Consider the following 72,089-nt stretch of genomic DNA (forward strand, 5'->3'; position numbering starts at 1 on the left):
GGTGAGCTACACTTCTCTTGCGGAAGGTCTTTCCCTGGTAGCTAGGCCAGCTCTCAGGGGCAGCACTGACTGCCTATGCACCTGAGTTCCTAGTGACAGAGCAATGCACGGAATTTGGACTCTTAAAACTGCAGACTCAGAGAAAATTCTCTCAAAACGGCTTCCGTACAGTGTACCAAGATGGATGGGAAGAAAAAAACATTTCTAGTTGTCTATGTGCTCTGCAGTCGCCAAGATTTCTGTGCTGTTTGATTGGAACTCTCCTCGCTACTGAGTGTAGATTGGGTCCACGTGTTAGCTGCAGAGTTGCAGTCTCTGTCCCTTTTTTTTTTATTTTTAATATTTTATTTAGTTTTAATCTATGTGCGTTGGTGTGAAAGTGTCAGATCTTGGAGTTACAGTTGTGAGCTGTGCAGTCTCTTTGTCTCTCTCTCTTCTGTGTGTGTGTGTGTGTGTGTGTGTGTGTCTGTCTCTCCCCTCTCCACTTTCTCTCCTTTTCGCTTCCTGCCTCTTTCTTTCCTCTCCTACTTGTTCATATAAGATCATAAGTCCCATTTCAAATAGAATAAAAGATTCTTGAGCCAAGTGGAGTGACCGTGATTCAGGTTCCCTCAAATATTATGCTCGGATATGGTGGCATTCATATAGTAACATAACAAGGAAGCCAAAAGTCAGCCAGGCGTGATGGCGCACGCCTTTAATCCCAGCACTCGGGAGGCAGAGGCAGGTAAGTCATTGAGTTCGAGGCCAGCCTGGTCTACAAAGTGAGTTCAAGACAGCCAAGGCTATACTTGGGTGATTTTTTTTTTCCTTATTCTCTGAAGAATGTCTTTGGTATTTTTGGTAGAGATTGCTTTGGGAAGCTATATATTTCTACTTTCTCGGACATCACTCAGATGGCAGAGGAGAAGTTGAACTTAATAGACAAGGCCAGTTCATGAGCTGTGGGTCTGGAGCTAGGCCAGTGGGTGTAGTAATGAATGAGGGACGGGACAGGAGCTCCTATGCGTGTTTCAAGCATCCGTAGTCTTTGGAGGCAGAGGCAGGCGGATCACTGTGAGTTCGAGGCCAGCCTGGTCTACAAAGCAAGTCTAGGACAGCCAAGGCTACACAGAGAAACCTTGTCTCAAAAAACCTAAAAAAAAAAAAAAAAAAAAAGAAAAGGTTGTTATGTCCTAGTACAGATCAATTACATGGTGATGGCACAGGCTAACATTTTTTCTTTTTATATTTTAAACCAAACTGTAATATATGTAGTCAAATCCATTTGTTTCTATTAGAGTTAAATATTGAAACCCACACTAAAATGACCCATGAGGTTTTGCATAACTATGTAGAATTTAAAAATGTGGACTGGTGACCAAACTCTGCCCCTGAACAGCTTGCGTGAATATCAAGGAGCCACATAGCCTTTCTGAGACCGAGGCAAGAGAGTTTCCATTAAAGACAAGTCAAGCTTTTTAGTTCATTCACTGTTACAACATTTATACTCCCTTTTCAGGGAGGTAGAATAAACTCAGGGCAAATATACACATGCATTGCAAATATTTGTAAATATGGGTGCATAAGGAAGCTTGCCCCACGGAACACGTGAGAAGGAGGAAGTGTCCTGGAACATGTGCATAGAAGAAGGCAAATGTGGTTTGCAGTCATGTGATGCTAATTCTTTGGGGCCTCATATCATATCCAATGAATACTGAGTTTTCATACTTCATCAAGTTTGAAATAGTTAGATATCGATCAAAGGGTATAACAAAAAAATTCTGGGAATATATGTAAATTTTGGTGACTATACTCACTGAAGTTTACTAGGTCAGCGTATCTTAAATATTGTCACCATAAACACACAAAAGATGACCAAATCATTTGATGGGTATATTAACTTTATTATGATTATCATTTCAAAGTGTGAACATATCAAATCACCATTGTGTATATCTTAAATATATATACATTTCCATTTAAATAGAGCTGGAAAAAAATCTTTCAACTAATTAACACTAAGGCATGATTTAAAAAAAACAAACAAACAAGAAATCATGTGTATGGCAATCTAATTGCACAACATTTCCAATTGGTCATCTACCTTGTCACACAACAAACTTTATAAAAGGAAACTCAGTTCTTTGCTTCATTCAGGGTTCAGGCAAAATAGGCATGGACAAAGACAGCCACAGCTAGCAGGAGGATGGCATTGATGTTCACTATGTTTCTCCACAGGGGCTTCTCAGATGTGTCTGAGAACTTTCCCCTCAGGGCTTCTTTCTCCTCTTTGCTCAGCTTGGGCCCTGTATCCTGCAAACCACAGAATAAGCTGCACGCCCTCTTGAGACATCCGCGGGATTGCTCAGCAGCATCTGGAACAGGAAAAAGCATCAATAAACCATCACCTCAGACAGGAAATAGAAATCACTGTTGATGCCGTACAAATGTCACGACAACTTACAAGTGTCAGGGGACTCTATGGGCAAACACGGTTAAATTTGATCATAGAAAACTCTGCGTGGTAAAAACCCAATAAACAAAATAAAAAGGAGTGAAAACTCCCCTCCCCCCCCCCATGTGTGTGAGACACGTCAAAATAAGGTTTTAAAGATAGAAGAAAAGCACCAGCAACCTCAGGTAAGCACGCTAGAAGAAGGAAAGAGTTAAAAGCACAGTGACAGACGGGTCATGAAACCACCAAGAAAAGAAAGATTTGAACTCAATTACTGTAAGATAGTGGTTCCCACCCGTCATTTGTAAACACTTAAAATCTTATAATACTTGTGTTAGGAAGGCTGCGTGAAAACAGAACCCCTAAATGTTGTTGAAAGGAGATTTAACTCCCTACCAGGGGAACATGGAGACTGCCTCCGCCCTTCAGTCAGACTTGTCAGATACCCACCAAGGGTACAGTGGATCATACAGAACGTTTTGTTCAAAGCTCTTTGTTGTGGCATTGGAAAAATTAGGACATGTTTCTAAACAGTGTAATCTATGAAAACTAAAGACAAAACAGAAATCTATGAAATGTAACAAAAGTATTTTTTTCTTGGGAGAGAGTGGTAGAAAGCATATGACCTTTTTATCTAAAAAAAGAGGCTGAAAATTAAACACCCAACTCTCATCCAACTTAATGTAGAAATTATGTTTAATAGGGTAACCCCAAATACTGCATGTGGAAGGGTATACAAACGAGAAAAGGTCATGAAAGAAGATAGAAGGATAACATTGAAGAGAAACCAACCCGAAAGTTAGCTCAGTGCTAAGACAGATTAGCTTAGTCTTTATCAGGACTTAGGAAGGAATCTACCTGTCTCAGTGGAAGATGTGTACTAGAATAGTGAGGAATAAGGGTGGGAAGGAGTCAGACCTCACTCTCCACTCAACTGTGGAGAATGTTCCGTCCATTGGCTAGATCTGGGTAGGGGTTTAAGGTTTACCGCCTGTATTGTCCTTGGCTGGTGCCTTAGTTTGAGCAGGACCCCTGGGCCCAAATCTGCCTATCATAATGTTCTAGTTGTAGGTTTCTAGGACCCTCTGGATCCTTCTACTTTGCCATTCTCTCATGCTTCTCTCATCTAGAGTCCCAATAGGATGTCCTCCCCTCTGTCCCAGTTTCCTGGTAAGTGAAGGCTTTCATGGGACATGCCCCTTGGGCTAGTATGTAGATATAAGTGAGTATATACCATTTAAGTCTTTCTGCTTCTGGCTTAACTCACTCATTATGATCATTTCTAGCTTAATCCATTTGTCTACAAATTTCAGGAATTCCTTGTTTTTAATAGCTGAGTAGTATTCCATACTGCATATGTACCACAGTTTCTTTATCCATTCTTCTACTGAGGGACACTTAGCCTGTTGTTTCCATGTTCTGACCATGTCCCCTGGAGGGGGAGACCTGGTGGCACTCAGAGGAAGGATAGCAGGTTACCAAGAAGAGACTTGATACCCTATGAGCATATAAAGGGGGAGGAAGTCCCCCTCAGGCACAGTCATAGGGGAAGGGAGTAAGGGGAAAATGGGAGGGAGGGAGGACTGGGAGGATACAAGGGATGGGATACCCATTGAGAGGTAACAAGAATAAATTAAAAAAAAGAAGAGTGGGAAGGAGAGCGGGGCAGTGGTGGTGCACACCTTTAATCCCAGTACTTGGGACGCAGAGGCAGGCGGATCGCTGTGAGTTCGAGGCCAGCCTGGTCTACAAAGTGAGTCCAGGACAGCCAAGGGTACACAGAGAGACCCTGTCTTGAAAAACAAAACAAAACAAATAAAAAAGAGTGGAGAGGAGATGGTGTCAGACATTCAGGCATGACCAATCAAGACTGGTTTGTTGAGCAAAAAATGCAATTAGACACAGGGCAGTCTGTAATTAATTGCTATTTTGGCAACTGTTTCATGAACAGATGATGGATGGATGGGCAGACAGACTGGAGATGAATAAATGGACCTCACAATTAATGACCAGTAGCCCTGGATGTTGAACACATGTTTAAAAAGTTTTAGCTTTATAACACATATATGTTTAAATCTCAGAAGCTGAATGTAGTGGGATTAAAAGCAAACATAACCTATAAAAGCCCATATAGCCAAACCTTACATAATGTTCTTACATTAAAACAAACGTTAGCCAGATCATACCTTCTTCAGGAGCATCATCAGCTTCTTCCAGAGTTTCCTCCTCTGCATCTAAGTCAATCCGTTCTTCTGTGTTGTTCCAGAGACTCCAGCACAGGCGGTATAGCTAACCAGAGACAACACACGCATTCATTAGTGATGGAGAGACGTTTACAATGATCCCATGATAACTTGTTTAATGATTGGCTTTAAAAATCATGCCAGAACAGTACACGTTACAAGGAAAGGTCTCCTACAAATTCTCTCACCAAAACACACCAGCCATTTTGAGTTGTTTCTCTTTGTTTGGTTGGTTTTGGTTTTGGTTTTGATTTTGGTTTTTTGAGACAGGGTTTCTCTGTGTAGCCTTGGCTGTCCTGGACCCGCTTTGTAGACCAGATTGGCCTTGCACTCACAGAGATCCACCTGCCTCTGCCTCCCAAGTGCTGGGATTAAAATTGTGTGCCACCACGTCCGGCTTGTTTCTGTTTTTAACTCCAGCATTTGTTCACAACTCCAAGTAGTGTTCTTAGCCTCCTCTTTCTGGGTTTGTGGTGTGAGGAAAGGCATAGACTCAGCCATCCTACACAGGGCCTTGGCTGCAAGCCATCCTACACAGGGCCCGGCTGCAATTGCTGTTCTATTCCATCACACCTTTGTTGGTGCTGCCTCCTGATTGCTTTTGTTTGGTCTAAAAGTTACTTTTATACTATCAAATGTTTGTATTAAGTTTCTTTCCCCCTCGGGATCGGGATCTGTCATTCTTTGATAGTGTCTGTGAACTGTTCATGAATTCCACCTTCTCGTGTGCCTTTCCTCACTTGCTTGCCAACTTCTACCAACTATAATTTTAACTGTTTGGTATAATTTTGATTGTTATCTCTCATATAATTTATATCTTCATGTTTGTTGATTAATCCCAGCCCTTGGGAGGCGGAGGCAGGCAGAGGACTGTGAATTCAAAAGCAGCTTGTTCTAAATAGCAAAGTCCAGACCACAGGCCTACATAGTGATGAGACTCTGGCTCAAAAAAAAAATACTTTAAAAATTGAAAGTAACATATATACTATCATTTTTTTTGCAGCCAATTTAAGTCTCCTGCATACTAGTCTTGGGTTATTCTAAGGAAATTGTTTAAGTATCAATAGGTTTTACATTTATAATAATAATAATATTTTCAGCTATGTGAATTTTATCTATGGCTTTCTTCCATCAGTTGGTGGAGACATAAAAAATTATGTCTTTTATGTTATACTGTATATATCTTCTATGTTATACTATTATACTATAATAAGCTTTTAAAATAGCATATCTCATACTAAATCCTTTTGTTGTTTGTAGCCAGACTTTTGGCTACTTTGTGGGTCCTTGTGTCTTCCACCCTTATTCTACCCTTTCAACCCCCTAACACAATATAGGAGAGAAAAAAGGATGCAGGGGAAAGGGGGCACTGTTATCCTTAGGCTACTTCCTGCTGATTAGGGGTGTCCAGGTCCAAGTTTGGTCTTAGCTGTCAAAACATCTAATTTCTTCTCCTTCTTGTTTCTTCCTTGCATACAACTACTTAACAGCAACCAACAACCTCTCTGGTGGCCTCTAACATTTCTAAACCCTCCAGGATTCCAAATGTCACACATTCATAAAAACTATCTGTAGCTAGCCAAACTATGCCCCTGCTAGAGCACGAGGCAAAGCACTGTCAGCTGCTATGGACGGTCTGAAGGGGAGCCCTATAATTATATACCTGGGTTTAAAAATGAAAACACATTCTTATAATGTTTTTGTGTTTTTAAAGAAACCAAAAGTCTTAGTACAGTTGTTGTTGTTGTTGTTACCACGTCCTCTTTCAGAGTCCTTGAATTCTAGCCCTGCCCTGAATTAGCTTCCTCCTAGTCTTCCCCAAACTGTTACCTGGCGCATTTCATTACTGCTTTGCTACATGAGTTGGCAACAGTTTTCAAGGATATCTGTGAAATAGCTCTTGATACCAGATACCAGTCAGTCTACTTCAGAAGTTAGAAAACTCACAATATACCTGAACACCATCATGATCTCATTGATCCTTGAGACAAGTTCTTAAAAATTAGTAATAAGTTATGATTATTCCAATTGTCATATAAATTCACATGACATTTTCCTTTGTATGTCTGTGCTTTCTTATGTTTTTTTAAAAATAAATTCCACTATCAAATGTAAGTATTCAGTAACAAATTCTGGTAACATGTCACTAATAAAGTTTTTTTTTCTTTTCTTTTCTTTTTTTTTTTTTTAGCTGCCATACGTTTCAAGTTCCTAGTGTAAACATCTTGTACTGGCTACCCTTCACATATATATGTAAATAGGAACTACATTAAAGATTGTGAATGATAAATACAAGATTCATAGAAGTATTATTTATTATATGCTAGCAATAAACTGAACCAATGTTAGTAAATAATTAGTATACATATTTTCAAAAGACTAGTATTTTCAGGACTCCTACAATGTGCCCATTCTCCAGGTTCATTTGTTTGTTTGTTTGTTTATTTATTTATTTATTTTTGAGACAGGGTTTCACTATGTAACTCTGGCTGCTCTGGAACTCACTATGTAGACCAGGCTGGCCTTGAACTCACAGAGATCAAACTGCCTTTGCCTCCTAAGTGCTGGGACTAAAGGTATGTGCTACCATGCCCAAATTAGATTCATGTTTTAAGATTTTTTCTGTTTATACAAATGCACTTGTTTGTCTATATGTATCCAAAAATTATATTATAGAATACTATAACATTCTGCATGCCTTCTTCCTGATCAATCATGTTATGAACGTTTAAGTATATATTAGTTCTTTTTCAATATATACTTATGCTCTTAGTGATAAAAATCTGGATTGGTCTTTTTTTTCTATTAGAAACTTTTGAAGAGAAAACAACCATATTTTTCCTACTTTTGATATACTTTAAACAAGCTGATAAAGGTATAACTTTTTTCCCCTACCCATAGGTATAAGAATTTTAAAATTGGCAACTACAAATTGCCTTTTTTTTTCTTTTTTTTTTTGGCTTTTTGAGACAGGGTCTCTCTCTGTAGCCTTGGCTGTCCTGAACTCTCTCTGTAGTCCAGGCTGGCCTTGAACTCACAGTGATCTACCTGCCTCTGCCTCCAGAGTACTGGGATTAAAGGTGTGCGCCACCACCGCCCGGCTACAAATTGCCTTCTTACAAATAATAAAGTTTACATATTTACCACAATTGTGGATTGTGAGAATTTTCGCACTCTCTTACCAACATGAAACGTTATTTCTGGGGGGCCCTGGGGGGGGCAATTTGAACAACAAAAATGAGTATCATATGTTCCATCTTCTCATCCCTGTTGCTGTGTGCACTTTATCTCTGTTCAGGTTTTGGGTGTTGTTTGCTTTGCCCTAAATTGGTGCAGCCCATGTGCCTCTTTGGCTCTCTGGTGTTTTGTGGTCTCTTATGCAGCACCAAGCGCTGTCACTCTGGTGTCCTGAGGCAGCGGCGCAGAGTTACTCCCCAGCTGCGTCGGCAGGATTTTGAATTCCCAGCTCATTTCCTAATCTCACTCTCCCTCATCGTCTGGTGTTCTGCATACGCTAGGTAGGAAGCTGTTGCTTAGCTGGACTCTCGCTCTCGTGTGACAGTGGCCGCACCGCCTCAGCCTCTGCAGTAGCCAACAGTGGTAGGAAGAAATGATGTGTTCAGACGAGCGCGGAGTCATCGCTCATTACTCACGTGAACATCAGGGATTGGCTTCGTTAGGAAGGAGATTCCCAGGATTATGAATATGGACAGGAAAAACAGGATGATGGCAAAGTACGAATAGTGCACTCCGCAGATGATCTTGGGACAGTTACTGGGAGCCAAGCAGGTGCCTGTCCCATAGATAAACTCAGTGATCATACGAATCAGGCCTACCACAAGTCCGATCATTAGCCCCCAGAATGCTCCCTGAAGGAAAAGAAAAAAAGAAAAGTTACCATCCTGCTTCCTGGCTCCCTTAAGGAAAAGTCAAGAAAAAAAAAATTCAAAGTAAGGAAAGCTGAAATTATGTCTTTATTAGTGGAGTGTTGCTATCCTTGTTTCTTAGATACCAGAGTACCTTAAAACCATCTATGTTTATTTATGTCTCTGTGTGTGTGTGTGTCTATGTGTGTGCGTGCTCATCTGTGTATGCACCACATGCATGAAGTACCTGCAGAGGCCAGAAGAGGGAGCTAGATTTCCTGATGCTGGAGTTACAGGTGGTTAATGAGCTCCTAAGTGTGGGTGCTGGAAACCAACCTGGGTCCTCTGCAGGAGCAGCAGGTGCTCTTAACTTCTGAGCATCTCTCCGGGTCTCCATTGTGCATTTCTTTCCATTTTGTTCTATTCGTTATTGACAAATGGTCTTTGTGTACACTTACAGGGACAGCTGGCTTATATTATGATATGCAAATTATGGAATGATTGAAATGACTTAATTTCCATACCGTAGACATGTTTTCATTTTTTTAAACTCCAGAGCCCTGCTGTCCTCTCTAACCAAGGCTGAATTTTTCTTCACTTTTGCTTTTCTGTCTATAGATTTAAACCCGTGCTATTTATTTTGCTGAACGGCAGATCTATGAGTTGTACGGTTTTCAGGGCTGATAAGAGGTATGTTTGACAAGCCAACACTTTTCCTTTCTCTGAGAGATCTGTGGTGTTGGAAACAGGTGCCCTCGGTTCTGCTGTCAGGAGTGAGCAGGGCAGGGGGATCAGGAGTGTGAGCCTCAGACTGTGGGAGACTGCATCTGCATCCTAGCATCCTACTTAGTAAGCCATGGCTGGAAAGCCAGACATCAGCTTCTCCACACCTGTTCCTCACCTGAAGCCTCTGTTCATAGATTGGCCCTCAGGAACAGTTAATGGGTTAAGATAAAGGTCTACAAGAATCAATCACTTGGGGGCTGGAGAGATGGCTTAGCGGTTAAGAGCACTGATTGCTCTTCTAAGAGGTCCTGAGTTCAATTCCCAGCAACCACATGGTAGCTTACAACCATCTATAATGTGATCTCATGCCTTCCTCTGGCTGCAGGTGTACATGCAGCCAGAGCACTGTAAACATAATAAATAAATCAATAAATCTTAAAAAAAGAATCAATCACTTATAGGATAATAGTATTTAATATAATTGAGTTAATACTAGTGTGGCAGATTTTTCTTGTAAACAGTTTACATATCTTCTGTTTTGACCCTCTCAGCACTCAAATAAGGTAGGTTACTACAGTTGGTTTTATATTACAGAGTTGTATGATTTACTTGAGGTCAATATTATTATATGATGGAACTAGGACTGGACAGTCTTGAAAATGTGTGTGTGTGTGTGTGTGTTTAATATTTTACAATGTACAATGACTGTACATAGTTTGTGAAAAATGCTAAGAGGTTAATATGAGTGTACACTGCCTTGTCACATGCTTTTGTGAGGATTATAAATTGTGGCTTGCCACAACTGAAGTCGAAATGGGCCTTAAGTGATAGGCATAGGTTGGACAGAACACACTATGTTTGAGATAGTGTGTCACTGTGTTGCCCAGGTTGGTCTTGAACTTCTGAATTCAAGATGTCTTCCTGACACAAGCTCCTGAACAACAGATGAGGACCACTATGCTTGTGTAAAAAGAATGCCTTTTTCTATCCCGGAAAAAGTTCTAATTGTTCCTTCATCCTTACAAATCCTTATTTTTTTCCTTACCTGTTCATTGACCCTTTTGCAGAAGATGGCAAGCATGAAGACAGCACCAATTGGAGGCCCGATGTAGCTGGAAAACGCTGATATATAGTGGAACAGCTGCCCGCTTTGTGATGTCTGCACCACTGGGACCCACAGGATGCTGATGACGATTAGAACAATGCCAAACACCCTGCCGGGAGAACACAGCGGTCCAAAGAGTAAGCAAAAGCGTCATGTCATCTTCTGCCCTCTCATTGGTTTTTCTAAGCAAAGCCATGCTGCTTGACCTTGCAGGAACCCACACCATGCCCAAAGATGACCTGGTCGCAAAATGTCAGTGAGTAAACGTCTTTATGGTAATTAGCTGCAATACATTTATTTGTGAGATTAGCTTTCTGTTTTATGAAATCCACTCAAATTTCAGCAATCGGGTCCTCTTTGTCAAGGTATGCATCAATTAAAACTGATGATGTGCCGCACAGCAAGAAATGGTAACGCACACTTCCTAACCCCGAGTGTTTCAATAACTGACATGGATTTGTTTAAAATGCTGTTAAGAGATAAAAGATATAAGAGGCAGCTGTGGTCCATGGGAGATGACTTGCTATTCAAACCCTCATGTCTTAAGTTACTGTGAACAAGCAGTTTACTAAGTAAATATGGTGGTGGGGTGCCTGGGACACTAAGAGTTTGTCATGGGACAGAGAGACAAGTGTTTCATTTAAGCATTATAAATTGCTACAATCTCACAAATATTGGGGAAAATTCAAATAATAGGAAGTCTTTGTGTGATGCCTAGAATACTAAAGATTCAACCAGCCGTCCCCACCACATGTTGCCATCATGGGAAAGAGGTCACGCACTCTGCCCCTCCACTCTGCTTCAGGGCCTTCTGTCAAATTTCCTGGAGCTAAGCGAGGCCGCTTCACTTGCCTCGGTCATCTGACGACACTTGTGTTGTACCACCCGCGTGGGCTCCTCTGTGCTAACGTGACTCGGTGCCACGTCCTGTTCACTTACTCCTCCTGTACAGCAGAGGCCAAGCAGAAGACAGAGGAAACGGGGGCCTGAAAGTATCTAGAAATTGATCCTCGGTGATGGAAATGCTGTGACAGGTGTGAGGGTGACAGGTGGAATGGTGGGAAAATGATTTGAATATTAAATAAACACACATACTCATGACTGCGGATCCTGTAAGATGGATTCCCTATTGCTTCCTCCCTAGAGAGCCCAGGGGCTCCGTACTTCACCTTCTCCAGGACACATCAGGGATCTACAGACGTCGCTACATCCTCTTATCCTGCTCTGAATTTATTCCCAGGACTTATGGCTGTATGATAGAGAATGTGGTTGTTAATTATTTCCCTCACAAAATCATAAGCCTCATTAAGAAATTTTTATAAATCTTGTTTTTTTTTTTTTCCTTTTCGTATTTTTGTTACGTGAAATTGTAGGCTTTAGGTAGTATAGAGAAAACCCATCAATTTAATGGTTGAAACATTAACAGGATTTGTGCCTATGTTTTTTTTTTCAAGACAGGGTTTCTCTGTGTAGCCTTGGCTGTCCTGGACTCACTTTGTAGACCAGGCTGGCCTCGAACTCACAGTGATCCACCTGCCTCTGTCTCCCGAGTGCTGGGATTATAGGCGTGCGCCACCGAGCCCTGGGTGCTTATGGCCTGATAGAAGTACATGTGTACATACACTAACAGACATAGACAGAGACACTCCAGTCACATGGCCATGACAGTAAATGCTAATCTGTTACTATAATGGAAGCCTCTTCTGTGACTAAGTAAATGAATAAACTGTTTCTGTACAGTGCAACATGACTGAAGTCAGTTTGAACTGTTTGTTAGCTCTGGAAAAGTGGAACCCAAAACCAGGTTTGGGGTCCTAGTAATTTATTTCTTGACAAAAATTATGGTTACAAGAGCGTTCACTTTTTAAAAACATAACTTTGCCATGTATTTATGTTTCGTGCATCCCCTATATGTCTAACACGTCAATGTTTGAAACCTTTTACAAGATGGTATAACAAATAGATTCTTCTAGAAAATCATGAAGGAGAAAAGGATGCCATGTCAGTACTATTTCTTATTTCCTTTCACCTCACTGTCTTCAAGGCCCCCAGGCTGCTCAGGGCCTCCTGGGTTGACACAATTCTCCAAGCAGCCCCATGGACTTTGTCTCTTTTTTAGGGTCTAGCTCTGTTTAGCTCAACCTTAGTGAACGCAGTTGTTAAGTTTCTCTGAGTAGGTGTGTGGATGAAATGATTGGTCATTTCCACATGGTAGCATGGAAAGTGTAAGGGAAATACATTTAGCTATCAGACTTACGGTGTGAAGTATATCTCATTAAACATGAATGGATGCTTTAAAAAGCATAAGCTGTAGGGATAATGAAAAGGGGAAAGAATAAGTAAGTATGGCTACAACTCTGTGTCTGTGGAGGAAAAGGTCGAGTTGAACACTCCCTAATGGGTCTTCCCCGTTGTAAAACTACATTTTTAGTTTCTCTGAATCCAAAGAGCGGTGATCTGTAGTTCCTGCCTGTATCCACCCTCCTCAGAGGAGTCTAGGCAGAGCCCGGGTTCCCTCACCGTCCAGCTATCATGAGCTCTCTCTCTGATGCCTTCTTCCTCATCTTGATGTAGAGGTCCATGGTGAAGAGCGTGCTGGCACTGTTGAAGATGGAGGTCAAGGAGCTCATGAGAGAAGCCAACATGACTGACAGCATCAGGCCTCGCAGTCCTGGGGTCAGGAGGGGGTCAAGCTCTGGTTAGTCAGGATGTCATGACTTACGAGTAACTTGCTAAATCAAAGAGCCATTAGGGGATAAAACTGTCACTCACAGAGCTATTAGCTAATATAGTTATCAATGCACACCATCACTGAACTTTTAAAGGTTCTTGGAGATTTAATCAGCTAAAGCACACAAAAGGTCTAGAAAGTTCCTGAAACACAGTAAGGTGTCAGTGTGTGTTGGATGCTGCGATTATTCATATAAAGCGAATACATCATTACAGAATATTTATAACAAGTTTTAATCAAATTAACCATGCTTGAATGTAAAAACAAATCCTCGATGCTTAATCTGAGAGTTTAATTTTAGAAGTACAAAGCTTTCATGTGGCTGGTTAGCATCTGTGGCTTAAAGTGAAAGGGGACAGGGGGCGTGGCTGGGTTATCTTGGTGGAGATCTGCCACCCTCTCCCCAAAAAATGAAAAAGAGAAGGCTTAGCATGCTGTTCCACTGCCGGAGTTTGTGTGTGTGTGTGGGGGGGACTTAGCTCTCTTGAGTGTTACTCCCTCCCCCTTTCCCTTCCTGATCCCTCAGAGCTCCTGCCTCCCTGCACTCTCCCCTCAGCTTCCCCTTGAAGGACCCCACCCTGAGTGGATCTGTGGAATGGGTCATCTGCCAAGTGCCCTTTGCCCTAGATTCCTGCTGTCCCTTGTCTTTAGATTCCCTCTAATTTCGGGGGAAGACCAAATGGCCTTCAACAGACAATAGGAAGAGATAGCCCTGCTGCTTAGCCTTGAGTCTATGCAAATATCCACTATGACAAAGTTATCACTCCTGGGAGCAGGCCTTGGTCTCAGGAAGTGTTGGAGGTTGGTCTGATGCACTTTGATGAAGATTGCTTGTACCTTGCCTAAGAGCTTATTCCCGTTTGACCAATAAAAAGCCATCACACGTGGGCAGGGCAAATGGGTAGGCATGGTTCCCGTGCTTTGGGAGACAGAGAGAATCTTGGGAAGAAGGGGAGACCCAGAGGGGAAGAGCAGGGGAGTGAAGGCTGCCATGGGTTAGGTGCAGGAAGAATCACCTGGCCGTCCTGGATGGAGATTTAGCCCAGATGATGAGAATTAGCAAGTATTTGGGATTATGGATGGGAATAGAAATTATTAGAAGTAGATGGCATGAGATATTCGGGCAGGGTATGGGATACCTGCCCCACTATGGGAGGTAGTTTAGGGGATTAATATCTGCCCTGCCTCAGGTCAACTAAGGCTATTTTAAAATATAACAGGTGTCTGTGTTTCATTGATTGCTAGCAGGTTAGAAAGTACCGCCATAAAAATAATTATAGACCTGATAATAAACATTATTAGGCCATACTGATACATTAACTACAAAAAGGAAGGGGCTGCCACTTCAAAGAATGACTGAATGTTCATTTCAAAGAATGATTGGATGATTACTTAACCCTCCCCTGAACCACCTGGTTCTTTGCTTTAAAAGAAACTTCTCTCTCCCCTGGGGCTGTAGCAGCTTCAGAACCTATTGCAGTCCTAGCTTGCTGGTCATTCCTCCCCAGTGAATAAGGCTGCTGCTTTCTGGTATACCTAGGCTTTATTGGTTCTCTCCTTTTTATCTGTGTGTCCCTCAGACCCAACAAAAGTTACCATAAGAAATATAAATATCTGGATTTATAATGCAAACATTATCTGAGGTGCATTGCTTGGGTTCAGCTTAGTATTAGTTTAGTGCTAAATATTACTTAAAGGTCATGTGCTGGCAACTACTTTGGAAAAGAGAAAATAACCCAGTACTATCTCTCTTTGGAGGAGAAATACTTGGCTTCCTGACGACTTTGAGTATTGGAGAGGTAGAGTCCTGGCAGGTGATATTACTGAAAAACCTTTATGGGCAAAGCTGATGGCTTTGAGTCATTGTGAGAGCTTCACACTTTAGTTCCTCCCTTCTATTAGTAATGCCTCTGGCCTCCCAGTCTGGGGGAGGATGATATGCACGCTACCTTGAGGTTATGGGCTATCGTTCCTTTATTTTTATTTTTTTCATTCCTTTATTTTTAATAAGCTTGTGTATGTCAAAGAAGAAAATGGCACAAAAGTGTCAGCTAAGACCCCAATTCACTTAGATTTCTCAGCTCTGAACTTGCTCTGTTTATGTTCCCCACAGCGAGGATCACTTTCTGAAATTCTAATAGTCAGGACTTCATAGGGATAGCTTGTTATCTAGACTGTAAAGCTACAGTGAGTGCCAAGGGGTAGGGTATTGGAGGATGCTTTTGTATGTATTTACATTCTGATTTCTGTACTCAGAGATCTGGTTACAGTAGTTCAGGACTTTGGCGTTGTCATTATTATGAAGGATCTCCTGTCTTGGTGTGTTGTAAACACTGTTCATCACCTTCTGATTGGTTAAATAAAAAGCTGAACAGCCAATAGCCGGGCAAAAGAGAATAAGGTAGACATTCAAGCCCAGGGAGCGGGTTCCTGGGTATGTATATGTGTGTGTGTGTATATATATATATATATATATAGAGAGAGAGAGAGAGAGAGACAGACAGACAGACAGACAGACAGACAGACAGACAGACAGACCATCAGGACATAGATGAAGCCAGACAAAGACTAAGATGGCAGGTCACAGGCCATATGGCTGGGAAGTAGGCCAGGCCACTATTGTTGGGTTAGAATAGCTGAGTATCTGCCCAGTTTTGTTTTTTTTTTTTGGGGGGGGGAGCATTTTGAGACAGGGTCTCTCTGTGTAACTTTGGCTGTCCTGGACTTGCTTTGTAGACCAGGCTGGCCTTGAACTCCCAGCAATCCACCTGCTTCTGCCTTTCAAGTGTTGGGATTAACAGCATGCGCCACCACGGCAGGCTAGTACCTGAAGCTCTTAGTAAACACAAAGATCTGTGCGGCATTACAGAGCAAGGAGGGGGGGGGGCAAAGAAGAAAGCTTGCATTTTATAGTAGGGCAGTCATGTTTACTTAACTGATCAATTATAAGATCCAAAGCCATGCCTGAAAATGGCATACACTTAGGTACAGAGCATGCGCGCTGAGAGCTATCAGTCAGAGAAGTCAGAGTTAAAGTTAACTTCTAGTCTTCTGATCTCGCTCACTGGTAGCATCACAACATTTCCCCCTTGGCTGTCAAGTGGTGTAAATGCTAACAGCTGAAAACAGCCTTCACCCCAGGCCGTTCTTCTAACAGAAATTAGCTCCTCTCTGAAGTCTCCAGACCCAACCAGTTGTGACGCGTAGACCGCGACTGAGTCTCAAGAGATGCCTGGTGAAAGGGCTGACTTAACGGAAGGGCTGGCAGAGATTCTGCCCCAGTGTATCCCCGGGGCCCACGCATCCCTCTAGACACGGTGTGGGTGCTTACTAACCGTCAGGCATCAGTTCCAGCACCAGCGTGGGGTAGGCGTAGTTGGTGCAGCCGACCGCTGTGCCGCAGTGCTTCACACACTCGGAAGGTACAACGCAGGCCACCATATCTGAGAAGAGACATAGTTCATTGAGCAGGACTCAGCTGGGTACGATCTGCAAACAGGGCACAGCGGGGAGATGCAAGATCACAGACGGCAGACGCTGTATTGCCTAGAAGTTGAATACCGAACTTTGAATTCGATACATTAATTCTGGGTTGGGGAAAAACAGTGAATGCTGTTGTGATCTGATGACAATAGAAATGTGTCTTCCATTCACCAAAAAAAATATTGGCTTTATTTCCTTTATGTTTCATAATAAAGAAAAATGAGGGCTGGAGAGATGGGTCAGTGGTTAAGAGCGCTACCTGCTCTTCCAGAGGTCCTGAGTTCAATTCCCAGCAACCACATGGTGGCTCACAACCATCTAATGTAATCTGATACCCTCTTCTGTAGATAAAGCACTCATATGCAATAAATAAAGTAAATAAATCTTTAAAAAAAAAAAGAAAAATGAATTTTTCAAGAAAAATATGTCAGCAGTAGGTATTCTCATCTGACTCAGAAACTAATTTTCCCAAAACATCGAAAAGGGATTCAGCTTTGAAGTTCTCTCAGAGGCCAACATGTGAGTGTGTGCCTCGGAGACCTTCTTGGTCAAAGCAGTTGCCACGCCCAATCACAAAAGGTCAGTTATCACATCCTTGCTCAGTTCCACCTCATCACCCAGTGCACTCCTGGACCACCTCACATTAAATCCACAATGGGAACAGGATGCACAGTTTCAGATGTCTGCAAGGAGAACAGGCAGCACGTATGAAAGTTATACACAGCAGTGCCCAATATGCAAAATGCTCCACCTCTGGGCCTCTTCTCAGCAGCGCCTCCCTCCATCTCTCATTCTAACCCATCAAAGTTTTTCTCATCTTGAAAACCACAGACATCAAGCAGAGAGAGGATTTGGGTACCCATGGCTTGCCTGTGTACAGGATGCGGCTGATCATCCCTGGCATCACCATGAGGAACATGGGCAGCAGCTTCAGGTACCCACAAAGGATGCAGGCAGCCTTCACGTGGGACATGTTCTTGCCACATAAGCAGCGCTGTACAATGACCTGCCAAGAAAACACAACACAGTAATGCATCCATTGACAATGACTTTAAAGAGGGTGAGAATACATTCTTGAGGCTTAAAATTATAAGAAATTACATGCTTAGGACTGAAGACATGGCTCATCAGTAAAAAGCTCTTAACATTGTTCATGCAGAGGACCTGAGTTCAGTTTCCAGGAGCCACAACCATGCATGCAGACAAAACACTCACACACATAGAGTAAAACTAAATAAATCTAAAAATCAGTTTTAAAAGGTGTGGTTATTAGCTGGGCGTTGGTGGCACATGCCTTTAATCCCAGCACTCAGGAGGCAGAGGCAGGCAGATTGCTGTGAGTTTGAGGCCAGCCTGGACTACAGAGGGAGTCCAGGATAGGCAAGTATACACAGAGGAACCCTCTCTTGAACACCCCCCCACCCCAAAAAAGGGTATGGTTATTAAAAACCAATGGGCTTTGTAGCAACATCAGGATTTGTATTACTACTTAATCTGCTGGGTCTGACCTCTGTAAGTCTCCTGTTTCTCATCCCTAAGGTAGAAATATGTCTTCTAGGACTTTCTGAGTATTTCATACAATGCGTGCATGACCATCAGAACATGGAAAGCAAAAGACGTTGCCTATTAGTAAAGCAAGGTTATGGTGCCCAGAGTGCAACACAGTAAGGCAGCATGCCCCTCGGTGTACAGATCTGCCACTTCTGATGCTGCCACAAGCTATGGCCTTGTCTTAAACATTGTATACGTCATCAACATCTTCCTCGTTATTATCAGGTAACTTCTAGTCGGTCAAGCCAGTTCCCGTAGTTCAGGGAACCATGATAACAGAACATTGAGACACTTGTTTCTAGATTTCTTCAAACATTCTGAAACCCCATGTAGTTAGGAATTGAAAGTGATAGTGTTGGTGGGGCCCTGAGGGGGAGGGACTTGATAGAGGCATCCTATTGAGGGCTGAGTGTTCCAAAGTCACTCTTTGCACGTTGTCTGTCTGCGGGTCTCTGTGTTTGTTCCCATCTGGTGCAGGAGCTTCTGGTGATGGCCGAGCAAGGCTCTGATCTACGAGTTTAGCAGAATGTTGCCAGGAATCATGCTATTGCTCTGGTTTTACCCTAGGTCTCTGGGCTATCCAGTCTTAGGTTCTTGGCCACCCACCCGGTGTCGGGTATGGGTTCCATCTCATGGAGTGGGCCTTAGAGAGCAGACCGTGGTTGGCTTCCTCTCCCAAGCTTTGCTCCACTACTGCACCCAGTGTATCTTGCAGGCAGGTGACAAGGGTCTGTAGCTAGGGTGGTGTTTACCTTTCTCCTTTGGAAGCGTGCAGCGTACCTTCCAGGATCGTGAACGTTCTAGAAAGGCACCAGCTCAACTTCTCTGTTCAGTGAGTTGTGTAGGTGTTGTCTTCAGCAATGGGTCCTTACCATCAGTTTGTGCAGGGCAACCAGTAGCCTTGGCAATAGCCTGGGCTGTCTGTGGGTTTCTGTGAAGACTTGCACGGTTCCCACTTCACTCTTACTGTAAGATGTAAGCCCTCAGACTGCCGCTGCTATGCCTGCCTGCTCCCAGCAGTGATGCTAATGGACTCTTACTCCTCAGGAACCACACATTCAAATAAACCCTTCCTTCTAGAAGCTGTCCTGGTCAGGATGATCCAGGCCAACAGAACAGTGCACGGTTAAATGGAAGAAATGGGGGGGAAAGTGGAGAAGAGTGTTTTGAAGGGCAAGAGAAAAGAGCAAGAATTAGAGAAAGGAAAGATATAATAAAAAAAGAAAAAAGAAAAACAACGTCAACAACAAATTTCTAAACAAAGAAGTTCCAAATATGTTAAAAAAATGGGACAACAATGGAAGAAAAAAAAAGAGTATTTATCTTTTTCTTTTTTCTTTCTTTCTTTCTTTTTTTTGTTTTTTTTTGTTTTTCAAGACAGTGTTTCTCTGTGTAGCCTTGGCTGTCCTGGACTCACTTTGTAGACCAGGCTGGCCTGGAACTCACAGGGATCCACCTACCTCTGCCTCCCGAGTGCTGGGATTAAAGGCGTGCGCCACCACGCCTAGCTTGAGGAACCTCTATATGGATTTCCAGAGTGACGTCACTGATTTACATTCTCAACAGCAGTGTGTAAGAGCTGCATTGCCTGCTACTGCTGGTATCATCACCAGGACTTAGTGTTTTCCTGATGAGAGCCATTATGATTGGGATGTGGTTGAAAATTGCGTTTCCCTGATGGTTAAGGATATTGAACTATATTTATTGTCCATCTGTGTTTCTTGCTTTGAAAACTTATTTTCCTATTTGTGATTTTGTTACTTTGGAGTTTTCTTTGTTTGCTTGCTTAATTTTTATTTTTATTTTATTTATTTATTTAGTTCTCTATCTGTTCTAGGCATTACAACAGGATTTTCTCCTGTTGTAACTAGTGCCTCTTCACTCGGGCAATTGTTTCTCTTCTGTGAGAAACGCTTTTTAATTTCATGCAGTCTTATTCATCAATTCCTTGCTATCATTTCCTGGGCCACCAGTATTGTGAGCTCTTTGACAAGCCTCTATTTTCAAAATTATTGCATTATGGCTCATAACAGTAGCAAAATTATAGCAGTGAAAATAATTTTATGCTTGGTGGGCACCACAATATGAGGAACTGTATTCTCTGGGTTTTTCACTTCTTTGTTTTAGAAGGACAGGCTTTCTGGGTATAATGCTTTTGGTTGGTGCATCTTTTTCTGTTAGCATTTTTGGACATAGAAATATAATTTTCTTCTGGTTTTCAGGAGTTCCATTAAAAACAAATCAATTCAGCCTCAGAGGGCCCCTGTCATGTGTGGAAAGTTGTCCTTTTTTTGGTTGTTGCAGCTTTCAATATTTCGTCTCTGCACTTAAGTTATGACGTCCTATTAGATGCTCAATGAGCTCCCTGGCTTTGCATTTGCTTTCCCAGGCTTGGGAAGTTTCTGCCACTCTTTCTCTGACTTTTCTTTCTTTCTTTCTTTCTTTCTTTTTTCTTTATCTCTCTTCTCATTTTGGCACAATGGTAATATGCATATTATTCTACTTATTTGTGTCCAAAAAGCATTGCTTTCCTCATTTAGTTAACATAGGATCATTTCCAGTGATTCTCTTCAAGGTTTTTTTTTTTCTCCTACTTGGATTATCTGCTACTGAGTTCCTCCACTGACTTTTCAGTTCAATTATGTCTCCTCCTCCTCTTCCTCCTCCTCCTCCACCTCCTCCTCCTCCTCAGTGACTTGTTATTTTAAAATATTTTCTATTCCACGTGAAGTTCCCAGGCTGTCCATGTGTTGCTTCCCTCACCTCCCTGACCTTTGTTGTAGGCGTTCTTTTGAATACTATGTTGGGTAAATCACACATCTCCATTTCAATATGAAGAGTTAACGCTGTTAGTCTGAACAGCTTTCCCACTCTCTATATTACTTTTTCAGTCCCTCTGTGCATTTCTGTGTATTGAATAAGAGTCAGGTCTCCAAACTTAAGTAGACTGTTCTTGTGTGGGAGCCCCCCTCTCCCCCCTCTTGTTATCTAAGTGTGGCTTTCATTCCAAGTGCCCCCCCCCCAGCTCTGTAACACACGCTGTTTTTGTTCTTGGCAGCTTGTTAAAAAAAAAAAACCCCACAGCCTTCCGTCTTGCTCTCTTGTTTAAGGAGACAGGCTAGAAGGAGGGGGTCTCCTACTGTGATATGTCATTGATGCCACGGTTCTGTTCAAAAACACTGCGAAGGTCTTTCAACCGTCTGCAGATGCTTTGATACATAAGGAGTAGAGATTGCCAAGGAAGCTTAAGATTGAAAGTAAGGGTCGTTAATTTAATAGCAAATATTTACTTTCATACAGTGACAAGAATTGTAGCCTGAACGCTGGCCTCAAAAAACTGTGGTCAAGACCTGTGGGAAGGATGCAACAATAGAAGGTTGGGCCGTAGGAACTGAAGCAGGATGTTAAATTCTCAACTAACAGAAAAACTCTAAACGGTAGAAAGGGTAAAGAGAGAAATATCAACCTTTGAATCATTTGGGGGCAAGTTAAGTTTAAAATCCTGATCCAGTGTGTCACTACACACCTGGAGAAGGTTTATTTCTACTGATGTCAAAAGTTATATCAATTCGGATGTGTCATAGGATATACCAAATAGAATGGTTTAGATAATAAAAATAAAATCCAAAAGCCTTAGGAGCTGAACATGAACCTCTCTGAGGGGGGAAAAACAGTATAGTGAGGAGGGACCAAAACGTGGTTTGTACAAGACGAGACATAGAAATCTGTTTGACACTTTAAATATTGTTTATGTGTACAAAATGGAAGCTAGATGCTTTTACACGAAACAAGAAAATACAAATAAATACAGTCACGCATGCAAATGCACATGCTCACCTGATCTGCACACCAGTACCATATAGCTAAAATGGTCATTCCAAAGATCAGTCCCGGCCACGGGATGTCTCCGGTGACAGCATCTCGGAAGATGTGGAAGGAGTCCGGCTGAGGCGTGTAGCACCTGGGGCTGATGGTCAGGTTGTCCCCCTCCACCACAGATGGGATGGCGCTCATGTACTTCTCTGTGAAGCTCTCATAGCCTCCGACTTTAGCAAATGCTGCAGAGGCATCAGAGAACACGGTGTGAGAATGTCAAACCTCATGTTCACAAGCACCCATTGCAGTGAAAGTACTCAAGTATTTCCTATAGACTGGTGGTATCTTCAGTACATGCATGCATTTACTGTTTCTCCACTGGGACTGTCCATGGTAGAATATTGGCTTTCACAGAGTTCTCAGGGCAAATACTTTTAAAAAACATTTTCTTTCTCTCTTTTCTTTTCTTTTTCTTTTTTTCAAGACAGGGTTTCTCTTTGTAGCTTTGGCGGTCCTGGACTTGCTTTGTAGACCAGGCTGGCCTTGAACTTACAGCGATCCACTAGCCTCTGCCTCCCAAGTGCTGGGATTAAAGGCATGAGCCACCACGCCCTGCATCTTTCTGTTTTCTTAAATAAATCACTTAATAAAGTGTTGAACTCATACATTTAAAAAAAAGTACACAGCTCAATTAAAGTTTGGCACTTTATAATATCTGCCTAGTACCAAACTCTGTACATCTCATTAGACCTTCCTTAGATACAAAATGGGAATTTTGAGGCAACTTTGTTACGGTTTTATATGTTCTTTGTTCATTACATTTTTACTCATCACATCCCCATACACTCATACGCAAAACCATGACAGCTGATACCAGAAAAAAAGTCGTTTTCTGTCCTTTCACACCTGCATTCTGTCCTTCCTCATCACCAAGTATTACCCCTTTCCCCATCCCTTTTCTAAATGTTACACTATACTTAACATTTACAGAGTTTACATACATACATACATACATACATACATGTGTACACCACAGGCTAGGATCTTCATGGAAGGAGAACATGTGATGCGTGTTTCCTGTTTGATTTTTTTTCCCCCTAAGTTTGGGCCACTTTGCATAATATTGCACTTTCCATATCCACCCACTTTTCTGAAAATGTCATGAAGTAGGAGAAGTTCCAATTCTTTTGAAAAGAACAAAAGAGTAGAAAGAAATGGCTTCTGTTCCTGCTTTGGGGCCCAGGTGATCTACGTCTTAGATGTTTGTTCACCCATGAGGAAAAGCTCATGGGACAGTGACTACCAACAGGTGAACGAGCCTGGTGCTTCCAGGACTGTCATTTCCTCTGTGCATCTACAGTTTCTATCTAGCACAGCCAAAGAACCCCAGCCAGACGACTGGACTGATAACATTCCCATTAAGGGAAGTACAGAGCACACACCTTTAATCCCAGCACTCGGGTGGATCTCTGTGAGTTCGAGGCCAGCCTGGTCTACAAAGTGAGTCCAGAACAGCCAAGGCTGCACAGAGAAACCCTGTCTCAAAAAACCAAAAAACCAAAAAACCAAAAACCAAAAACAACAACAACAAAAAAAACCCCAAAACAAACAAACAAACAACAAAAAAAGGAACTACAGGATATAGAAATATGACCAGTCAAACCAGGAGGCAACATTACAGAACAAACAGTCAGAAACATCTCCCTTGAGGTCCCAGCGCCCAAAAAACAGCACACTTACCAAATCCCATGAGAATTAAAGAGCCAACCAACATGATGACAGTCTGGACAGTATCTGTGTAGATCACTGAGGCCAAGCCCCCTGTGGAGAGAAAATAATGGACCGGGACATTTTTATCCATGCGTACCAACTCTCTGTCTTCACCACGGGGCTCTCCTCTATTCCAAACATAGAAACGACTCAGCAGACAACATCTCATAGCTCCCATGTGAACCACAGCTTCTCTTGACATCAGTTTCTCCTCAGTGTTTATGGAGGCATTTAGTTCATTTTCTCATCCTCCTGTCTTACTGAGATGCAACGTTCTATGAATTAGGGTGGAGTTCCATCTTGGTGAGTTTTTGAATATTAAATAAGGTCAAAGTGAAGATGCTATGCTATGAAAGTTTATCATAATAATCTACTCAGTTACCCCCATTTGGGTTGCTATATCTACTCAGTTACCCCCATTTGGATTGCTATATCGGGTCTCAGAAAACCTTGTTTGTTTGGGACACATCATTGTTTCATTAGTTGGATCCAGAACAAGTCACTGACTTATGCTTTGCAATGTTGTGTGAGAAATTCTCTTTAAATTCTAGACTCATTGGCTTTTTCCATCCAAAGGTGTTTCCTTTCTGGGAGGAAGAAGAAGAGACAAGGACGATCTAGGAAAGCAGAGGTCAGGCTCCTAACACTCGTGAATCTGAAATTGTGTTCGATGCACAGCAGTCACTTCAGGCTGTCTTAAGTGTTCCCACCTTCATTTTTTCCAAGTCAGCTGGTAGAAACTACACCAGATGTTTTTAAATGTATGCAAATGAGTTTGATTTAGTATGCATGAGCCACTAGACTAACATCTAAGGTTCAGGAGAGCCTGTTTGGACTACTGCCACACACTCCCACAGTCAGCCTACTCCTGCCTTCCTCCATTTCACTGGTGACAATCCTGGCTCAGTTCTGTGATCTGACATTTTATATCAGTTTTAGCCTCACCTTACATTTTCTAGTGGTATGTTGGAACTGCTCCTTCACCGAAGCCTTCTATGTATTCTGTCAGCATAATTTACAATGGTGATTTATTTACCAGACACACAGCTGAATGAAACCATTCCTTTCTCAATCCATTTACAACATACTTTAAAAAAATTTTGTGATTACAATATAAATATATTTATTATATATGTAATTTATATACAATATACAATTTATATATAATATGTAAATTATATACAATATAATACATATATTATATAATATATAAAATATATATGTAAATATAAATTACAATATAAATTTCTCCTTTCCCTTTCCTGTATCTAAACCCTTCCATATATGCTGTCCTTGCTCTTTTTCAAATTCATGGCCTCTTTTTCCACTAATTTCTGTTACATGCATATATGTCTACATATACACATATATTTCTAAATATAACCTTTTCAGTCTGTATGTTGTTGGTTTTTTTTTTTAATCAATCTTCTTGTATCTAGCGATGAGCATTCTGTTGTGTTCATTGCAATTGCTGTTCTGGCCCTGTGATTTATTCTCAGAGTGGCAACAGAGCGGGACCATGATTTGGCAATCACAAGGCTAACACCGGAGTCACTAATCACAGATCGGAGAAGGACAGATGAATAAACCAAGCTGCAGACTCACCGGCAACCGTGTAGAAAGCAGTGATAGCCAAGAGGATGAAGACCGCCAGGTAGATGTCTAATCCTAAGGCCAATTGGATGAATATGGCTCCAGAAAATATGTTTGACTAAAAAAGAAAAAGCAACAGTTGGGATGGGAAGGAAACGTGTTCAGGCCTCTGATTTCTCTGCTCCCTCATCCACCCCTTTCCTTGCTCTCCTGATAGCCTCCTGCTCATCCTTCGAGGCTCCACTTAGATGTCTCCACCACAGTGTTCCCTACAAGTCATCCAACAGTTTTCACTCTTTTCCGTACACTCACCACAGGTAGTTAATCACTCAGTGGCTACGTAAAGGAAGTGGCATGTCCTACAACCTTTTCCTGTACCGTAGGGCTTACAGGGGCTCAGTCATTGCTTATAGGAAGTCTCCCAAGAGGGCATTTCAAAGACTATATTACTGGCATTAGCATTCTATCATTGAAAATTTTAGGATTATAATTGCTTTCTTTTTATGTAATCACATAGAGGATGGTTGAAGGAATGGTTCCCCTCCCCCAAATCTCTTTTAGAAATGTTTTAACTTCTAAGGATGTACCACTTTCTAGAATTTTTGTTTTATTTACTTATTTATTTATTTTTGAGATTGTAATATAATGACAACGCTGTTCCATCCCTTCCCTCCCCCTAAACCCTTCCATATACCCCTCCCCACTCTCAATCAAACGTAAGGTGGCGCAGGCATTTAATCCCAGCACTCGGAAAGGCAGAGGTAGACGAATCTCTGAGTTTGAGGCCAGCCTGGTCTACACAACAAGTTCCAGGACAGTTAGCACTACACAGAGAGACCCTGTCTCAAAATCCCTATCTGTCCCCCCCCCCAAAAAAAACCAATGCAGATAAGCTTCTCCCAGATCACATGGTGAAGAATCAAGATAAGAAAGAAGAGGCTATTCCAGAGGCAAGAGAGGAAAACATTAGGGAAATAAGCTGATTCATTGAGAAAACACACAGTGGCGCACGTATTTAATCCCAGTGCTCGGGAGGCAGAGGAACGCCATGAGGTTGAGGTCAGTCTGGTCTACAAAGAGAGTCCAGACCAACCAAAGCTACACAGAGAAACCCTGTCTCAAAAAGCCAAAAACCAAACCAAACCAAACCACCACTACCAAGAAAGAAAGAAAGAAAGAAAGAAAGAAAGAAAGAAAGAAAGAAAAGAAACCACACAAAACTCTTCCCAAGACGGGGAGGACAAACAAAAGCCAAATCCAAAAGGTAAGACAAGCAGCCCACAGGACAAACCCAAGCTCTCCCAGTGACTCCTGTGGTAGGGTGTGTCAATGTAGAGAGGAATTCTTCTGTCACTTCCCATGACTAAAAGGAGTGTGGCCAAGTGCCACCAGCAGAGGGAGCCTACTGTTCAATATTGAGCAACCCTCAAGGCCTGAGAATGGAAGAGCAACTGATCAGGGAGCCTGAATTCAAGCATGGACCCTAGAGAGAATTCTGGAGCAATATTTGGGTCTGCGGAGAGGACTAAGCATTGCCAAGAAACTATAGAAAGGAAACACAGGGAGCTAAAATGGCTGAAACACAAAACAGGACTAAGACCACAAACACAAGCGGAACTGGTAAAACCACTGTAGTCAACATAGACCTTTCAATGGCTCTAAATATTAGTGGCTTCAACTCCCCACAAAAAGACACAGATTAGATCAAAAGGATTGAAAGACTAAATCCACCTTTCTGTTGTCTTCGAGAGACTCAGCTCTAAAGACAGGCAAGTATCTCAAGCAAGTGGGGCCAGGAAGCTGCTGTTCTAATATCTGATAAAATAGACTTTAAACTAAAACTAATCAAAAGAGATACAATGGATTCTTTGTTGTAATCAAGGGGACATTAACCCAGAAGACATTGCAGTCCGGACGCCCCCCGCCCCCCACATTGTGATCCCAAATTAATCATTAAAGAATACTGCTGGAATCATGGGTTCAGGGGAGCTATTAGTAGGTAGTTTCAATACTCTGTTTTCTTCTACAGACAGGTAAGTTGGATAAAAATTGAGCAGAGAGACACCAGGATTAAGTGATTCACAGATTAAAATGTACCTAATAAACATCTTCAGAGTATTGTACCCAAACACTAGAGAGCACACAGTCTATGATGCAGGGCATGGACGTTTCTCTAAATTGACCTTATCCAAGCAATCTTAACAAACGAAGAACAATTGAGATTCCTCCCTGTATCCTAGAACTTGAGACCAACAAGTGAATTTCAAGTAGTTACAGAAAGTCATGGAAAGGCAGGCATGGTGGCGCATGCCTTTAATCCCAGCACTCAGGAGGTGGAGGCAGAGGCATGAGGATCGCTGTGAGTTCGAGGCCAGCCTGGTCTATAAGTCCAGGACAGCCAAGGCTACACAGAGAAAACCTGTTTGGAAAAAACAAAACAAAAACAAACAAACAAAAGAAAAGAAAGTCATAGAGATCAAACAACACACTACTGAGTGATGAATGGGTCAACGCAGAAATCAAGAAAGAAAACTAAACATTTTTTAAATGAAATGAAAACATACCACAACTAAACCTCTGGCCAGATTAAAAGTAGTCCTAAAAGGAAATTTTGTAACTCTAAACTCCTACATTAAAAAAAATCAGAACACAAACAACTTTATGGTGCAACTCCAAATTTTGTCAAAAACAGGAATAGCAGAAACCCAAATCCAGTAGAGAGGAAAAACAAAAGACAAAAAACAACAACCAAAGAGAACAACACAAAGAGTCAACGAATCTAAGAGCTGGTTCTTTGTGAAGATAAAGAAGAGTAACAGACTTTTGGCCCAAACAACCAAAAGAAAGAGATGACTTAAATGAACAGAACCAGAAATGAACAGGGAAATACTATATTAAAACAGACAAATTCAGAACCCATTATATTGTAACAGACAGATGTAGAGCCCTCCTTCACTGTTGGTGGGATTGCAGACTGGCCCAGCCACTGTGACAATAAGTGTGGAGAATTCTCATAAAGCTACAAATAAGTCTACCATATGACTCAGCCTTACTACTCCTTGGCATATGCCCCAAAGACTCAACAGCCTACTCCATAGGTACTTGATCAACTGTGGTCATTGACACAGTAGTTGTGTTCAATTCCCAATAGTTTGGGAAATGCTAACAACCTAAACGCCCTTTAACTGATGAATGGATAATTGAAAACATGGCATGTATACACAGTGAAATTTTATTCAGCAAGGAAGAAAAATGAAATCATGAAGTTTGTGAGAAATGGCTGGAAGTGGAAAATATACAGAATGAGGTAACCAACATGCAGGAAGACAGATGTCTCACATGTTATCTCTTATATGGGAGTCCTAATTTCTAATTTATTTACACATATAAATTAAAATGAATATTAAATAAATTATATATAATAAAAATAAATATAAATAAAAATTACACACACACATATAATATACACACAGATATGTACCACTGATATATGAGGGTGAATAGAGGTTATAAAAGCAGAGAGGGTCCCCTAAGCATGGAAACTGGCCTTGGAGAGCTCATGTGGAGAGGGCAATAGAACACATGCAACATGGAGAAAAGGGGGTACTGGGAAGGGAGGGGGGGACAAGTAGGGGTGTGTGTGAATTCAGTCCAAGCAAAGTACTGTGGAAATGCCCTAGGAGCCCTATTACTCCACATGCGAATTACAAATAATTGTTATCAAAGCCTTTGCACAAAAAAGGGGAATGCTCAACATATGGAAGCGGCAGCCTGACAAACGGAAAATATTTACAAACTAGACATTAAAAGAAGTCAACAGCAAAAAAATCACAGGTAAGCAGACTAAAAATCAGCAGATTAAAAAATAAATCATTTTTATAAGGAGAAATATAAATAACGCACAAAAAATCTTTAAAATTTACTTATTTTGTTTTTTTGTTATGTGTATGCATGCTTTGCCTGAATGTGAGTGCGCTTTCTGCCTGCCTGGTACCAGTGAGGCCAGAAGAGGGTTCCGGGTCCCCTGCACCTGGAGTTACATATCCTCGTGAATCTCCCTGGGAGTGAACTGGACCCAGGTCCTCTGAATAGTTAATGTTCTTTACCACTGAGCCATCTCTCCATCCTCAAAAAACTTTCATATTAAGAAAAAGTCCAGGACAGCCAAGGCTACACAGAGAAACCCTGTCTCGAAAAACAAACAAACAAACAAACAAACAAACAAACAAAAAAAAGAAAAAGTTACCGGGCATAGCAGTGCAGGTCTTTAGTCCCAGCACTCCGGAGGCAGAGGCAGGTGGATCTTTGTGAGTTTGAGGCCAGCCTGGTCTACAAAGTGAGCTCAGGACAGTCAGGACTATTACACAGAAACCCTGTCTCAAAAAACAAACGAACAAATGAAAGGAAGGAGGGAAGAAGGAAGAAGTTAAGCACTGGTAATTATAGGGGAAATACAAACCCAAACCACACTTAGACACTATATTGTTCAGGTTTGAATAGCTAGTATTAAAGAAACAAAAAGTGACAAATGCAGTTGATGCAGAGAAAGTTTGCACTTGGTTTTGATGTAGTGTTATGCAGCCACCCCAAGAAACTTTTTGTAGGTTTCTGGTAACACTAAAGCTAGACAGCCTCTGAGGCACCCAGGCACACGGCTGTGGAGCATGCAGCAGAGATGCCAACATAGCCGCGGTCCAGCCCTGGAGCGGTGAAACACAAGTTGGAGGTACCGCTTAACCCTGAGTGAGCCAACAGGGAAGCCAGGCCCAGGGCTATGGAACACTCCTTGATGACCGTACAGATTCGCCTGCGGCGTCAGAAGGCCACTTATTCCTAGAACAGCAAGAGGTCTAAAAACAAAACAAAAACTTGAAGTGCGGGGTGCAAAACTCACCAGGGAAGTGAAAGAAACTGGGTGCCATTTCAAAAGGACACCTATTGAGTGATTGGGGATCTCTGCTAATTGGACGTTCAGAAAGTTCAGAGCAAGCGACCCCAGAGCAGCTGAACTATGCCAAGTGAGACAGAACCCGGAAGGATCCTAGTATGCATGACTGAAGTCCCTGCAGGGGACGTGAGTCAAGAGCCACAGTATTTGCCCCCTGTAACTAACACTGGCACTTTTGTCAGACCATCACAGTTCTTACTGAAGTCAAATTTCCCCCTGAGCCTGAATCCAAACACATACAAGGAAGCCTCATGCAAAACAACACCAACAGAAAACAGAATAGGGACAAAATAGAAGATGCAGACACTCAAACAGGTGCAAAGGTCACACCCAACAACACAGGAAGCATAGCTAACGTACCTGACAACACTATCAACCCTACAGTCTGGGGGCCTCTCGGGCACTGCAGGACCAAGACAAAAACAACAGGAGGTGCCAGAGATCTCTGAGTACTTTTTTTTTTTTTTTTTTTTTTTAGTTTTTTGAGACAGGGTCTCTTTGTGTTAGCCTTGGCTGCCCTGGACTTGCTTTGTAGACCAGGCTGGCCTCAAACTCACAGCTATCCGCCTGCCTCTGCCTCCTGAGTGCTGGGACTAAAGGCGTGCGCCATCATGACTGGCCCAGATTACTATTTTAAAAAAAGGGGGAAAGACCAAGCAGAGGACTCAAATAAACAGATAATGAATTTAATTTTATATATAGGAAACATGAAATCAGTGAAAGACACAGACTAGAAAATGACCAAGGTTGGCAAGAGGGTGAGTTAGCTGGAGGAAAAAAATCATTAAAAAATATGGAGGAAAACACTTCCTCCTGCAATGAAATACAAACACTGAAAAACAACAACAAATATAAATTTTAGAAATGAAAGAATCAGTTAACCAAAGAAATAACTCAACAGGAAACACCTAGCAGGAGAATGAACAGTAAGGATGAAGGTCAAGGCACCGACAACACTATATGCAGACATTGATCAAGAGGAAAAATGAATACAACCAAAACCTTCAAGATTCCTGGAATACACTCAAGAGAACAAAATCTAAGGATCAGTGGTATAGAAGAGGAGTTGAGATACACGCCTGTGACTCAGACACGCTTTTCATTGATATACGTTGAGAGTTTCCTAATGAAGAGAGAGAAAGATGACATTCAGACACAGAAAGTATCTAGAACTCCAAAGACACAAGTTGAGTGAACCTCCCCTAAGTACATTAAAATACCAAAAAATTCAAAGAACAGAAACAATAATAAAATCTGTAAGGGAAAAGCAACAACTCATACACAGAGCCAGAAACATCAGAACAGCCTCAAATCTGTTTTCAGCAACACCAAAGACCAAGAAAGCACGAGAAGTTATGTAGGGCCTAGGCATTTATTATAATAATAAAGTCTCGGGGTCATTATTTGGGGAACCAGAATATGGGAGGAAAACTCATAGTTACAAAGATATATCCCAAGCCTTGAAAGTATACAACTGTGAACTGAGATGCTTACAACCCGCAAAATTATCTTTTACAGTAGATGACCAGTGACTAGATTTAAGTCATAGTTACTTCCATTACGATCTTGAGGACCGGAGTTTGGATCCCAGTAAGAAGCCAGGGACCTCAGCCATGCTTGCAACTCCAGCTCCTGTGTTCTAGGTGATCAGTGGGGAGGTGGGGTTTGTTTTGGGGGTGCTGGCTGAAGATCTTGATGCCACTGTCACCAGGAAGGCAGGCACATAGCAAACATATCAAGTCAGCAGCTTACCCTAGCCCCTATCATGGTGGAAGCCTTCCTCCTTCAGGCTAAATATTTCTGGCCTTCCTCATTAGTCATGCAGGAAAATCCCAGGTAATATGGATGAGATCTCACAAAAAACAAAACAAAACAAACAAAAAACCAGAGTCCAACCAGAACCTTCTTTGATCTTTATACTGTGGCATTTGTCTGAATACATGAATTATAACAAAATGACTCCAGCTTCAAGGAGGACAGAGGCATGAAGATTGTCAAGGCTTGCTGGCTTCCAGGTAAAATAAAATTAAAGTATAAAAAAGTAGCTGGAGAAGCCAAGTGGTGGTGGCCCATGCCTGCAATCCCAGCACTTGGGAGGCTGAGGCAGGTGGATCTCGGTGAGTTCAAGGCCAGCCTGGTCTACAAATTGAATCCAGGACAGTCAAGGCTACACAGAGAAACCGTGTCTCGAAAAACCAAAACCAACCAAACAAACAAAGAAAACAAACCAACCCCCCCAAACCCCAAAAAACAAAAACAAATAAACAAACAAAACAAAACAAAAAGCTGGAGAGATCAAAATCTTTCAAGACACAAATGAGTTAAGGTAGCCTATGACAAATCAGCTGTATAGAAAATCCTCCCCCCACCGAAAAAAAGCTATATACATAGGAGAATAAGAAAGATAGTTTTATATATAAGAATATGACATGGTCCCTGAAAACAATAGATCAATGGAGGAGAGTGGAGAAGGAGCCAGTCATATCCAACATAGCAAACCAGCAAATACCCAGCACTACCAGGAGAAAAAGGATATAACTAAAATTAACCACCAACCAGAACAACCAAAAATAAAACAACAAACAATAGTAAGCCCTCCTCACTCATAATATTGAACAGAAGTGGCCTTGACTCTCCAGGTTAAAAACACACACTAATGCACTGGATTAAAAAAAAAAATTGACCCGGTTATATGCTGACTCCAAGAAACAGACGTATCTGGGAAATACATCTGTAGACTGAGAGCCAAAGGTTAGCAATCCACCAAGCAACATGAAGCCATAAACAAGCTGGAGTAGCAATGGCCATTTCTGATAAAGCAGACTTAAAATCATATCTAACAAGAAGAGATAAAGACGGCAACTAAGTATTGACAGAGGAACAATTCACTAAAGCACATAGACAGCTATTGTAAATATTTATATAGAGACTCTTGCTCTCAGTTTCATAGGAGAACTTTTAACGCATACAAGACCACATATACCCAGACTCAATAATAATGGGGAAGGGGCTTTAGTAGTCTATACATGTATAGATTCCTTACATCAAAAGCAAGGAAGGAACCTCAGCGCTAGATTACTAGGGATAAAGATTAGATCAATAGGGATAAAGATTAGACAGGAAGAACCTATCTATTCTTGAACCTGACGATGACATGGTCTCATGGTTAAAAGACTCCATGGTGTTCACCTTAAAAGAAAAAAGGCTACTAGATCTGATAAATATTTTTAATAAGTATCAGGATACAAAGCCAACGTATAAAACCCAGTAGCATTATACTCACCAACAGCGAAAAGAAATTGGGAAAAATATTCCATTATTAGTAGGCTCGTTGAGTGTGGTGGACCACGCCTTTAATCCCAGCACCCAGGAGGCAGAGGCAGGTGGATTGCTATGAGTTTGAGGCCAGCCTGGTCTACAAAGCGAGTCCAGGACAGCCAAGGCTACACAGAGAAACCCTGTCTCGGAAAACCAAAAACCAAAACCAAAATAATAGCTTCAAAAAAATATCTAGAGGAGCTGAAGAGATGGCTCAGAGGTTAAGAGCACCAGCTGCTCTTCCAAAGGTCCTGAGTTCAACTCCCAGCAACCACATGGTGGCTCACAACCATCTATAATGAGATCTGGGGCCCTCTTCTGGTCTGCTGCAGGCAGAAAATTGTTTGCATGATAAATGAATATATCTTTTTAAAAATCTAGGACTAAACCTTACCAAGAAGGTAAAAGACTTCAATGAGGGAAACTTTAAGACGCTGAATGAAATAAACTAAGACACTGATGTGCCGCACAGACCACTCAGACACCATCTCGGCTTAGATACTGATGGTTTATTAGAATGCCTTTTCCAAGCTGATCGATCAGGGCCACAGCAAGGACTTAGGAGCCTAACTGTGACCTCTGCCTGTTTTCAGGACAGTCCTTCTACAGAGAAGCCAAATGCAAAAGACATGGGAAAGGCAGGAACACATTTTGGCTAATGGTTCAAAGTGATGCTGCACTTTCGGCTAACTAGACAAAGTGTTCTCAGATAACCTTTAATCTGATTGGTCCCAAGTGAGATGAATGAGGTGGTGGTCAGGGTCTTTCAGAGTATACCCAAAGTGGAGCCAGGTGTGTAGATAACAAAAGTGCAGCCAGAGTGCAGCCAGCGGGTAGCAAAGTGTGCGGATAACCCAAGTATGAGTTATGACACTAGTAAATCATAGTAAAATATAAGGTCAGCTCAACCCTCTTGCAGGGTCTGCTGGCATAGGTTAACTTGGCTCTTTTGCAGGGTTTGTACTATCAGAGGCAAGGTTAGAAGTTTAAAAATATTTGAACTTACTTGAGGCTGAATAGGTGAGTGCAAAAACTGGCCGCAGCAGCTGTGTCTCAAAGCAGGCTTCAGTATTTCAGCCTTCAACACTGCTACAAAGACTTTCTGTGCTCCTCAGTCGGAAGAACTAATGTGAAAATGGCTGTACCATCAAGCGTAATCTACAGATCCAGTGTAATACCGACCAACATCCCAACAGCATTCCTCATCGAACTCAAAGCACTCCTAACACAGCCAAAGCAATTTTAAACATAAAGGACACAGCTACAATTTTCAAGATTTCCTTGTTTTTAAATAGCTGAGTAATATTCCATAGTGTAAATGTACCACAGTTTCTTTAGCCATTCTCTGACTGAGGGACACGTAGGTTGCTTGCAGGTTCTGACTATGAACATGGTTGAGCATACGTCTTTGTTGTGTGGAGGAGCATCTTTTGAGTATATTCCAAGGAGTGGAATAGCTGGGTCTTGAGGTAGCCCTATTCCCAGTTTTCTGAGAAAGCGCCAGAGTGATTTCCAAAGTAGGCAAATGGATGGAACTAGAAATGGTCATCCTGAGGGAGTTATCCCAGACCCAGAAAGATATACCTAGCCCCAAAAGTCTTGAAGCACATAACATAATCATTTGAAAGGACATTCAGGAGCCAATAGGGTATTTGTGCCACACATAGAAAACAAGTAGAAAACGTTCTTATCCATATGTGGATGCTAAATTAGTTGGGCTTATAGGAGAAGAGGATACTGGATACAGAAGGCCAGAAAGGGCAGATGGGTAGAGGCAACAGACAGATGCTGCTTGGGCACAAAATACTAAGTTCTACATCGCAGCACTATTGGGTATTGAACTATTCTTCATTTCCTTGTCTCACAGAGATCCTTCTGCCTCAGCCTCCCGAGTGCTGGGATTATAGGCATGTGCCACCACGTCCAGCATGAATTTTCTTGATTAGTGGTTAATGTGGGAGGGTCCAGCCTCCTATGGACAGGATCCATTCTTGGGCAGGTGATCCTGGGTGGGATAAGAAATTAAACTGGGGCTGGAGAGATGGCTCAGAGGTTAAGATCACTGGCTGCTCTTCCAAAGGTCCTGAGTTCAAGTCCCAGCAACCACATGGTGGCTCACAACTATCTATAATGAGATCTGGTGCCCTCTTCTGGTGTGCAGGCAAAATACTGTACAAATAATAAATAAGTAAATACAAAAAGAAAGAAAGAAAGAAAGAAAGAAGTTAAACTTAAGCCAGACGATGATGGTGGTGCACACCTTTAATCCCAGCACTTGGGAGGAAGAGACAGGAGGATCTCTGAATTCTAGGCCAGCCTGGTCTACAGAGGGAGTTCCAGGACAGCCAGGGCTACACAGAAAAATCCTGTCTCAAAGAAAAAAAATTAAATTGAGCAAGTCAGTAAGCAGCTTTCTTCCACCATGTCTGCTTCAGTCCCTGCCTGGAGTTTCTGCCTCTGAAGGAGTTCCTGCCTCTGGAGTTCCTGTCTCTGGAGTTCCTGCCTAGGCTTCCCTTCACCATAAGCTGTAAGGTGAAACAAACACTTTCCTCTCCAAGTTGTTTTTGGTCACAGTCTTCATTACAGCAGCAGGAAGGACAAGTACACAAATGCCCACATCTAAATGATCGTCCCTTAAAACATGATACCACTTAAAGCACTTGCAGGCAAGCTGGCTCCTGGTGTTGCACCACTGCGGCTGACCACAGACCCTTCATAGCCCCACACACAGGTCCTTGGCTTCTTTGCATCTCCAGTCAGCTCACCAATACCTCATCCCTTTTTATCACCGGGAGCCCTCTACTTTGGATGACAACCATTTTAGTTGTCATTCCTTCTTCTTCTTCTCCTTCTCCTTCTCCTTCTCCTTCTTCTTCTTCTTCTTCTTCTTCTTCTTCTTCTTCTTCTTTTAAAAATAATTTCTTATTTTTGGTGTATTTGTGTTTTGCCTGCATGCACGTCTGTGTGAGGGTTGCAGTTACAGAGAGTTGCAAGCTGCCATATGGGTGCTGGGAATTGAACCCAGGTCCCTTGGAAGAGCAGTCAGTGTTCTTAAGCACTGAGCCATCTCTCCAGCCCCAAGTTGTCACTCTTCTTGAGCCATGCTCTTTGGAGCCAGAGCTCTAAGCTGTCAGATGTGGAGGGCAGACTGGGTACCTTTCCTGTACAACACAGAAGTACATGACTCCTGACACCCCCGTCTCATCTGCTCCCCTCTTTCTCTTCAAATTTTCGTTCTCTGCAAGCTATTTCAGTGCTGTCTCCATGAGGATAATTTACAATTCCGTTCATTAGTTTGCTTGTAATAATGAGTCAGCTGAACGGAAAAGCAAAGGTTAAGGCCAGCTGCTCACTCATAAAAGCTATGACACCCAATGAGTTATAAATCTGATAATGTATCTTTGGACACAAGCGCACGTGGAGCCAACTGTATTTCCCCCACATTCTATCCTGCCTGCCAAATCTTCAATTCTTTCCAATTATTTTCAAAGGCACAACTTTAAAAAATCTTTTAAATTATGTTAACCTTTAATTGTGGTATCTACTTGCAGGAGGTAGTTTTAGAAAAAGATAAGGTAAATTAAGAAGAGGAAGTACAATAGGTCAGAGTAATTCCCTCTTCTGGTTCATGTGAAAATGAAAATATTAACCTGGGCTGGTTCTGGGGGAAGAATGAAAGGGCAACTGTGGAGAAAACAGAGGTCAAAACGGCTGCAGAATGGCAAAGGAGAACTCGAAAATGCTCATGGACGCTTTGGCACCGTGTGTGGTACCCAAGGATAACTTTCAAGACTTTATAAATATTCAGTTGGCCCGAAAGGTTCCAGAATGAGCAATCTTTCTGCAGCACAGCTACTTCAGTGGCTCTGCAGACTTTGTGACGGCTCTGAGTTCTGTCAGCTTCCCACAACCCCGACTCAGTCTCTGCTCACCGCCAAAGACTGATGAGCTGCACTCTCGCATTGTTTTTATGTTAGGCAGCCATGCTCGCATCCGGGGGGGCATTTATTCACTTCCAAACTGATCCCGTTTTAACTGATTTGTTTTTAACTCTATTTAAAATTTTTTCTAGTTCACCTTATACAGTGGAAAAAATAGACAGTAAGAGATATGCAATAAATCACTGAATAGCTATCACTTAAAGGAAATTTTTTTCTTTGTATATATCCAATCATCATATCTGCCAGGTGTGCTGCTGCACACCTTTGATCCCAGAACTGGAGAAATAGAGGCAGGTGGATCACTGTGAGCTTGAGGCCAGCCTGGTCTACAAAGTGAGTCCAGGACAGCCAAGGCAACACAGAGAAACCCTGCCTCAAAGCAAAAACAAAAACAAAAACAAAGCAACAATCTGAAGCCTAGTAGATGTTCTATAACTCAATTAATAGCCTCTGAAGGTCTCTTTTATCTTGAAAAATGCTTTTTAGAAAGAGCTGCAGGAAGAAAAGGCATCTACTTGGCTCCAGGCTGTGGAAATACCCCCCCCCCACCACCATTTTCTAATCTTGTCTCTCTTTCCAGCAACCTCTTACACTAATATGTCAGGAGGGTGTGAACTCACTGTGATTTTGATGGCCAACATGATGAAGAGGGAGAGGACAGAAAAGTAGATCTGGAGTCTCTTTCCACCAAACCGCTTCTTGAGATATTCTGGCATGGTCATCACCTGCAGAGACAGACATCAACAGGGATTCACCTCCGAGCCTGCATCTGCTAAACAGTCATGGACAGGAAGGTACTGTGCAGGGTGTGTTGGGAATAACCAGGTGGGAAAGGTGGGGTTCCATGGTACAGTTACAGGCTGCAATGAACTTGGCCACTTGAAGCAGACTGTTTAGGGTTGCTTTCCTTGCAGTTACTAGATGCTGTGACCATTGACAAATAGTTTTAAATCTCTTTTTCTTGTATATCAGGTAGGCGAGCCTTCTTTCCTTCCTTCCTTCCTTCCTTCCTTCGTTCCTCTGTTCTTTCCCCGTCCTTCCTTCATTTCTTCCTCCTTTCTTCCTTCCTTGAGACACTCTAACAATGTAATCTAGGATGATCTTGAACTCATAACCTTCGGGCTTCTAATTCCTGAGTGCTGAGTTACAGTACACATCACCATGCTCAGCTCTAGTATGGATTATTGTCCGTGTAGACATTAAGTGCCTACAACTCCAAATGACTTACAGATATAAATTTGCATTATTCTCAATAGTAATGCTATAGCCTTTAAGAGCTACAGTGGAGTGTTAATTCAGAAAATGGTTGTTCTGGCAAGAGATCACATCCAAAGATCTTCTAGGTCTGTGTGATTTGGCTAGAATACAAACATGCCTTTAATACAAGAGATAGAGGCAAACAATTCTGAGTTCAAGGCCAGCCTGGTATAGAACAAGTATCAGGTAAAGAAAAGCTTTGGTCCAGTCATGGTGGAACATGCCTTTAGTCTCAAGCAAAAATGAAGTTAGTTTGTAGGAGGAAGGACCTATGTTGGAAAGTGATGTCTAATTGAGTGGCAGAAAAGGTGACAAATCAGAGAAAATTTGGCAGAATAGGACATGTCCAACTTTTAAGAAAAGAGAGAGAGGGCAGAGAAGCTACTTAAGAGACAGTTTTACAGAAAGAGAGGAGGAGGTTTTACCAGGACAATAATAGAGAGATGGGTTGCAGAGAGAGAACTCAGGTGAAGATGGAATGAACCAGAAAATGAGAAGCCAGAAGATTAGAGCAGATTGCTGGGTTAGTCTGAGGCCAAGCAGAGCAATTCCAAGCCAAGAGAGAAGTCAGATTAAATAAGTTAACTGGGAGAAGAGTTTGAGCTAGAACAGCTGAGTTAAACCAGTCAGCCCAGAGCTCAGAAAGAACAAGTAAGGGTGAGCTTATTAATCAGTCAGTCTTAGAGGCCGAAAACATTCTAGGCCTAGGTTATCTAATACAGAGGCTAGAAGCTTCCAGGACTAGGCCTAAGTTAGCACAAGGAGGCACTAAGCTTATGAGACAACAACTGAAACAGGAAAATAAAAGTTACTTTTACAAAGAGCAACATTACTTGTAAATAAGGGGCCCCAATTATGGGTTGTGTTGGCTAGTCTTATGTTAACTGGATACAAGTTAGAGTCACTTGGGGAGAGGCGTAGCCCCAATCAAGAAAATACCTCTAGGAGATTGGCACATAGGCAAGCCCGGGTACACTTTCTTAATTAATTATTAAATAATTAATTGACACATTAATTAATTAATGTGTGTCTATCCCAAGAGGGGCAGTGCCACTCATGAGACCATAGTCCTGCATGGTACAAAAAAGTAGGCTGAGAAAAACCATGGTGAGCAAGCAAGTATGCAGCAGCATGTCTCCATGGCCTCTGCTCCGGTTCCTGCCTTCAGGTTCCTGCCTCCAGGTTCCTGCCTTCAGGTTCCTGCCGTGCCTTCTTTCAGGGAAGTGGAAGTGTCAGTAAACTAAACCCCTTTCTCCCCATGCTGTTTACGGCCATGGTGCTCTATCACAGCAAGAGGGACTCTAACTGAGACATACAGTGAAGAGTTTTCCCAGGTCTCCAATAAGACTTTGGAGCTGCTTCTAAAATGACCTCAGACTTTGGAACCATTACCACAGCCTGAGTGCGTTTTATATTGTGAGGCAGGCACTCTCTTTGGAGACCAGGGACAGAATTTTATGACTTGGGTGATGTGTCTCCCAAAGGTTTTGTGAGGTTCAAATTTGGCATCCCACGTAGTGGTGTCGGGACTGGGCCATCTGTGCAAGGTGGGGCCGAGTGGAAAGACAGTTCGGCACTGGGAGCTCCAGCACCGCAGGTGGATTATGCTGTTCTTACAGAGTGAGCAAGTTCTTTAGAGACTGGTGGCTATAAAGCAAGTACACGGTACACACTTGACTCCTTCTCCACGTGCTAATTTTATTTTCCATTTTTCTACTATATTTTGATGTAGCAGTGGCTAAAGTGTTTCAGGCAACATCTGGTCTGACCTCCATGACTGTGAGCTAAATGAACGTGTTTTCTTTATGAAGTACGCTGCATCTGGCCTCTTGATGGATACTCAAAACATCTAAAACACACTCCAAACCCCCACTTCCAAAGTGAATCATTTCTTTCCCCTCTTAACCCATGACTTAGCTCCTCTATGTACTTTCTAGCTGCACTGATGGAGGTCTCACGTCTCCAGAGCATGAAGCTTCAAGTCTTCAAATTGTCATAAAGCCTCTCTCTTTACCCCTTTGCTTTTTATCTGGCATCAAACTTGTTACCTTTATTGCAGGAAGCTCTATCTTCCCGTTTTCCCCTTCCTACAAAACCATGAACTATGATGTCTTTTTAAAAGTGTCTACCACAGGCCTGTTGTTCGGGCTCATTCTCCTCTCAGTTGATTGAGTAGAGCTTCCTAAAACAGGAATCTAGTCAAGATCCTCACGTTTCTGGAAGCCTGTGCTGCTCACCTCCCGGGAGCTGAGAGGACACGTATCTATTACAAATAATCCCCCCTCACCCAACACACACATACATGCAAATCCAACTCCATCTTCTACCATACTTCCAATATTTGCTCTCTATTTTTTTAACTGGCCTCCAAATAATGGAAGATCTTGCATGATGTTTAGTTTCTGTATGTTTTCTCTAGCACTCTTGGGTCTGACACTTTCTGCCTACAAGGGTGATGCCCCTCAGGATAATGCCAGGTCATTGTTGGTTCCTTCCTATAAACTCCCCTGAGAGCACATGGGTGGTCCTCAATTCAGGTCCTGCACCAGATAAAGACAACCACAGTGGCCATTCCACAGAGCCATACAGAGTCCTCACCCACCCGTGGCCACATTGTGTACCAAACTTCCCAGGAAAGGAATGGAATTTTCACCACCTACACATTTTTAGCAGTAGACCATGCAAAGAAGGTTGAATATTGAGTTTCACTAGAAAGATGTTAGCAAAGAAAATTATACTGGAGATTCCTTCTGGAAGACCCACTTGTAGGTCTGTGAATACTCACCTCTGCCTTGATGTAGATGGGGACAAACACCCACCCAAGAACTAGCACCATAATCAGGGCCTGTGAGAAACCAAGAAAAGAATGTTAGAGTTGAGGAGGCATTGCTTGTGAGATGCAGGCCATAGAATAGAAAAACAGAAAAAAACCAAACCAAACCAAACCAAAAACCAACCAACCAGCCAACCAAGACAAACCAAAATAACCACTTTGTTAAATCTTGTCCTGCTGAAACAGTTAAGATCTTTGGACAACTCTCCTTCCTTTCCTCCCTGTTTATGATTCAGAAGCCAACACTTTCTGAGACACAGGACGTGACCCAAGGCGTGAGGTGAAAAAGATCAGACAACATGGCAGAGTGGGGCATACTTGGCCACTGGAAAAGCATAAAATGTTTATGACAAAGTGTTACCCTTGGATGGCAGGCCATGAGCATGATATTCTTGAATAGGTGGAGCAATCAGAAGGGCATCCCAAGCTATGTGGAGATTCTTGGTGCTAATCATATCTCCCCAAAGAAAACATCAGCCAAGACATAACCAGTTGTTAACTTGTGGTGCTTGCGGGTTCTTGACAGGTGTAACCATGTTGCCTCAGCAGCCCAGTGAGCCAGCGACTCTAACCAGTCTTCCCTGTCATATAGAGGTGGAAACCACATCTCGTGCAGATTAGGCAAGCACAGTGTCACAGTCTAAAGGAGGACAGCTGAGCTGCAGCCTGAGAGTTGCACCCAAGAGGGCCACTGGAACGTGACTCTAGAGGCAAAGTTTACAGTGCTATCAGAACCAAGCACTGGCCAAAGGGCACATCTGGAGGCCGGGTGTATATTGGAGGCTTTCCTGCTACCAGTGTCAAATTAAAAGAAATACGCATCAAGGGAAGAGCGAAGGTGTTTATGATGACTCTCAGTCATTCCTAAGTCCACTCGGGGATGGTCTGTCTAAACTTTGACTGTGGTCTGACTTTCTTCTGCATCAGTGTCTTCCCCTCACCAGCATGCACACACTACACATACAAACATTGTGCGGAAAAGATAAGCTCAAGTTCCTGTAGCATGTGCCAAGTCCCCTCCATTATCTGTGCGGGATTCCTCCCAAAGCATCCCTCAGGACACTATGCACGATTTTCTCCCAGTGTTTTCACTACTGGGTTCATTTGTAAGCATCTCAGAAGGGTAACCACTACTTTTGTATTTTATATAGTTGATTTCTAGAAATATAGGATCTAGGAAGGAAAGAGAAAAATTGAAATTACAATTGATCAATGGGGGAGTGATAATGGCTGTTAAGTCGTAACAAGATTTTTTTTTTGGCAGGAGTAACTTCAGAAGAATGATCACAGGATCAGTAATGCTGTGGTCAACGGTCCAGAGATGCTTAAAGGCAAAAAAGTGGACTAACAAAGAAAAGCAGAAATTAAAGTAAAGAGGAGTGCATCTTCTGTAGACTTTTTGGAATATCTAGAATACAAATTTGATTGAAACAACGTCATATGGGCTTGCTTTAAAGGAAAGCCTTTGACAGCACTTACATTCCATTCCACTGCAGCGATGGCGATTCCTGAAGCTGCTCCTGTCCCAGCCAAGCCCACAAAGTGGTTACTGCCAATGTTACTGGCAAAGAGAGAGGCGCCCATCTGAAATGCAAGAGAAAAGAGTGTGGGTGGAGTTAAAACAACCAAAGTAGAGCTATTGACAGCAGAGTTGACGCCATGTTTAAATTACTTCTTAGAACAGGATTCCACCAACTTCAGCTCATGGTCTGAAATTATGTGTGTTTGTGTGTGTGTGCATGCATGTAATTTTGGAGGAGTACATTTTACTGAACAACAAGAAGAAAGTAAAAAGACTACACAGGGTGTATCACTGAATTTTGTTCGTTTGTTTTGCTTTTTGGTTTTTTTTTTCGAGACAGGGTTTCTCTGTGTTGCTTGCCTGTCCTGGACTCACTTTGTAGAACAGACTGGCCTTGAACTCACAGTGATCTGCCTGCCTCTGCCTACCTGAGTGTTGGCATTAAAGGTGTGTGCCACTGAATAAAAATTAAAATATCCTTCAATGGATTTCTTTAAAAATTGCCTTATAGCAGTAGCCCTCATCCTTTTTAATGCTGTGACCCTTTATGACAGTTCCTTGTGTTGTGGGGACCCACAACCATAAAACTATTTTGTTGTTACTTTATAACTGTAATTTTGCTACTGTTATGAATTGTAATATAAATATCTGGTATACAACTCCCAATGGGTTCATGACCCACATGTTGAGAGGCAGAGCAAGCAGCCAGTTGATGGGGAGTGAATATAGGGAAAAAACCATAGCGAGGAAGAGGAAGTCAGGAGGATGGATAGAGAGACACAGAAAGGAGGGACATGCAATTTGTGACCTTTTTGGAGAGAGCAAGGGGAAGGAGCCTTTTTCCTTTGGGGACGTTGGCTGAGGAGGAAGTTCAGCTGGCTGATTTCTCTGCCTCTTTGGGCTAGCAGGCTTTCACCCTAGAATCTGGCTCCCAAGTTTTCATTGGTAAAATTAAACGATTGAGATTTTGTTAAAAACAACGTTTGGTACTCCAATGCATGGCATGACCACACAGACAAAGACATCACACCAGCTGGAAACAAACTGAAAAACTATCAGTTTTGGTAAGTCACCTGGAAAGTCCTCAAGGAGAGAGTTAAGGATGAGAAATACCATAATACAGGTGTTAGAACCCTGTATAGTGCTACTTTAGATGGCGTGAAAATAGAAGCAGAAAATGAATAGCCAAATAACTTAACTGAAATGGGCTTGATACTGGTTATGATTATTTTCATTTTGGTATTTCATATTTTATCTTTAATAGTTGTAGTGGATTTCAGTGCTTTCTCAAAGGGAAAAAAACTTTAAAAATAAACAATAAGCTTTAGAGATGCAGGAAAGAGAAAAACATGAAAAATGGATTGATAAGATAGAAGCCTTAGAAGAAAAATTAGAGAGACTTATAAATAAAAATGAGAAAAATACTCAGACACAGACAGAGGAATTTAGGGAAGAACCTACTGCGCCACCACATGATGAAACTGAAGAAGAGCAGCCTAAGGTTGTTAGAAAACCAACCTTAGTTTATCAAGTTACTACACAAGACCTACCATCAGGTGATAGGAACATCCAAAGTCATAAAGAAGTTAAATGGAATCCTATAGACATATAAAATCATTTCATACAATATGCATTTGCCCTGTGTGAAACACATATTATATTCGTAGGCAACTCACAACAGAATTCTCTCTCAAGACTGGAAAGATCTGGCAACATTGGAAGGTGGTCCTCAGTTACAGTGGTGAATATGGTGGAAAGAGGGAATTAGAAAATGGAATGGGGCTAGAGGTATTAATATTTGACAGGGTCAATTGCTGGGTGAAGATCAACATGCTGAGTTACAAAGCCAGCTTGAATTTGACAATCACACCTTGGTGCTATGTCATTTAGCAGCTTTAAATGGTTGGGGCAAGACTGAAGAGTCAGGAAAGAGGTCTGAGCGAAGAGTCAGGAAAGAGGTCCGAGTCATTTACTAAAACTGTGTAAGGTCCAAAAGAAGTCTTCACTGATTTTTTTGCAATGATCGACTTCAGCTGTAAATAGAATGGTTTCAGATTCAGAAGTCAGACAAATATTAATTGAATCTTTGGCTTTTGAAAATGCCAACTCAGAATACAAAAGATTGATTAGACCTTTAAAGGCAAACTCTACACCAATAGATGAATGGATTAGAAATACAGCTGATATTGGAACTCACGTTTATGACGCTACTCTGATAGGAAAAGTAATTTATGAAAGTCTTAAGAAAAATCAAAGTATCAGATATTTTAATTATGGTAAGTAAGGTCATTTGAAAAGGAATTGTAGGCAAAGTGTTCCTAGAAGTAATGTTTTTTTTCTAGAGTATGCGGAAGGTGTGACAAAGGCCAGCATTGGACTAATGAATGTAGATCAACAAGAGACAGGCAAGGTAACCCTTTGCCATGAGGAAATGCCCTAGGGGACCCCCTGGGACCCCAATACAAAATTTGACTCAATTATTCCCTTTCAGTGTCAGAGAAACTCACCCACAGAGCAATTAAAAGATTTAATGTTGAAGTCATTTTTTTTTAAATGAAACAGTGTTTGTTTCTCTTAGCTTCTTTCTTTTCTGTTTTGTTTTGATTTGATTTTTTGAGACAGGGTTTCTCTGTGTAGCCCTGGCTGTCCTGGATTCACTTTGTAGACCTGGCTGGCCTCGAACTAACTTCAATTTGCTTGTCTTTGCCTCCTGAGTGCTGGGATTAAAGGTGTGCACCACATGCCTGGCTCTTAGCTTATTTCTTTTTCTTTTTCTTTTTCTTTCTTTCTTTTTTTTTGCTCTTTTTTCATAAATTTATTTCTTTACATCATGATCTCAGCTTCTCCTTCCTCCTCTCCTCCAAGTCCTGCCCTCTTACCTCCCTTCCACCCATTTCCCCGTTCTGTCTCCTAAGAAAAAGGAAGGCCTCCCCTGAGTGTCAGCCCCTCCGTGGAATGCCAAGTTGCAAAAGAACTAAGTACATCTTCTTCTGTTGAGGCTAAACAAGGCAACCCAGTTCAGAGGATGTAAAGGCAGGCAACAGAGTCAGAGACAGCCCCTGTTCCTGCTGTTACGGGTCCCACATGAAGACCAAGCTTCACATCTGCAACACATGTTTAGGTCCATCCCATGCATGCTCTTTGGTTGTTGGTTCAGTCTCTGTGAGCCCCAGGTTAGTTGGTTCTGTAGATTTTCTTGTGGTGTCCTTGACCTCTTTTGGCGTGCTCTTTTTAAACTACATTCTGGGAATTTCTCACATCCTGGGAATTTCTAGGACAAACTCCTAACAGGAAGTAGCCATTTCTTCTGGTTATGTGTTCATCTCCAGATGTGATCTATCATGTCTTTTCTCATAAAGAAGCCAAAGAACACAATGTGCAGGTACCATATTCAAAGGTGGGCTGGGAGCAGAAGAGGTGATGCCAAACATGGCTCGGTGTCTCCTAAGACTGGTCTAGCTGTCCTTTCCCAGTGAATGCTCCTCATCTTTACAGTCAGTATATTGGGCCCCACCAAGGTCATTTGTGCTGATGTCTTCATATGCAGGGCTCCTTTCTCAGGTAGCCAGCATCAGCCCTGAGGGACTTGGACTCCTTGATTTCATGTCTTCTTCCACTCTGTAGAGAGTGGTAGCCTGTGCCCACCTTAGCTTATTTCTTAGCCTGGCTATCACACAAATAAGTGAGACTCTTTTATGTTTGTTTAAAAATAGGCTTCACAACAACAATCTTGAGCAGTTTAAGTCTGTTCTTAACCCTCCATGCTATCCTGTCTTACTTCCAGCAGACATCCCAGTGATATTTGCACTTTTCAGCTTTCCTTGGCTCCAGCTCCTTTCTCCTGATCTTTCTTGGATCTGTACCTGTGGCTCAATTCTGCTTCCTCTCCTATCTCCTCCACCTCCTTGGCTGGCAGGAAGTCCAGCCCTGTTCTCTTCCCTGCTCACGGACTGGCTGCAAGCTGCTTTATTGATATAACAGGGGGACAACTGGGGAGCAGAGTTTACACAGCATTTAGACAGGAAATCAGAATTTAAACTACACAATAACCTTATGCCTATATTTCTACCTTTTAGTCTAATAAAAGGCTCCGTTTTCTTACAATAACAAACTATATGTAATATAACAATTATGAAAATTATTAGGTAAAACTTACATTTTTATAAAGTATTTTACTATCTACCAATTTCTATCATCCTAAACAATTAACTGTGAGACTATAACTATATAGTCTTCAACCCCATCAAAGACTTAAGAAGGAATAAATATTACATAACTATGTAGGAAGTGTAGTCAAGTAGTTTCCAAAAGTGTAGATATGACAGAGATACTTAGCCACCTGGACAGTCCCTCAACATTTTTCTACAGCATTAGAGCATCATCTTTAGCCTTCTGGCCCAGAATACTTGGCAGACTTTTTTTTTTTAAAGTCAAATATAAAAGAGTCTCAATTCTTTGTGTGATAGCAGGTTGAGAAAAAAGCTAAAAGAAACAAATGCTGTTTTATAAAAATAACTTCAACACTTTAATGCCTATTGTTAAAAACACTACTGCTCTGGATGTAATGAAAGACAGAATAGCTTCAATAATTAAAACAAAACAAAACAAAACAAAACTCAGGAGAGACCAGAAAACAAATATTTTGACAAACTTCTATAAACAATCAAAGAGCAAAGCTAAAAAAAAAATGGCGTTAAAATTGAAGGTTTAGTAGACACAAAAACAGATATAACAATAATTTCACCAAAATCTTAGCATCCAGATTGGCCTCCTCAGGAGCTAAGTATTCAGATTCTAGAGACTGGAACTTTATCTCAAGTAAAGCAAAGTGCAAAACGGGTTGAGCGTATAGGGTCAGAAGGACAAATAGGAAAATTAAAACCATACATGGCTAATATACATAGCCATAAATTTATGGGGACATGGTTTGTTACAGCAATGGAAAACACAGATTAACATTCCTCCAACCTCAGAAACAATCTATAAAATAAAGAATACTTCTCAGAAAACATTAAAAGATGCTATCAAGAACCGTCACAGAGCTGGGTGTGGTGGTGCACGCCTTTAATCTCAGCACTCAAGAGGTGGAAGCAGAGGCGGACGGATCGCTGTGAGTTCGAGGCCAGCCTGGTCTACAAAGTGAGTCTAGGGCAGCCTGGTCAGATTGTATATAAGCATGCATAACACTTGTTCATCTTTCAAATATACCTACCACCCTGCTTTTAAAAATAGCTAACTGACAAGCCTGTATGGGTGGAACAATGGCCTATTCCAAAAGAAAAATTACAGGTAATTGGACAGCTGGTATAGGAGCATCTAATGCTAAACACACTGAAGACTCTACCAGCCCATGTTCTCCCTCTGTTTGTTATAAGGAAGAACTTAGGAAAATGGAGGATGTTAACAGATTTAAGAGCCATAAATAAGATGATTCAGCTAATGAGCTCTTTATAGCCTGGAATCCCATGGCTTTCTTTCTTACCTTAGTTATAGCCTCTGATAGTAATTGATTTAAAAGAGTGCTTTTTCACAATCCTTTTTGCATGAGCATGATATGGAAAGGTTTGCTTTCTTAGTATCTACTTATAATAATAGTTGTCCAATAAAGAGGTATTATTGGAAAGTCTTACCACAAGGAATGTTAAGAAGTCCTACCACATACCAATATCCTGTAAAAAGCCATTAGAAATAATTCATAAACAGTTTGCTCAATATAAAACTTTCTATTATATGGATGACACCTTACTCGCTGATGCAGATGCAGATACCTTAGGGGAAAATGTATTATGCAGTAAAGAGAAGTTTGCTTTGCTGGGGATTACAAATTGCTCTTGAAGTAATACAAAGAGCAGATTCTATTGATTATCTAGGATATAAGATACGTTTGCAGAAAACTTGACCACAGAAGGTACAAACCAGGAGAGATCAATTACAAACTCTTGATGATTTTCAAAAATTGCTGGGAGATATTAGCTGGCTACAGCCCATAATTGAATTAATTAGTCAAAAGCTAAGTAACCTATTTCAAACCTTACAAGGTGACAAGAACTTAAATAGTTCAAGTAAATCATCAGCTGAGCCTGGGAAAAGAATTGACTCTAGTAGAAAAGAAATTATAGGCTGCACATGTGGATCACTTGGATCCAAAGCTAGATTGTATTTTGCTTACTTTGCCTTTTACTCATTCTCCCAAAGGAAATCTTATGCAGAGAGAAGATAATATTGTAGAATGGGTATTTCTAGCACACAGAATAAAAAATTTAAAGACCTATGTAGAAAAGGCTTCTGAATTGATTTTGAAAGGAAAAATGAGAACTTGTCAATTAGCAGAAATAGATGCAGCAGAAATTGTGGTACCCTTTACTAGTGCTGAAATTGCCTCATTATGGGCAGAAAATAAACATTGGCCAAGAGCTTGCAGTAATTATTATTATTTTATTTTATTTTTTGCAGTAATTATTTTTGGGAGAGATTAACAACAAATATCCCCAAAGCAAGAGACTTCTGTTTATAAAAAGGACTAATTAGTATTGAGCCCTGTTCCTTTTGGGTAGAATAACTATAGATATTTTTATTTCATACCCACCAGCCACATCATCTCAGCTCATTGCTGATGTAAAAGAATCTCTGTACAATGTCAGGTTGACCAAAACTATGTTTATAATCAGCATACTCTATGGCCTATTAATCAATCAAAAATTTCCTACCACAAGCCCAGCTGCCCCCAACTACCAGGCACACTTTCAAGGTTAGCTAGAACTTACTGTTAGCAAAATAATTTGAGTGGGAGCTGACCAGCCAGTTCGACCATCCACCTGCCCACCCAACCCCCAGTATGAGCTAATTTCAGTTTTCACCTTTAAATATGCAATATAATTTCCCCTCAAGGATACAGTTAAGATCCCGAGTTGTCTGCCTCCCTGAAATAAAACTTTCACTTTAAGCTTCTGAGTCTGAAGTGAGGTGGTTTTTTTTTTGGCTTCTACCCTGAACCCAACAATTAGAACCTCCTTCACATAGTAAAAGGGATACCAATTTCTGGAGCCCCTACTTTTTTTTTAAAGATATGCTTAATAAGCAGAAAGTGGTAATAAAGACCCCCAGAGATAAATTATTTAGTTCTTACTAATTTAAATTTTTTTTTGAGACAGGGTTTCCCTGTGTAGCCTTGACTGTCCTAGACTCATTTTGTAGACCAGGCTGGCCTTGAACTCACAGCGATCCTCCTGCCTCTGCCTCTTGAGTTCTGGGATTACTTTAAAAATTTTTTTAATGCTGTTTTGTTTTATGAAGCAGGGTTTCTCTGTGTAGTCCTGGTTGTCCTGGACTCACTTTGTAGACCAGGCTGACCTCGAACTCACAGAGGTGTGCCTGCCTCTGCCTCCCAAGTGCACCACCATGCCCAGCTCAAAATTTTTAAATGCTAATGAAAAAGGAACAACAGCTGCAGAGAGACATGGATAGTAGAAAAAAAAAAAACGTGCTGAATTAAGTCGATCCTGTATGTTTTAAAGGTGTGTTGACTTCAGCATGGAAACCAGGATATGTGTTAAGTTGGGGAAGAGGCTTTGCCTTTGTTTCTACAGGAGGAGAAAAGCTGTGGATACCATCAAAACTGATAAAGATTAGGTTCGAACAGGAGAACTCTCCTGAATAAGAGTGGTGATAGTTCATCAGACAGCTTAGTCATTCAGTCCAAACTAACTTATAAAAAGTAACAAATGCCTTTCATTTGATCAGGCATGAAAAAAAAAATAAAAATTAAAAATAGTAATATTTTCAAACGATAATTTATCAAAGGCACACTTGCTTAACTGACATGAAATGAAAAATGGGCTATCGTAAGCCATGGCTCCATGTTAGGATGTTAGACTGTAGATGGCTGGCCCACACCATCTTAGACATCAGCTTTCAAATTTTATTCTTAAATAAAAAGGATATTTTTGTTGTTTGGTATTAAAAACACAGTTAAGAGATTTAAAATGTTTTTAAGTAAATCCAAACACTTTAGAAAACACTTGTTTTCTAAATCTCTAAGAGCTGGAGTGATTTGGAGCTAAGATAAACTGTCTGAGCAGGGAATGGTGTAATCCCAGCAGAGACAGGTGAATCTCTGCAAGTTAGTTCTTTTCTGAATTCCAGAGTAACGATGAACAAGGTGGTAGAGGTACATGCCTTTAATCCTACTACCCAGGGACGAAACTCAGATGCAGCTCCTAATTGGTATGTTTGCACATTAGAGAAATTACATACCATGTTTACCCCTTCCCCAAAAGAGGCGCCTATTGAACTGTGAGGAACCAACGGAGTGGTCACAACATACGGATGACACATGGCTTTACTGATGGTTCACCAAACGTTGATGGAACCAAAACTAAAGGAAAATGGCGGCCTATAGACCTGGGGATGTAATGGCCAATTCTGAGGAAGGAACTACACAAGCAGTGCAGCACTATTGGCTGTAGGACAAACAACTAGGAAAGCGAAAGAAAAACCTCTCTCTTCTCCAATTCATGGTGTGTGTGGAATGGGACAGCTATGTGGTCATCAAAACGGAAAACCACTAACTGGCAGATAAATGGCAAAGATATCTGGTCATGGGGGCAGGGCTATGAACGGAAATGGCAAAGCCTAGCAAAACTTAGCAAAGACATCAAATTTTGTGCAGCTCATGCAGGCAAGACAGTGATTTAAATTTAAAAGCTGCTTGCAAGAGACTGAAGTTCAAAGTGAATGTCCTTTGTGATCTAAAATAATACGCTTAAGCCTTGGATTTATGTATAAAGAAAAAGGGGGTATAGGTGTATTTATCCACACAAACTAAGGTATATTTAGTTTCAAAGCTTCGAAAGATTTTTTTTTTAATTAAAAAAAAAAAAGGATAATGCTTTTTCTGTTGCCAAAAAAATGTTTTGCCCTAGGTCACCTGCCACAAAAGGAAACAAAAACAAACAAAAAACCAAAACAAAACAGAGAGTGAGAAGAAGTCAGGACGACAGATAGACGCACAGGAAATAGAAGGGAGGGACTTTCAGTTTGAGAGTTTTTGAAATGGCATGATGGGCAAATGAGCCTTTTTCCTTTGGGACACTGGCTGAGTAGAAACGTCAGCTGGCTGATTTCTCTGCCTTTCTGAGCTAGCACGCTTTCACCCCAGCATCTGGCTCCTGAGTCTTCACTGGTAAAATTAACAACTGAGGTTTTGTTAAAAACAAAAGGACTGTAATCTAGGATGTATGAGTCAAACAAAATCTGATTTCCCCAGGTTGCTTTTTATCACAGTAATAGAAACTCTAATACACACTTGTTTTGTGTCCTAATACGTGGTCTGTTTTGGAGAAAGTCCCATGAGCTGATTAGAAGAATGCACATTTTTTTTTATTGTTTGGGTGGAATGTTCTATACATAAATATTGTGTCTAACGAATTATGATGTCATTTAACTGCCAAGTTTCCAGGTGACTGGTCTAGTGGTGAGAGTGCCCTGTTGCATGACATAGAACAAGTCTAATCCCTCTCCAACATGGTCGTCTGCAGAACGTTACTTAAGGCTTTTGAATGGATACATTTATTTTTTTCTTTTGGTTTTTTTGAGACAGGGTTTCTCTGTGTAGCCTTGGCTATCTTGGACTCATTTTGTAGACCAGGCTGGCCTCGAACTCACAGTGAATCACCTGCCTCCTGAGTGCTGCGATTAAAGGCATGTGCCACTATGCCTGGCCGATACATTGTTTTAAAACCACAAGAATAATGATTATTTGGAAGTCAATCACATTCCTTGGCTTTACTATCGATTGCAATGGCAGGGTGTTGTTGAACATTATACAGCATATAAAGTTTAATGTCCTTACATGTTTGCTTCTCAGACAAGCTTATGGAACACTTCCCTTTCAGGTGCTTTGATAGTTCTGTAAGTAGTCTCTGAAATGAGCCTGTCTGTGGATAAAACTGCTAGTCCCCTGATCAGAAAATGGCTACTTAAATCAGTCTTAAGGACCTCATACTCCAGAGAGAGGACCTCCTCTGCAACCTCCTAGCCCCAGGACATTTGTTCATCATCTTCTCTGTTCTGTCTGTTGTTCTTAAGACTCAAAGGGGGCTGGAGAGATGGCTCAGAGGTTAAGAGCACTGGCTGCTCTTCCAGAGGTCCTGAGTTCAATTCCCAGCAACCACATGGTGGCTTACAGCCATCTATAATGAGACCTAATGCCCTCTTCTGGCCTGCAGGTGTACATGTAGACAGAGTACTCTATACATAATAAATAAATAAATCTTTAAAAAAAAAGACTCAAAGGTCAAGAGGTGGGTGGATCTCTGTGAGTTCATGGCCAACCTAGTCTACAAAGAGAGTCCAGGACAGCCAGGACTACAAGAAAAACCCTGTCTCAAAAAAACCAAAAACCAACCAACCAACTAACCAACAAACCAACCAAACAAACAAACAAAAAACCCCAAAACAAAGACTTAAAGGTTAAGATGGGCTTTATCCATTACAGAAAACCACAACCTATCCAAATGCAGACTTGAGGCCAGACCCAACTGATGCATCTGCAGCCCAGCTTCCTGCACCTGAGGCCCAGGGAACATTGTGGAAGAAGGGATGCAAAGATTGGGAAAGCCAGAGCAACAGAAACTTTCTTTCCTACGAGTTAATGTCTCCTAGAAATGTCAGAAGAACTATACCCGTGAAGTCTCCCCAACATGGCTGCCCAAACATGGCCCAAACAAGGGCAACATCAATTGACATACTAACATAGAAGGAAATCCATGAGGCCTCCACCATGGATGAAGAATTACAGCCAACTAAGGAACGCTGAGCTGTGGAGAAGTAGCCATTCCCAGGGAAAACCACACCAACTGGATGGCCAATTGCAAACAGGCAACCCCAAAAGGAGATGTACAAGTAACATTATATAGTCTGAGCAGGTTTGATTAATATATTTAATCTCTCTCTCTCTCTCTCTCTCTCTCTCTCTCTCTCTCTCTCTCTCTCTCTCTCTCTCTCACACACACACACACACACACACACACACACACACACACACACACACACACTTATCTCCAGAAATCCAGAAATGCCACTTACCGGCCACCAGGCCACATCCCGACCAGCCAGGAAGAAGCCTCCAACAGTGCCTCTGTTGCTTTTCACCATTGACTGAGGAGGAAAGAGAGACATCAGACAGCAGCAGCTGGTGTGTCACAGCTCCAGACACATGGACAGGCGCTGGCAGCAGTGAGTTCTCCCTCAGAGACACACACTCTCTAGCGACTGTCGCAGGGGCCATTTTCAGTAGAGTTAGAGCACTAGGAGGATTTTAAGAAGTCGCCCTCTCTGAAAAACAGCTGTTTCTTGTCACTTGTGGGAATGGTATCACCTGTGCTGTGTTGTGTGAGAATTTGCAGCACAGAGTTCAGTCCTGAAAACAGATGAAGAGATCACAAATGATGCAAGAGGCCAGCCCACCAAGCTACAAGTTCAGACAATTAAAGAAAATGAGATACCATGTTTTTCTCCCTTTATTCCAGGTGCTAGAGATGCGAACCGAGCCAGCCTGCTGTTCGCAGTCCTCCCTGTAGTCAAATAATAATTGTGTTCTACCTTAAAAATGAGCCCACTGGACACCACCACACACCAGAAAGTGATTCAGATAGGAAGACAATGACACTAGCAAGAACCCATTAATGTCTCAGTCCCTCACGACACCCCTCTTCCGCCCTACGACACTGACCCCCAAGCCTGGTGCCCACCGAAAGCCCATATGGTTTCCACATACCCACAGCCCCACAGCGAGCACTACTATGAAGTAGATGACAATGACAGAGATGTCAGCAGCATTCTGAATGCGCTGTGACATTGCAGGAGGCTCCTCAGTCGGAGCCATCGAGCTAGGACTTAAAGTGCTAGCCATGGCTTTGGCCGGTTCTGTTCCCTTCCTAAGCATCACTCTGTCTTTATGTAGGCACTGGGTTAATGATCAATCCTTGGGCGAAGGGAACACGACATCAGGCATGATCGTGGACACATGGACCTTATACCTCTCCTATGTGACCAAGCTTTGGGACCTTGGCCCTTCAGCTGTCAGTGATCTTGGTAGCATGTAAGAGTGAGTGATAAAAGCCAGAAATGGGGTGCAAGTCGGAAGTAATGGGCAGAGTGGTCATTGATGAGAAAAGACAGCACAGTCACGACTGCTCAGGTTCAGCGGCAGACCAGGGAGAGCGTAAGGAAGTCACGGGAAGATGCAAAGAGCAGAGCAGAGGAGGGATGGGGCAAAGGCTCCTTATAAAACACATAATGTGAAATAAGGTTAATTCATTGTTTGTTTCAAGGTTTCCAAAGCCCTGTATTTCTCCGGGACTGATATCTGAATGGAGTTCACACCACAGTTCAGGAGGATATGTGGGACTCTCTGGCCAAGGTGACAAGACACTGAGACATCTTCAGGAAGATAGGTTTTGCTTTCTTTCTTTTGAATTCCTGGGTCATAGGAGTAGGTCTGTGAAGTCACAAAAGAGGACCAATTAGTAGTAACATTAATATTCACACACCCTACCCAAACTAGCTAAAAACATAAGCAGTAGAAAACTTTTTTTTTTAGCACAAATTGAGCTAGAGAGTTGCAGACTTCTAATCCTCTAGAGAGGGCTACCACTAGGGTCACAACAAGAGGTGAAGGCAAGGGACAAAATGGGATAATTAACAAGTAAAATGACTCAGTCATCTGTTTTCTCTGGGCCTTGTTGTCTGTAGCCTTTTATTTAGGTGTACTGGACCCCCATCTCCTTCCATCTTTTGAGCCATGGATTCAGAGGTTGACAGCACCAGAAAGGCCCCTCCCAGATCAGTTTCAACTTGTTCTCCTGACTGCTTTTTTGTTCCCCCTCCACCCCCCGCAGACTCCTCCCCTCAAACATCCAGCCCACTCTTTCCAGCCTGGGAACCAAATACAAATTTAAAAAGCAGTCAGGAAGCTGGGTGGTGGCGGCGCACACCTTTAATCCCAACACACGGGAGGCAAAGGCAGGTGGATTGCTGTGAGTTCCAGGCCAGCTTGATCTACAAAGTGAGTTCCAGAATAGCCAAGGCTAACACAGAGAGACCCTGTCTAGAAAAATGAAAAAAAAAAAAGTAGATTTTTTTCATATAGCATATTATGTTTCCAGTTTTCCCTTCCCCTCTTTCTTCTCCCAGTTCCTTCACGTCTCCCCTCTTTTCTCGGTCTACCCCATTTCTGTCTCTCATTAGAAAGCAAACAGGTATCTAAGATATACTAACAAAATAAAATAAGATAAAACAAAAAACAAACAAATCAGAATAGGACAAAACAAACAGAAGAAAAAGAGTCATAAAGCATAAGAAATATATACACAGACACAGAGACACACAGACACACACACACAGACACACACACACAGACACACACACACAGACACAGACACACACACAGACACACACACAGACACACACACACACACAGACACACACACACACACACACACACACACACACACACACACACACACACGCATCCCATAAAACCACAAAAACCAGCCATGGTGGTGTTCAGCAACCTTGGAACCTTGAGGAGACAGAGGAAGGAGACGTTTTGTGTGGGGCTTGACGTTTTTCTAAGCCAGGGCTCTTCCTCTTTGTTTCCTGCTTCATCTTCCACCAAGATTTGAGGAGAAGAGACTTGCGAATAGCACCCTCCTGCCACCTTGGAGCTGTCTGTTGCCGTGCCTTCTCCACGGGACAGATTGTGTCCTCTGAAACTAAATCAAAATTTACCTTCCTCCTTTCAATTGCTTCCTGTCAGATATTTGATCCCAGCAAGCAAATAAGAAGCACCAAGTCTGGCGAGAGGGCTCAGGAGACAGAGGTCCTCGATCCAGACCCCACATGGTGGAACGGGAGGATTGAATTTGTCTTCTGACCTCTACCTGTGTGCCTTGGCATGCACATATATGTGTGCACTTGCATGCGCGCACACACAGCCCACTAAATAAAGAAATGCAACAACAGAAAAGAAACTAAGACACCTCTATACCGTTTTCTCTAGGAATATGTGTGATAAAAGACTGGTGGTCAATGAAGTCTTCTGTCATGGTCTGCAAATAACACATGGCTACAGTTTCTTGCATGTAACACAATGGCCACAGATTCATGCATATAACACATGGCTCCAGCTTCCTGCGTATAGCACAGTGCCCATAACTTTGTGTTCACTTCCTGCTTTCTAATATTTTGTGTATATTAAATTTTTGTGTTATACTAACTGTAGTCCTATCTAAAATACTTATATGGTTTTAACAGAAATATTGACATCTTATACCTGTAAATGTGCTCAAGTCATCGGGGTGACCTAGTTGTATCTAGAAATTCATACTCTGTATGATTCAGCAGTTTTGACTTTACGATTATATTGGCACGAAAAGTATGACCTGAATTGTCCTAGGGGAATGAGACAGCAAAGGTATTCATCTCAATCAGTACAAGGGGACTCCGTGACAAGTAAGAGCCAGTTGGTTCACAGCATGCTCTGCAAATCAGGTTTCCACCGTCCTTTGTACAGAGATAGTGGTGGAAAATTGAGTCCTTGGAAGAGCTTGGGAAAGAAAGAAATGCTGAGGCAGGAACCCACAGCGTAACGGGGAAACAGCCCTAAAGCAGGTAGCAATTTGCTTCAGTTAAACCCACAGCTGACATTTTAAACAAATGTTAATTTGGGTTTTTATTGGTGTTATGGTTTTATTTAATGCATACATTTGTGTGAGTTTATGGTTGCATAAAAGCTATAACTCTAGGAGTTTACACTTTGCTTTATATTTAAATGCATTTAAGTAACACTATTTCAATATGTGAACTCGACAGTGGGAGATTGACACTTCTTTCCTTTTTAGGGTAGTGAATTGCGTATTAACTTGAATTGGACAGACAGTGTCCAGGGGCAGCATACTTACTTAGAAATCAAAGGAAACAGGGTCCAGAGCTCTGAATGGTCCCGCGTGATTTCTGCTGAGCAATGGGGGTAGCTGACGATCCTTCTACTGTGTGTTAGTTAATATTAGTGTCGATTTTTTTTTAAACTCACATAAAAAGGTAACATCCACGGTGCCTTAAATTTTTACTTTTTAATAATTTATGTGTCATACACAGTCTCTAGTTTAGTTTAATTTTAAGATAATGCATTTGTTGTTCCCTTCTAAAAGATGAAACAAAATATTTCAAAAAACTGTGTGTTCTGAAGAATAAAAGAATCACTTGAATTCTTCTTTAAACAAACAAACAAAAACCCTGAAACAGCACTACGAGACAAAGAACCTCCAAAAATACCACTGAGTACATTTTGTATTGGGCATGGAGCCCACTCTTAAGAGTGCTTTGTATACTCAGGGAGACTTCGTTGGAGAAAACTAATTTCTCATTTGCAAGTGGTTGGTTATCATTGGGAGAGAGCTTATGGGTTAGGGATGGGGGCTTTTGTCCACTTCCTTTCTCAGTGTTGGGGCACCATGTGGTGCAGACCTGTGCTGGTCCTGTGCGCGCTGCTGTAGTCTCTGAGTTCATATGTGAATCAGTCCCACTGTGTGGAGAAGGCCTTGTTTCCTTGATGTCTCCATTCTCTCTGGCTCTTACACTCTTTCTTTTTTTAAAATTAATTTATTCATATTACATCTCAATGGTTATCCCATCCCTTGTATCCTCCCATTCCTCCCTCCCTCCCATTTTGCCCTTACTCCCCTCCCTTATGACTGTGACTGAGGGGGACCTCCTCCCCCTGTATATGCTCATAGGGTATCAAGTCTCTTCTTGGTAGCCTGCTCTCCTTCCTCTGAGTGCCACCAGGCTTCCCCATCCAGGGGATGTGGTCAAATATGGGGCACCAGAGTTTGTGTGAAAGTCAGACCTCACTCTCCACTCAACTGTGGAGAATGTCCTGTCCATTGGCTAGATCTGGGTAGGGGTTTGAAGTTTACTACACGTATTGTCCTATGTTGCCAAACGCTGGTGCCATGGTTTGAGCAGGACTCCTGGGCCCAAATCTGCCTATCATAATGTTCTTCTTGTAGGTTTCTAGGACCCTCTGGATCCTTCTACTTTGCACTATGGAATACTACTCAGCTATTAAAAACAAGGAAATTCCGAAATTTGCAGACAAATGGATTGAGCTAGAAATGATCATAATGAGTGAGTTAACCCAGAAGCAGAAAGACTCAAATGATACAAACTCACTTATAATTGGACACTAACCCAAGGGGCAGCATGGCCCATGAATGTCTTCACTTATCAGGAAAGTGGGACAGAGAGGAGGACATCCTATTGGGATTCTAGATCCCACACTCTTTCTGCCTCCTCTTCCTCAGAGTTCCCTGAGCCCTGATGGGAGGGCTTTGATGGAGACTTCCCTTTTAGGGCTGTATGTCCCAAGATCTGTCACTCTCTGTGCGTGGTCTGGGTGTGGACCTCTGCGTTTGTGTGCCCAGCTGTTGCAGGGTGGAAGAGGCTTCTCTTCTGATGATGGCTGAGCAAAGTGCTGATCTATGAGGGATGTAGAATGTAGTTAGAAGTCAGTGTATTGCTCTGTTCCTTTAGCAGAACAGTAGGATTTGGCTTTTCCCTAGGTCCTTGGTTTATCTAGTCTCAGGTTCCTGGCTACTCAAGCAATGCCAGATGTGACAGCCTGAATAAAAATGGCTCCCATAGGCCCAGAGGGAGAGGCATTGTTAGGAGGTGTGACCTAATTGGAAGAGATGTGGCCCTGTGGGAGGAAGGGCGTCACCGGGGGTGGGGGTGGGGTGGGCTTTGAAGTCTCAGATGCTCAAGCCAGGCCCAGAGTCTCTCTCTTCCTACTGCTGCCGATCCAGAGGTAGAAGTCTCAGCTCCCTCTCCAGCACCATGTCTGCCTGTGTGCCACCATGTTTCCCGCCATGCTGACAGTGGGCCAAACCTCTGAACAGTAACCCAGCCCCAGGGAAAGACTTTCCTTTATAAAAGCTGCCATAGTCATGGTGTCCCATGCAGCCATTAAACCCTAACTGTGACGCCAGGTAAGAGTTTCATGTCAAAGCCCAGCTTTGGCGAGTCCAGGAGGGGAAATCGAGGCAGGTGGATGCAGGGTTGGCTATTTGGAATCAGTCATTCTTTCATTTAGGATTTGGGGTCAGTTAGTGACTTTTCCCGTTTGGGGTCGGATGATGACTGACATTTCTTTCTTGTGTTCTATAGCTAAAAAAAAAAAAACCTTTTAAATTCGGAGACTGCAAGAGGCAGCCAGTAAGGACAGGGAAGGGGTGTGTGTGTGTGTGTGTGTGTGTGTGGTGGGTCGGGTGGGAGACAAGATGGGGTTTCCTCTCTGCAGCTCAGGACAGGCTGTCCTGCCGCTGAGGAGGAAAACTTAACTGCCCACCTTTTTCCTGCAGTCAGGCCTGTGAGAAGCAGCTTCTAGTCAAAACCTGCAGGGAATTCTAAAAGGAGGCTCTCTGATCTGTACAGGCCTCTTTGCGGAGCTCTCAGGTAGCAAAGGTACCTGATGGCGGAGCCCTGGGTCTGTTAACTTATTTGTGACTCTACAAGGGAAGAAGAAATGAGAGAGCGAGAAACAAGACCCTCCCCCCAGACACACACTCGAGAGAGAAAATGGATGAGGCAAACGGCCCCTAACAAACTTTATTGTTCTGCTTGTATCTCTTATACCCAGAGCAAAAGCTCTCTGTGGCTCTCTATGGCAGAGAAAGGGTTAGTTCATAGTCAACAGGATTTATCACAGAGACAGGCAAAACCGTCACAGTGGGAGGGATTTCAGTGACCAGTGTTTCAGCACTAAGCCAAACATTTCTTTATCTAGTCTTACATTCCAAGCTACAAAGCCAGTTTAGAACGACAGTGTATTTATGCCATAAGCTGACATATGGTATAAGATAGATACTATACCTCCTTATAAGGTATAAAGAATTACAGTGAAACTGTTTGTATTTTTGACATTAAGGCTTGTGCTTAATTTTGACATTTCTTGGTAGCCCCGTTATATTCTGGGTTCATGGGAAGGTCAAACCATCCTGCCTATGTGTATGGTGTGGACCAGGATTCCTGGTGGCGTCTCTAGAGTGAAAGCTAATCTGAGGCCGCAGATCTGTCTCAAGCCTGTCTTTTAGTGACTCATCTGGGGCACTACAAAAGTGATTATTGAAGCTGTAAACTTTCTATCGGCCATTTAACCTTCTGATTTCTGAAATTATTTGAATCAAATCAGGAATGATCAGGAATTAACTCATCTGAGCGGCAGTGTGTCTTCATAAAGATTCTGTAGGAGGATTGTTCAATCAGAGTGGGCAAATACCCAGAAAGTGAGGGTTCACACCATGCCAGGTTTTTGGAGAGACACAGCAGCATAGAAAAGAAAGGGGGTCAGAATCTGGAAGCAATTCTGGGGTGCGTTACGGTACAGACCTTGCAAAACACTGGACGACCTCCCAGAAAGCCCCTATGCCTGTTGAACTGATGCAATGGCTTTTTGCAGTTTCATCTCGTACATTTTGGGTCATAAATCAATGTAGACCTTGGTTGGTTACCCCCATAAGCTTTTTGCTACCATTGAACCAGTGTTTTTTGTTTTTTGTTTTTTGTTTTCAGGAAAGTCACTATTTTAGATCAAAGGCTTTGCGGCTGGGCTGGCATTTGCCATTCGAGGACAATCTTAGTCACGGAATGTGAACAGAAAGACGGAGTTCTCTTTACCTTTTGGGCAAACTCAACAGATTTTTAGGGCCTGCCTTTCTTGTTCTTTTTTTTTTTTCTTTTTTCAAACCTTCCCCTGTGCTAGAGGAATTAATCCTTTTGAGTTAAAATCTAAAGCCATTTGGCAAACAGATATTCCGATATTCCTCATACCTCTGAATTTGGATGTTTAAAATATGTTCACATAGTGGGTTGATGCTTTTTCTAATGTGACTGTTGCTTCTGCTCACAGGGGTGTGACGACCTCAGATGCCGTTAATCATTTACTATACACCTGCTCCTTCCTAGGGCTCCCACTACAACTAAAAACGGACAGTGGCCCTGCTTATACTAGCAAATGCCTTAAGGAAATTTGCGGTTTATGGAATATTACTTATGTTACTGGAATCTCTCATAACCCACAGAATCAAGCTGTTGTGGAATGACACCACCAAATACTTAAACAACAAATTTAAAGAATAAACGGGTGTACACACCCACCTGAATCCCCACATAAATGCTACATTTAGCTTTGCTAACTGTATTTTTTTTATTTTTTATTTTTTCACTCTAAAGAACAATGCTTCTGTTGCTGCCCAACAGCATCTCCCCGCAAAGGAGACACAACCTAAAGTGTACGTTAAGTGGAAAAATCTAGAGACCAACCAATGGAACGGTCCCAATGTTCTGCTAACCAGGGTGAGACTGTACTGGCGTCTTTCCAGACGGTGAACTAAGTCCCAGATGGCTGCTGCTCTGATGCATCTGAGGAGAGAACACCCAGAGACCTCCAGGCGATGAACCATCTGAAGGCAGATGACAAACTCACTAAGAGGAGACCTCCCAGGAAGAAGAGAAAGCCAGTAACTTGGGGGAGACAGCAGGACTTTAACAAATCAAGCTAAGCCGGGCATGGTGGCGCACGCCTTTAATCCCAGCACTCAGGGAGGCAGAGGCTGGCTGTGGCGCCCGCACCACCGCAGTACCGAGCGAGGGCGAGGGGCTTCGGATTTAACTCATGTACACACACACACACACACACACACACACACACACTAACACAGCAGGTCCTTTGTGCTAAGAGAGCAGCAGCCGCAGTAGCGGTTTATTCTCCAGAGTTCCAAAGAGCCTTCTTATAGGCAGCCAAACAGGAATCCTCCTCCCAGGTGAAATCCCTCAAGAGGTGATTGCACACAGGAGGAAAAGTCTCGAGGAAGGGAGGGGCGCGTTCTCAGAGCAGTAAACACGACTAGCTAACCAAGATAAACCCAGACATGAAAGCTGCTAGAAACAGGACATGGAACAGTAAGACAGGCAGGCAGCCCAATCGGGCCTGGTTCCTACAGCTGGCAGATAGCTGTGAGTTCGAGGCCAGACTGGTCTACAAAGTGAGTCCAGGACAGCCAAGGCTACACAGAGCAACCCTGTCTTGAAAAAACAAACAAACAAACAAACAAACAAACAAACTCATCAAGCTAAGACTTTGGGGAAACAAGGGCACAATACTACAGAACCGAAAGTGACACTGCCATGGTTACTGTCCACATTTTATGCTAGTTCTCTGCTTGTCAGTGCAGAACTCAAACGCCTTTTATCAGGGAGGATTAAAACAAAACAAACAAACAAAAAAACCAAACCAAAACAAAACAAAAACCAACCCACACACCTATAATAGGAGACAGTATGGAGTTGTTTTGCCAAGGATTGCTTCTCCACCCAGCTTTGGGACCAGTGGTCTGGATGAAAGAGGGCACGCAAATATTTAGAAGCACGAATGATGCTTATTTTGGTTGGGTTTATCCAACAGATCCGCCTAAATGTAATAATACAGATTGTTATCACAGTCAGGTACTCCTTAGAAAGCTCTGGTAGTGGGGACTATAGCCGTATGGAGATGAAGAAGGAATCGCTTACTAAAGTTGATATTACTGTGCCCAGAATATCGCTTTCTGTTGCCAAGCACTTAGAAAACAATCTACGGCTTTATTTGGCACGCGGTAGTCAACAATAACAATCCTTTTGTATCTATTGCTTGGCCCTTAAAAGTATTTTTATATGGCATTGGAGTTACTCATAAGCATAGTGCACAAATAACAGAGGATAAAGCAGGGTCCAGCTGCCCCCGTATTCATAGGGGTTTGCATGGTATTTCTGTCAGCGCTATTGGTTTTTTTTTTTTTTTAATCACAATGTTTGTGATTTAAATGTACTCCTTATTGCAATTCTACCTCTAATCGTACCATTCCCTCTGGTAAATAATTGCCTTTGGGCTGAAACTTTTGTTTTATGTGCACATGTACGCATGCACCCGTGTGTGTGTGTGTGTGTGTGTGTGTGTGTGTGTGTGTGAAAATAGTACTTATACTACCCCTTTTCCAGATTATAAAGGCTTATGTGGGATAGGCCCTATTACACCCATTTTGATCAATAAATTTTTGCAACCAATCAATATAATTAAGAGAGCTCTCCCCTCCCACATTGTGATTATTATTTTTATATATTGGATCCTGTAATGGTTGAAGCCATAATACTTTTTTCTTGTCAGTCCTAGAAATGATTAGTGGACTACAGAGAGAACTCTCAAAGATGCTCTGTATGATTAGGAAGACTACTAATAATATTACCGCAGAACTATTAGAAGAAATTAATCGAGATGAGCAAATTAAGACTCACGGATTTACAAAATAGAGCTACCGTAGATTATTGGTTGCTCAGGCACAATCGTGGTTGCCAACAATTTCCTGGCTTGTGTTACTTTAGTGTGTCAAATTTCCTTCATACGACTGATGGTCAAATCATGGATCTGCATAAGGAGGTAAACAAAACTCAAGTGACCTCTGAGTGGCTACCATGGTTGATATGGCCTTCCCCTTCCACTGGTCCTTGCTTGCTACTCTTATAATTGTGCTCTGCTTGCCTATATTGCTGAGACTGGCCATGCAGGTAATACCCTCAACCCTGGCCTCTATTACAGCCACAGTTTTCTTTTTAAAAAGAAAAAAAAAAAGAGGGAGATGTGGGAAGCACAAAGGTCCCTGTGTTCACAGACACGCACTTGAGGGACAAAGAACCTTTAACACACAAGGTTGTTCCTTCACAGAAAGGGATGTACCACTGGGTTTCTGCTCAGGAGGCTTGGGAGCAGAGAACGTGGAGCCTCGAAGCATTCTCTGGAGTGGTTTTCTCTAGGAGCGTCTCGAAGTGTAGCGATGAACAGCCAAACAATACCAAGACCCCCCAAAAAAAGCCCCACCTCCTGTTAAGGATATATATATATATCCTTTCAGAGTCTGTACTAAAATGTGTTTCAGCTGGCAAAAACCAAGGCCCTACATGAGGTGGTTTGTCTTCTAGTAGGTAAACATCATCCAATCTCTCACAAGTCTGTCTCCCATCCCACACTTGGGATCAAACAAAAACATGGGCACATCTAGTACACCCATCTTTATAGAAGTCATATGTACTCAACAGAATCTAGCTTGTTTTTTTAATGATAAAATTTTTTTAATTAATTTATTCTTGTTACATCTCAATGGTTATCCCATCCCTTGTGTCCTCTCATTCTTCCCTCCCTCCCATTTTCCCCTTACTCCCCTCCCCTATGACTGTGCCTGAGGGGGGCTTCCTCCCCCTTTATATGCTCATAGGGATCAAGTCTCTTCTTGGTAATAGAATCTATCTTTATGAAAGATGCCACATGTCCTTTACAGAGTTTCCATCTAGAGATGTCTTAAGCTTTATTGTGTTCACAGGACTGAGTTATTTATCACCAGGAAACATTTCACCAAATTGTGGCATGTTTAAATATGTCTAAAATAAACTACTTGGGATCAAATTCCCAATAGTTTGAACCAATACTGGATACAGAGTCATGTTGAACTGAAAACCTTCTTGTATGCACATGATACACAGACATACATGCAGGCAAAGCACTCATACATTAAATCTAAATCTAAAGTCAAAACACTAAAATATATACTGGTAAAAATACCCCACATAAGCTGGGTGCGGTGGTGCATGCCTTTAATTCCAGCTCTCAGGGAGGCAGAGGCAGGTGGATTGCTGTGAGTTCTAGGCCAGTCTGGTCTACAGAGCGAGTCCAGGATAGTCAGGGCTACATAGAGAAACTCGTCTTGGAAAAAAAATATAATACATCTTCAGCTGCTTCTAGTGCTAATGTTGAGAGGAGGGAGGGGGCCTATGCGCACTACGGCTTTAACCTTTCACGGTTCTGTCCTCATCCTTTATTTTTAATACAAAAATCTTAATTTATTATTCAAAATCCACTCTTATCCAAAAATATTCAATTTTCTTTTTGCACTTAAGAAAAAATGCAAAACAAATATATAACCTCATTCTCAATAATCTTCTCAAATGGACTTACTTTTTGGGCACTCACAGAGAAGCACTAAGAGAGCCAAGAATGTTAGCTACGCAGGGGAGGAGATAAAATCAGATGCCTGTCTTCTGTTAGGACTCTGCTGCAGTTTGCCTACCTGTGATGTCATTGCCTGCCTGCCATGGGGGCGTGGCTACCTGCCGTGGGGGCGTGGCCCTGCCCAGTATATAAAATGACAGACCTACCTTGCCTCTTTTTTCCTCTTCTCTCCCTTCCTCTCTTCCTCTGTCTCTGTCTCTCTCTGTCTCTCTGTCTCTGTCTCTGTCTCTCTCTCTCTTTGGGGTACCCCTCCTTCCCCCTTTCCTTCTCTCCCCATGCTCATTTAATAAAGCTCATATAATGTAATATCTGTTGTCTGGCATCTGTTGTCTTCATTATCTTATATCTTCTCATCTTATTATGTTATTTCTTCTTTCTAAACCATTAAACATTCCATCCAGAAGGCTGGGTGTGGATTTTGTCAATGGCATGGTGACCTTTTTGCTATCTGTGGAGGCAGACCTCACTCACCTTTTGCTTCTGAGGCAGACCTCACCCAAATCCCCCAGAACCATTACACCAGACTCTTCCAGGCTGAGGAAGTCAATATGCGGGGAGCCGCCCTCATTTGCGGTTTCTCATTTTATTTTCCTAAATAAGAGTTAAACTAAAATACCATGCATAACACATCGTAGTGAATTATGATTACTTCTACACATGCTTTTAACTGTTGCAAGTCTTCAGCAAACTCTTTCTCCACTTGGAAGCTTACATCTTTGTCAGTGCTCCGGCAGATCCTGAGAGAGAATGCTTACATTTCATCGAGAGCGTTGGAGAGATTACTGACCTTGAATGGGAAAACAATCTTTGTAAACAAGAAAAAGCAGAGAGAAGAGTACTGAATCAGCCAAACATCTGTACAATTAACCTTGTAATCGCAGTTTGAGATGATTAAGCAAATGTATTGATCATCACCAAACATCATCAGTGGTATTATTTGTCTTCCTTGGTAAGAAAATGCAGTCTTTTTTTCTTTTTTCTTTTTTTCTTTCTTTCTTTCTTCTTCTTCTACTTCTTCTTCTTCTTCTTCTCCTCCTCCTCCTCCTCCTTCTTCCTCCTCTTCCTCTTCTTCCTCTTTCTCTTCTTCTTCCTCCTCCTCCTCTTCCTCTTCCTCTTCTTCCTCTTTCTCTTCTTCTTCTTCTTCTTCTTTTTCTTCTTCTCCTTCTCCTTCTCCTTCTCCTTCTCCTTCTCCTCCTCCTCCTCCTCCTCCTCCTTCTTCTTCTATCCACACTGTTTTCTCTCCTTGGAGTCACTCTTCCTACGCATCCCTTGAGGTTTCATCATTTGATGATTTGGACTTCATGCTGTTAGACCCTTGCCTACCCTCACTAGTCTAATTTATGGATGTTAATACATCTTAGTCTTTAAACTTTTGTTTCCTTTGTCCCTGGCCACCCTCAATAACTTCTAAGTTTCTGTCCTAAGGCCCAGTCTTTTGCTATGTTTCTAGTCACTAGAGACACAGATGTATAGTTGCATCACTTTTGTCAAGGGCCCTTTTATGTCTAATACCAAGCAGCCTCTTTATTTGATGCTTTAGCTTTTCTGGGAGCATAGGCCATTTTTCTTTTTCCTGTTGTACATTAAAGGTTTCTAACGACCCCTTAGAGGTCCAGCCCACACCAAATGAAGGCCAGTCTACTTCACAGAATGTTTAGAGTTAGCTTAACACAATAATTTCCTGAATATCTTTCGAAACTTTTTCATCATCCATTCCAATAGGTAACTTTACTCTGTTCACCCTTTTTGTTGCTGTTGTTGTTTTGTTTTGAGACAGGGTTTCTCTGTGTGTCACCCTGGCTGTCCTGGAATCAATTTGTAGACCAGGCTGGCCTTGAACTCACAGAGATCCGCCTGCCTCTGCCTGCCGTGTGCTGGGGTTAAAGGCGTGCACCACCACCGCCATACCTGGTTCTTACCAACATGATGGGCTGTGCTTCCTGAGCTAGTCCCTGGGCTTTCCTGGGTTGCACTGTGCTCTTGGGGTCCTGACCACTGGGGCACCAGGAGGGTATATCGCCTATGGATAATAGGGGGTATATACCTGGTCTGCTGGGTGCCAGGGTAGCTAAGTACTCCCTGGGCACGGGGAAAGTCTGGTACCCCTGTGATGCTGGAGGTGGAATCACCATCACCGTGTCTCCTGGCAGAGCTCACAAGAAATGTGGGATTCGGTTAAAAAGAGACTCAGGATGCCGAGGCTTCTTCAGGAGACCAGTTTAACGATGCTCACAGACCCATCCAACCTTCTACTTGAAATAACCGAACGACGAGTGAAGCAAAGCAGGGCTTTTTATAGGACTTTTTGCTTCTTTGTCCCCCATACCTGGCGATTTATAATTTCATTGATTATTTTAAAACTCCAAGATGGGGGTTCCAAAGACCACCCAGTTGTGGGGCAGGGCGTGCTTGGGTGATGTAGCAAGGTCTCACATAAGAATTCTGTCAGAGCTGGGTGGTGGTGCACGCCTTTAATCCCAGCACTTGAGAGGCAGAGGCAGGTGGATTTCTGTGAATTTGAGGCCGGCCTGGTCTACAAAGTGAGTCTGGGATAGCCATGGATACACACAGAAACTTGGTCTGGAAAAATAAAATCAAAATTCTATCAGAGATTGAACATCGTGTGGCCATTTTGTCCTTTCAAGGTCTCTGGGAAGGCTTATTAAGAATGGGGGGCGGGGTCTGAAGGAAAGATGTGGTCAAGTTTATGTACATTTAATGATATGTATCAGCCACTACTCTTGTTTTCTGTTTTTCTTTTCCTTGGCTCTTGGGGGCTCCTACCATGATGGCAACAGATGCAGAAAAGAAAAAAAACTCAAGATAACATAAGATAAAATGCTTAAGACTTGGTATTTCGACCATTCTGAGTATGCAATTTAATGATGCGAAGTACACTCACAACATTATAAAGCCATTCTTTTTAATGGTCCCAAACAAAGTTCTGAGCCAGAATGCTCTAATTTCACAGCCCCGACTCCAGCCTCTGGTAAAGTCAATTCTATTTTCTGTAAAAGTGAATTTGTCTATTCTAAGAACCCCACCCAGATAGAATATGTAATATTTTCCCTTTGGGGTTTGCCTTAGGATAGAAAAATGTTTTCAAGATTCCCCCCTATTTTGGCATGTGTCAGGACTGCATTTGTTTTCAAAGCTGAATAATACCCCATGCACATGTCATATTTTGTTAACTTATCTACTGATGGGTATTTGTGTTGTATATTTGTCAGCTTTTTTGTTAGCGTAGTGAAATACCTAATAAGCCAACTGTGTAAGGCTGAGGTTTCTGCCACAGGGATGCTTGTGTGGCCGTGTTTGTTGCACTCTACTCATGAAAGCTAGGGAGCGGAAGCAGCCTGTGTGTGCAACGACAGACCGTGAGCGCACAGCGGCAACGACAGACCATGAGTGCACAGCGGAAACGCCCTGCACAGGTACAATGGGATTCTATTCATCCTGTAAAGAAAACTGACATCATGACGTTTGTGGGTAAATTGATGGAAATGGAATATATACTGAGTGAAGTAACTCAGACCCTGAAAGACAAACGCTACACATGCTGCCTTATTTCTAAATCTTAGATCTGAGTCTTACATAAAAAGATTTTGTGTGTGTGTGTGTGTGTGTGTGTGTGTGTGTGTGTGTGTGTGTGTAGGCTGGAAACAAACCCAGCCCCTCTGCAAGAGCAGCAGGCATTCGTGTCTGCCTGGCCATCTCTCCAAGCCTGGGATCCAAAGCTCCAGCTTTGATTCTATAGCTTGAAATAACCTGAAGAAGCCAGGAAAGAAGAAAGGGAGCACTGGGCGAGGGGTGGGTGGGAAAGCGCTCTAGAGAAGGGGACAGTGGGACACAGGTGCAATGAAAGGACAAAGAGGGAACAGGAGCGAGGGACCTCAGCGGGGAGGCTAATGTGGGGGAGGGGGAGAGGACTGAGGGGTAAACAACGCTAAGGATGTTTGGAGAAGCCGTAAGGATACTACTACTTTATAAGCTTATTTATAGTGTGTGTGTGCGCGCACACGCACATATTATATGTGTATAGATAAGTGTGTGTGTGCGTGTGCATATATGTGTGTGTAGATAAGTGTGTATGTGTGTGCATATATGTGTGATGTAGGCATATATGTGTGTATATAGATAAATGTGTGTGATGTATGCATATATATGTGTGTGTGCATACATTATATGTATGATGTATGCATATATGTGTGTGTATAGATAAGTGTGTGTATGTATGTACAGTATATGTGTGTGATGTATGCATATATGTGGGTGTGTATAGGGGTGTGTGTGTGTGTGTGTGTGTGTGTGTGTGTGTGTGTGCATATAAGCAGACAGTTTCAGTGGATTTGCCTCCATGTGATGAGATAACGCTTCCTGGTCCTTAGAACCAAAGGGTAACAAAATCCCCAGTGGCAGCAGGGATTCCTCCCTTTAAGCTGCTCGCCGGGGTGTCTAGCAGACCACCGAAGCCATAGAAGCTATTGCTGTTGTCCTTGGGTGGCTGCAGAACACGAGGTTAATTCTCCAGTGCTGAAGACTCCACACACTTCAGTCACAGCACGTGGAGGACACAAGGACCCTGAAGCCTCCGCCCCTCATAGTGTTGGATGGTATAGCGCAAGCTGCCAAGGAAGGAAAATGACGACCCATTCCGTCGAGCTCTAAAGCCCGAGAACGCAACGGCTGGATCCGCACAGTGTCCCTCAGCGGCACACGTACACAACTTTCATCTTGCATATAATCAATATCTCTGATTGGGCCTAATGCCTATTCAGTTGTTGGGAACTCGTGCCCAGAGCTGTAAACCAGCTATGAGCCCATAGCTTGGGAGCTCCTAGATCCTAGAGGAGAACATGTTACTGAAATGTTATTACTAAAGGAATGTAGGTTCCAACTGCCTCTCAACACTCTCCTTACACAAGAGAAAAACGTGGCTCTCAGCCCTAAGTAAAGAAGCTTGGTTGTGCGGTAAACAGAGGCTACCAGAGAGATGCACAGCTGCCCCACATGCAGAGAATAAGTCACTGTGAGGTTTCCAGCCCCAGAGGGAGCACAGAAAACACACCGCCTACACCTCAGGCTCAGGGAAGACTGCAGAAGCCCGAGGCCAGGATGACTAAATAGATGCATCACCAAAATAAATGGCCGGGAATTCAATAAGGGGTGGGCAGATGCTGGACGGGCTGGAGGTGGGGGGAGGGAGGGCTGGAGGCAAATACAATGTCTCATTGTGAAATTCTCAAGTGAATTTAAAAAGAATTTGCTCTCTCTAGCGTCTTAAAATCACTGCAACCATAAAGTACACCTGAGGTCCTGTCAACATTTACAGAAGTGACAGGAGCTGTGAGGCCATGTCTTTACTATTGAACTATTGGCTGGAGATGGAGACAGGTTCTGTGAGGAGCGATTACCCCGTTGTGTTTGTGTGCTGAGTCCACAGGGATAGCTCCAAACCTGGGATCAAATCAGACATCCCAGATGAAACCCAGCACATCACAAAACGAAACAAACAGGCATGAAAAGAGCAGTCAATTGTGGCAAAAGTACCTTATCTCTCCCCCTGGGCGCTGGTTCTGATCCAAATGGGTCAAGGGTTGTTGTTTTCTTTTTTCCTCCCACAGAGCTTTTCTTGTTCATGTAGCAGCGCCCTCTGCTGGAAACTCCTGGCATTGCACCCGTGGGAATGCACTTTCTTCCATCACTCAAGAGATTCTGCAGTTTGTATACCACGCACGGGGTGACTTATGTCCAAGGCAAGGGTTTGTGCTCTGAGGAAAACAGAGTACCGCGA

At 42.3% G+C, this 72,089-nt stretch overlaps 1 protein-coding gene across 1 annotated transcript; it reads right to left on the minus strand.

Annotated features, from left to right (window-relative positions):
- Positions 1-1,877: 1,877 nt before the first annotated feature.
- On the minus strand, positions 1,878-55,051 carry LOC311581128 (solute carrier family 5 member 4B; the record flags this gene model as incomplete). Its single annotated transcript, XM_084753156.1, has 15 exons — positions 1,878-2,357; positions 4,624-4,726; positions 8,334-8,549; positions 10,318-10,486; positions 12,898-13,048; positions 16,444-16,551; positions 17,462-17,597; positions 21,980-22,200; positions 23,699-23,779; positions 25,334-25,439; positions 38,149-38,253; positions 41,571-41,630; positions 43,098-43,202; positions 54,226-54,297; positions 54,917-55,051. 15 exons carry the CDS (start codon positions 55,049-55,051, stop codon positions 2,143-2,145), a joined length of 1,983 nt encoding a protein of 660 aa, XP_084609282.1. The 3' UTR covers positions 1,878-2,142.
- Positions 55,052-72,089: the final 17,038 nt, after the last annotated feature.

The sequence above is a fragment of the Acomys minous genome (genome assembly GCF_964271855.1).
Source record: "Acomys minous genome assembly, chromosome: 13".
Taxonomy (NCBI): Eukaryota; Metazoa; Chordata; class Mammalia; order Rodentia; family Muridae; genus Acomys; species Acomys minous.